The 72,089-nt window shown below is 31.5% G+C and overlaps 1 protein-coding gene and 1 long non-coding RNA gene across 2 annotated transcripts; one reads left to right on the top strand and one right to left on the bottom strand.

Annotated features, from left to right (window-relative positions):
- Nucleotides 1–16,088: 16,088 nt before the first annotated feature.
- LOC139481597 (uncharacterized) lies at nucleotides 16,089–25,483 on the bottom strand. Its single transcript, XR_011654643.1, has 4 exons — nucleotides 25,361–25,483; nucleotides 22,247–22,638; nucleotides 19,762–20,051; nucleotides 16,089–18,816 (listed from the first exon to the last, which is right to left on the bottom strand). It is a non-coding gene; the product is annotated as an uncharacterized lncRNA (long non-coding RNA).
- A 4,148-nt stretch (nucleotides 25,484–29,631) lies between these two features.
- Nucleotides 29,632–58,456, top strand: LOC139483151 (golgin subfamily A member 6-like protein 24). Its single transcript, XM_071267186.1, has 6 exons — nucleotides 29,632–29,887; nucleotides 31,008–31,318; nucleotides 47,179–47,578; nucleotides 50,266–50,532; nucleotides 57,156–57,413; nucleotides 58,401–58,456. Exons 1-6 carry the CDS (start codon nucleotides 29,632–29,634, stop codon nucleotides 58,454–58,456), a joined length of 1,548 nt encoding a protein of 515 aa, XP_071123287.1.
- The last annotated feature ends 13,633 nt before the right edge of the window (nucleotides 58,457–72,089 follow it).

Genomic DNA, 72,089 nt, shown 5'->3' with positions numbered 1-72,089 from the left:
TTTTGGTAAGGCTGGTCATACTTACTCAGAAGGTTGCCCCCTCTCCCCTATTCTGGTAGTTTAAAGCATTCTTCTTCCTTTGAGCGGTATTCGTCATCATATGTACCATTCAATATCTATTTTTCAAACATTTGAATATAAAAAAATTTTAGCTATTAAATAAAACCATCATTGTGCATGGAATGTTTAGATTTTTTATATACATCAGTGAATATCATTCTTTTAGCATTCATAATGAAGGTAAATATAGTAAAACGCTTTAGGAAAATTAACTTATAATCCTTGATCCTTTGAAAGTCGAGTGATTCAGTAAATATATCATCAAATTACTAACTTGCAAGGACCATCCAAGAGTATCCCGGATCCATGATCCTCTGTAAGAGAGGTGACCCGTTTTGACCAGACAACAACCGTATATATCCGTATCTTTATATTACGTGGGTGCATGACTGTGCATATATAATCATTCATATGGGATAACATCCCTTATGCGCCTCAAAATGAGAAACTCAAAAGTCACGCGTAAAGAAAAATCTCTGTGTAGTGTTATTGGAAATGTTTCTATTTTTTACAAATGACTGAGCTTAACAATTTGTGGTGATTCGGAAAGTAGAGGAACATATAATAAATGTGTAATAACTATGGAGCTATCAAATGTGTTTAAAGTCTTAAATTTTCAAAGAACTTATTGTGTTAAAAGGGAATATTTTACCACATGAAGCCGCATCGCGAAAGGATGTTCGAGGTATGCTAATTTACGGAAAAAGTCATCTCACTTCGTACCCCGAAAATTTAACCACATGTGTGAAAATGTCACAGCTTTGAAACAAGCTATCATACATATCCAAGTTTATGACATGGACTGAGCTACAGGAAAAAACGTTACCATTACCGCCTATGTAAAAACAATTCATGACATTGACCCAATTTACAAGAAGATTATCAGAAGTTTTCAGACTGATCTATGGATGATTTCACTTTGTACACCAGAGAAAATTGTGAAAATGATGGTTAGTACTTTTTTTATTTATACCTAGTTATCCCAGATGGTTTTAGATAAACATCATCGGTAAATACCAGCAAAAAATCAATGATATTTTCGCTTTTAAAATGTATTACTGGCACGGGGCTGAACACTTTTTTTAGGCACAATCATAACTTTGTTTACCTTTTATCTTTCTTTGCGATAAACTTTCAAGAATTTGATTATTGCTCTCTCAATAATACTTATGTATCTAAACCAAATAATAACACAGCCTGAGTAAATGTTTTGTCTTATTTCAGTTCCAGACGACAGTTCATTACATTTTAACCTGAGATGGCAAACTAGAGTTTTTAAAAAAGTACTGAATAACTGGTAAGCATTTTGTTTTATTTAGCAAGCTCTAAACTGTTTGTTTATGGTATTTCTGCAATTGAAATTACAGTCGGTATGTTAAAATGTACTGATATGCAAACTGTTGCTATGGTCTTGATATCAAATGAAAATGCTTGGTTACTGATCTTTTCGACTCCATATTTCAAGTTAAACCTTGCGGCAACTGTTCCTCATGTAATACTGCAAACTATAATTAGCATTGTTTTGATATGTCGTTATTTAATGACGCCATGACACGTGTGATGTTACATTGTTTCCTTTATAACCTCATGTCGATTCTCACTGATAAAATATATTCACTGAAATACATGTAAAAAACATTTGTTCTAAAAAAAAACTATGTGAAAGGACACGTTTTGAAAATTTGCACTTCATTGCACTCTAATTATATGATGAAAATGACCTTAAGGTAGTTCGGGGGTTTAAATTTTCGCGCCGTCTGCGCATAAAGTTGCGCATTGATATCGTAAGTGATTGTACATTGTCGTAATTTTCCATAACAGTAAAATATGATCATTTAAATAATCTTTTTCATTCAAATGCATTGAGCAAGAGTTGAATAACTTTTAAATGTAATTTTAAAACTTAATAAAATTTACTGTAGTACTTGTTGAAAAGTACTTCCGTTCTAAAAATAAATATGGAGCATGTTTTTGACGAAGGAGAAGAATAAAGAGAGAATAACTCATATTTATCGAACACGTGAACTGCTTTTTATGAATACTGTAATGCAGATCGAAATTATAGATAACGATCTTCATTTTGGTAGCTTATGAAGCAGTTTCACCCTTGTCTTACACTAGAAAAGGTCCGACAAACATACGAAAGATGATGTAAACAAATCATGAAAAGGGGGAAATTTAAACTGACAAGTAAGTACTAATGAATTGAATATACATGTTCAAAGAGCGATTTACGACCACTGATAAATATCATGTAAGCGTAAATAATTTCAAAACGATATCCGTGTCGAAAAACAAAATAATGACCTCCCCCCCCCCCCTTTTTCAGGCTGAAAATTAATTATAAATGTAACCATAGGCATAGCTCATGGTTCTTTTATCATGTAAAAGATTTAAAAATTTGTGGACCTGAGAAATATGTCATCTGCATAGGGTTCAGACTATTTAGGTTTCTGGGAGAAAAGGTCATGATTCATGAAAGTAGGGGGTTTATATAATTACATGTATATGCAAACATAATTTTCTTGTTGTAAACCTGGAGTATTCGAATGTGAATGCAGTTGATTTTGTCCGAATTCCAGTTATAACATTTTTGGTTAAGCATGCACACTTAAAATTTAGACATGTTAGAACAAAACCCATCTATATAAAAAAGATGTAGTATGATTGCCAATTAGACAACTTCAATGTATCCAAAAGAGACCAAAATAGCACAGACATAAACAGCTATAGTTCACCGTACGTCCTTCAACAATGAGCAAAGCCAATACCGCATATATAGTCAGCAATGAAAGGCCCAGATATGAAAATGTACAACAATTCAAACAAGAAAACAAACGGCCTTATTTGTATAAAAAAATTTAATGAAAAACAAATATGTAACACATAAACAAATGACAACCACTGAATTACAGGGTCCTGACTTGGGACAGACACATACATGAATAATGTGGCGGGTTTAAACAAGTTAGCCGGATCTATACTGTATGCATTTTTTTTTTAAATGAATCATTTCACAAAATTACCTTTCTTACCGATGGTCTGGATTGAGGGTCCTTCATTTAATTCCTATCTAATTCTGTATACCATTTATCTCTATTTACTTTTTTTTTTTTCAATTTTTCTGTACTTCTTATAATTTAACAACCCGTTTTTCTTCATTGTTACATGTATGTCTATTTTCTTTCTTTACAAATGTATTGTGAACATTACATGCATTATTCTCTATTCTTTAAAACTTGTCCTTACCCTCCTATATTATATTTGATCAGGGGTCAAAATTGGCGCTGGTCCGGTGGTCCGAGACCAGTAGAATTTGTGTGGGACCAGTAGATTTTGTCAGCTGGTGGTCCGGCGGACCAGTAGAAATTTTTCTTTAATCACCGATTGCATCTCTATCTTGGGTTTGTTTACAAAAACATAAACATTAGAAATTATTTTTAGGGTACTGGCGGTACTATTTTAAAAGTATTTAATTAATATCTCAAATGAGCACACTACACAACAACACAAAATGTGGAAATTTTTTAATGGCGTTAAAACGCAGGGCAAAACAAATTAATTAATTAAGCGACATTCAAAAGGAAGATTTTTCAAACTGACAAAAAAAAAACGTAAATATAAAATATCCTGGGAAAAAGATCTCGAATGGTTAAATTGTAAAGTCGATTTTAATGTAATGCGTTGTAAAACATGTGAACAATTTGCAGTGACAAACCTAGATGAGAAATGTATTTTTGTAACAGGATCTTAAAATTTAAAAAAAAAATTGTCCTTGCTCATGAACAAACAGAACAGCACAAAAATCTACTGAAATAAAGAAGAGGAAAGCAGCTGAGAAAAAAAAATAAAACTAAACATCCGTCATATCTTTTAGTGGTTATCAAATGAATGTCATTTTTGCAGAACTAGTAAATTTTAAGCCGGACCAGTAGATTTTAAGTCCACTGGTCTGGCTGGCCAGTATACAAAAAAGCTTAAATTCGACCCCTGTATTTGATCCTACAGAACCTTCGTGAGATCAGGAAAAGCGGTCTTGTCATAAAATGATTTTTTTCTAAATTTAAAAGGTCTCTACACAGTTATTTCTAAGTGTGTCATATTCTCTTGATGGCTTCAGACATTTTTTTAACCTTTTTCAACTGGTCCATTCATGACCAAAAGTTACAGTATAATTTCAACTCTTTACATACTTCCTCTTTAAGGCATATTTTTCAAAGGTGTAGGAAAATTTTTTTTATAAAAATGATTATATAATTGATTTTCATGTGAAACGCAAATACAGATAAAATCAAAGGATAATAAATTAACTATGTTCCTATCTATGGATAGTAGGAACTAACCGATCTTTGTTTGACCAGAGCTTACTAAATTTTAAGCCTACGGACCAAGTTTCATGGCAATTGTAAGATATATATTATAGACAAAATGTTTTTAAAGACTAATTTGATGTACATGTATCAGACATGTAGAATGTATAATAATTATTCAAAAGTCAAAATTATAAAAATGTATGAGTATGTGGCTTCTAGCATGTTTAGTAGGTTTTTGAATGAAAAAAAAGGGGGGGGGCTTGTATGAAGAGGTGATATTTTCCTGCAATTTAAAACCTTGTGAATGTTTTTGTTGTATAAATAATCCCAGTGCCGGATCCAGAATTTTTCCTAAGTGGGGGCACACTAACTGCCTAATAGGGGATCCGCTCAGGTGATTCCCTATATTATTAACCAAATTTTTCCAGGGCTGCCTGCCTCTGAATCATCCCATATGTTTAACATGTACTTTAAATTTATAGAAAGGAATTTACAAATGTCATAGTACATTACATGTAATAATTTAATAGTACGTTATGTATTAAAAAGTCTTAGGCCAAAAACACTTGAAATAATTCAGGGTCAATTTATGTCCCTAGCACATACATTGTATTTACATTTAAAAATGCATAACTATAGGTGAAGTTATTAAAACTTGCTTTTTTGGGGGCTGATTTCTATTGCATGTAATTTTAGTCTCAAGAGGCATACATGTATATTTGAACCACTTACTATCATACAGTAGAAAAGAAAAATAACATTTGAAATACAGCAGTTACAAAAAATATTGTAAAATGCGAATATACTGAAATCTTTATGACAGACGTTATATACATTACAAACCTCATGATATTCATCACATTTTTCTTGCTCTATAAAGTTTGTAAGACAAGGGTCCCGACTATTCATACAACTCATTCTGCAAATTTATCTGTGATAATCTACTTTTGGCTAGATTTAGAGTTCACAAATGAATAATACAAATTGATAAAACCCATATGTTGTACCAATTTACACCACTGTCCAAGGTTAAGGGAAAGGGTTGTCACCTTCAAACATTAACCCCACAACATTATGTATATGCCTGTCCCAAGTCATGAACCTGTTATTCAGACAGTGGTTGTCTTTTGTTGTGTCACACATATTTTTTTTCATCATTTTGTACATTAATATGCCTTCAGTTTTCTCATTGGAATTGTTTTTCATTAGTCATTGAAGGGCCTTTTACAGCAAACTATGCGATAACGGCTTTTGACCTGTAGCTGTTAACTTCTGTGTCATTTGGTCTATTGCGAAGAGTTGCCTCATTAACAATCAATTATCATACCACATCTTCATTTTATATTGAAACACAAATATTGACACATAAAAACCTTTCAGATAGAAAGTCAGAATGAGACTTTTTGATAAAAACTTAGCAGACTGTCAGCTCACACTTTTCATTCATTTTGTTGTAACAAATATGGTTTAAGCACAATAATAACCAGATCCTCCGCAGGGCGCAGCATTATACAACTGCAGAGGTCAACCCTCTTTGAACAATAAACAACAACTGTTATTTTGCTCAAAAAAATCTCTTGGATGGCTGGTAACCCGCAAAATGTATTTCAATTTAATAAAAATAGAGACATCAAGCTTTACAGTACTATGAAACAATGAGCAACATCTGTCATTTATTTTGCTCTGAAAATTCAATCAAAGATATTTTATGCCTGTTTTCCCTATATTTAGCCTATTTGCACTCATTTTCAGAGGTCAAAAAATCTCTTGGATGGCCGGTGACCCCCAAATTTTATTTCAATCTTATAAAATAAAGACATCAAACTTAACAGTATGAAATAATGAGCAACTTCTGTCATTTATTTTGCTCTGAAAATTCAAACAAAGATATTGTATGCCTGTTTTCCCTATATTTAGCCTATTTGCACTCATTTTCAGAGGTCAAAAAATCTCTTGGATGGCCGGTGACCCCCAAATTTTATTTCAATCTTATAAAATAAAGACATCAAACTTTACAGTATGAAATAATGAGCAACTTCTGTCATTTATTTTGCTCTGAAAATTCAATCAAAGATATTTTATGCCTGTTTTCCCTATATGTAGCCTATTTGCATTCATTTTCAGGGGTCAAAAAATCTCTTGTATGGCCGGTGATCCCCAAATTTTATTTCAATTTTATAAAATAGAGACATCAAGCTTTACAGTATGAAAAAATGAGCAACTTCTGTCATTTATTTTGCTCTCAAAATTCAACCAAAGATATTTTATGCCTGTTTTCCCTATATTTAGCCTAATTGCACTCATTTTCAGAGGTCAAAAAAATCTCTTGGATGGCCGGTGACCCCCAAATTTTATTTTAATTTTATAAAATAGAGACATCAAGCTTTACAGTTTGAAAAAATGAGCAACTTCTGTCATTTATTTTGCTCTGTATAGATTCAATCAAAGATATTTTATGTCTGTTTTCCCATTTAGCCTATTTGCACTCATTTTCAGAGGTAACAAAAATCTCTTGGATTGCCGGTGACCCCCAAATTTTATTTCAATTTTATAAAATAGAGACATAAAGCTTTACAATATGAAACTAGAGGCTCTAAAGAGCCAGTGTCGCTCACCTTGGTCTATGTGAATATTAAACAAAGGACGCAGATGGATTCATGACAAAATTGTGTTTTAGTGTATAAAGGGAAATAACTCCTAAAGGGGTCAACTGACCATTTCAGTCATGTTCACTTATTTGTAAATCTTACTTTGCTGAACATTATTGCTGTTTACAGTTTATCTCTATCTATAATAATATTCAAGATAATAACCAAAAACAGCAAAATTTCCTTAAAATTACCAATTCAGGGCAGCAACCCAACAACAGGTTGTCCGATTCATCTGTAAATTTTAGGGCAGATAGATCTTGACCTGATAATCAATTTTACTTCATGTCAGATTTGCTCTAAATGCTTTGGTTTTTGAGTTATAATAAGCCAAAAACTGAATTTTACCAATATGTTCTATTTTTAGCTGTGGTGGCCATCTTGGTTAGTTGGCCGGGTCACGCCACAAATTTTTTAAACTAGATACCCCAATTGTGATTGTGGCCAAGTTTGGATTAATTTAGCCCAGTAGTTTCAGAGGAGAAGATTTTTGTAAAAGATTACTAAGATTTACGAAAAATGGTTAAAAATTGACTATAAAGGGCAATAACTCCTTAAGGGGTCAACTGACCATTTCGGTCATGTTGACTTATTTGTAAATCTTACTTTGCTGAACATTATTGCTGTTTACAGTTTATCTCTATCTATGATAATATTCAAGATAATAACCAAAAACAGCAAAATTTCCATAAAATTACCAATTCAGGGGCAGCAACCCATCAACGGGTTGTCCGATTCATCTGAAAATTACTGGGCAGATAGATCTTGACCTGATAAACAATTTTACCCCATTTCAGATTTGCTCTAAATGCTTTGGTTTTTGAGTTATAAGCCAAAAACTGCATTTTACCCCTATGTTCTATTTTTAGCCATGGCGGCCATCTTGGTTGGTAGGCGGGGTCACGCCACACATTTTTTAAACTAGATACCCCAATGATGATTGTGGCCAAGTTTGGTTTAATTTGGCCCAGCAGTTTCAGAGGAGAAGATTTTTGTAAAAGTTAACGACGACGGACGACGACGGACGACGGACGACGACGGACGACGGACGACGACGGACGACGACGGACGCCGGACGCAAAGTGATAGGAAAAGTGAGCAACTTCTGTCATTTATTTTGCTTTGAAAATTCAATCAAATTGTTTTTTGTCCATTTTCCCTATATTTCCATAATTATAACCTATTTGCACTCATTTGCAGAGGTCAAAATATGTCTTAGATGGCCGGTGACCCCCATTTTTTTTTGCATTTTTTCATTTACAATACTTCAAAGTTAAATTTCACAAAGTATAAGAAAATTCTGTCATTTTTTTTCTATACCCCTGAACTACCTTTCATTTTTAACAGTAGTTTATAGCGGTTTCTACAGTATAAGATACCAAATTTCCACTCAGTCGGAAACCAGGTTGAAATAGAACAAAAGAATCGAAGCTCTTTGTTAGAGAAGGCCATAAATGTTTACTGTATTGTTTACTATAGTGACAAAATTTTAAAAAGTTAATAGAAACAAACAAAATTGCAATTTTCTTCTCAATTACGAGGTGTTTTATTTGAAAAACACCATTTGCATAAGTTTTCAATTTATCTAGTGCATAGTTAAGCAGAACAATTAGACAATAAGTCGATGACATGGGTATCTTTCAAGTTGGAGAAGAAAATGCGTAACCTCCGATTTTTATGAAAAAATTACCACGGATGGAAAACATATCAATCTATTAGTTCAGTAATTTTCGTGTCTGCCCTTCCATTATGTGACTGAAGAAAAAATTCCAAAAAATGGGTAACAATTGTATCGAAAAGAGAAAATCGAGTGCACCTTTTTATGTTAGGGCGTGTTTGAGTTGAGTATTTTGTCTTGATATCGTACAAAATAAGAATATTTCATACATTGTCTCGCTTCAGATTCTATCATTTTTATATATTAAAGCTACAGGTCGACTTTATAACACAAAAAAATCACAGCACTAAAAGATGAAATATATGGGTCAGGTGAAATATCTATCTAATGAGTCACAAAAACAAAGAAGGTGTGTTCGAATAGCTATTTTTTTACTGAAAGTACTTGACGACAGTCTTTCAAGTTGGATGATGAAAATGCATATCTTCGAAAAATTCTAATTTTTTGTGTGTGATTACTAGGGTTTATAGTCTTCATACACTAAACAAATATAGTCTGCCCTTCCACGAAATATTTAATTAAAATTTTTTTAAATGTTTATGAATTTTCGAAAATTCCACCTGACAACCGATCAGACAATAGTTTTAAGTTGAATCAATGCAGACAAGATTATTAACTGATGCTCATTAGCTAGTTGATACATTTGTCTTTTAAAATACAACTGACATATAAGGATCGTAATGGTGCAATGTGGATAAATTTATCGGTTTCCAAGAGCAATATTGGTAGCGCGTCATCCCTACAATGGCTTCCATTTTTACGATTGGGAAAATGAACTGGCGTAATGGGGAGATAATTTTGACGAAGTAGACTCCTGACTGCACTGGTAAGAATAATTAAGTATTTTGGTGGGTTTTTTTTATGGAATCTTCATTTTTGCATAATTTCCCTGTCAAAATGCACTTTCAGGCACCAGAAAATTCTATTGAATGCTTAAACAGGGTCTGTGTATTGTAATTTAAGGTTATCTTCAGATGTTTTGTCTTTGTTTTGACTAGTGAAGGTAAACTGGAAGAAATTAATTATACATACACATTGTTTTCAAAATAAATAAATATAGCGATAAAAGTGTCATTGCCTGATAATGCTGAAACAACTTTATTTTTTTGTCAGAAATGGACAAAAATACACAGATTTATTCAGAATGTCATACCGATGAAGATCACAAAAAATACATTTGGAAAAATCAGAAATATGGATTTCAATATGGGACAACATCCCTAATGCGCCTCGAAATGAGGAACTCAAAAGTCATGTGTAAAGAAAAAAATCTCTGTGATATTGGAAATGTTTCTATTTTTCACAAAAAACTGGGTTTAACCATTTTTGGTGATTAGGAAAGTAGAGGAACATAGAATAAATGTGTAAAAACTATGGAGATATTAAATGTGTTCCAAATATTAAATTTTCAAAGAACTAATTGTGTTAAAAAGGGCATATTTTACCACATGGAGCCGCATCACGAAACGATGTTCGGGGTATGCTAATTTACGGAAAAACCGAGCTACAGGAAAAAAGTTACCATTACCGCCTATGTAAAAACAATTAAAGATATAATTTTTGAATAGTTTATCGGTAGCTTTTGAGAGCGACAGATAATTTTAAGGATTTTTTCCTCACGTTATATTATTATCACTCAACTTTTGATTTCTGTTAAATGTAATGCTATTCGGTTCTTAAAAAAAATACAGAAATCGTCGTAAAACATGGAAAGCTTCATTGTTTTTTCTTTACAAAATACTGTTGTGTATATGGATTTAGAGAAACAGTAATATTTTCATTTTGATTCCACCAAGACAAAATCTGAAGAAATCACAAAAATACTGAACTTAGAGGAAAATCAATTCGGAAAGTCCATAATCACATGGCAAAATCAAATAAAAAAACGTATCAAAAACGAATGGACAAGAACTGTCATATTTCTGACTTGGTACAGACATTTTCAAATGTAGAAAATGGTGGATTAAACCTGGTTCTATAGCGCTAACCCTCCCACTTTAATGACAGTCTCATAAAATTCCGTTATATTTACATTGATGGCGTTAAATAAACAGACACAATAAATAAAATAGTCAAAATATGGGTAGATCAGTCATCATCGTATAACAATTTTAAAAGGAACAATTTAACAGAACACAAAAACATCTACTATCTACGAACACATTCATTGATTTGAGTGTCTGACATCAGACAATTTTATACGTCACATAAATGTGTCGTTCAATGTGCATACAAACGATTTTAAAATTTTACATAGGCAATGTTAGTCATTCTCAAGAAGTAAATGGAAAGGAGCGAATGCAGCTACATTTGGTCATCTTAAGTTTTAATACATTTTATTCCGTTTAGTTCCTTTCTTCATAAGTGTAGAGGAGAATGGCAGTTGTCCGCATGTAAACTTCTAGCATTTGTCACCAATATGAGTACATCGCAATCCGGTACTGTTTCAACACCCAGGGGTGTTTCATGTGTGTATTCTTAAGCAATTATTATTTTTTCTCTCTTTTTTAGCAATGCATCACTCTCTACTGTCCTTATCTATTATTCTATATTCTGCTACTCCATCCAGATTTTCTTGTTTTACCTTTAATTTATCTTACTCATTATTCTTTCTCTATTCTTTATATTTTAGCATCCCAATATATTTTACTTACTGATGTTTAGTTACATTACGACGTTTATCTCTGATTTATATACTGGTTACCAATGTAGATGACAAGTTGGTGTCATGCATGACAATTAAACAGAATTTACATGACATATGCGACCATTCTTGGATGAAATTAACATTACTTTAATATTACACTTTTTGAAACCGTTTTTATCAATTTTCTATTTCCATTGTTTAAATTGTTCATTGTTCACAGTGGCGGATCCAGCCATTTAAAAAAAGGGGGGTTCCCAACCCAGAGTAAAAGGGGGGGGGGGGGGGGTTCCAACTATATGCTCCCATTCAAATGCATTGATCGGCAAAAAAAAGGGGGGTTCAAACCCCCGGAACCCCCCCCCCCCCCCCCTGGATCCGCCACTGGTTCATGGTTCATGTGTTGTTTCCGTATATTTTATGTTTCATTGCTCATGTGTTGTTTCCGTATATTTTAGCCGCTCGTCTTGAGCCTACCCATTTGATCCGATAACACCCCATATAGCAATAAAATTATACTTTTATTGCCATTCATAACTCTTAACAGACCAATTAACAGACCGGGTTTTATACATCCGACCCATTAACAGACAAGGTTTTAATTAAAGATTGATTTATGTCACCAAAATACAGATTTTCGTGAAGATTTTTCACACAATGATTTCAGTATGGTTAACAAACATAATGCCTGTCTTTTTTCGATGTTTAAAATATTGCATGCACGTAAATTCAACCAACGTGTCATTTTGTGTACAGTTTGTGTGTGTAAAATGTGTATAAATTTATTGATGAGTAACCCGCCTTTTCATTTTATAGATCGTACATTGAAGCTAGAAAAATAATAATTACACCACTGAATTCAGTACATTAAATTGTTTTGTTAGACATGAATATTGTTTATGATAAACATATATTTAAAAAGTTATACAGTGAAACATGCTGAACTTTCAATGAATTTCTCGATAACACCTGATTAACAGACTTTAGCCAACCCGATTAACAGACCAACCGCCGATATAGCCGCATACTCAATATAGATTAACCGACCAAACTCTCGGTTAGCCGAGTGTCGGCCGTGTAATGGCTACAACGTAACTTTAAGTGGTTTTGATTCATGATTTACTATTGGTTTTGTTCTCCTTTGCGTATATTAGGACTTCAATCTATGTTTCATATGGATAGAACACGCTTTTAACTTGACGTCCTCGAGATTAGCAATGGATTTTATGGATGCTCATATACGATACGTTCTGTAGATCTGCCTTTGTTGATTTTGATATGTCGTCGTTTTGAGTGAAAAGGTTGCGTCTTATAGGTGTCAAAGCTCTTTTAATCGGTGAAAGATATTTAGAAATCGAGAGACTTTTCTTTAATATACTTGGTGACCTCAGTGACATATATTTTAGACTGGAGTACTCCTAGCGGATTTATTTCGTTTCATGGGCGGGGATTGCGGGAACATGTATTGCCTCAATTGTTAGTTTACATTTATTAACGTATACATGTATATAGAAAAAATGTGCTTTTTAAACAGCATTAATATTAGTATTGATCACAGTTATTAAAAAAATGTTTACACTTCCCTTCAAGCATTCACGAGGTCCTCAATCAGACTGTTCCCTCATGCATGAAATAATGAAAATTGGCAGTTTTTAGATTCAATAAGAGTGACGTTTATCAACTTCGGACAGCGTACACACTGCTTAAAACAACATTCAATCCCGTTGACAGGGAAAAAAACTAAATTTGAACGTGTAGGTCTGTTAATATTCACCAAAGCATAAGATTCTCTGATTTTCAATATTAAGATCAGTTGAATGTGAAAATTGCAATTTAAATATATACATACCTATTGAAGCGGTGATAATTACTCTACTCACGCATAACCGGAAACTCTTCTCACGGTTTTCATTGCCGTACATATTTTCTTCTGCTTTTGTTGATTACCAGCCGTGTTTAATATAAAACTGTATTGCACGGAATGTATTTCATTTTTTATTGTAAATAAATTTACATGCATTTACCTGTCATTTCTTTTTCATATAGATATATGTTTTTTTTTTCTTTGTAATGTTCTTATTATATGTGCATGAATATTTGTCGCTTGATATAATTAACAAAACAAAAATCAATTAATCATTACACGATAGACAGTAACTAGCCGCAACCACTGAACTGCATACCTCTAGCTGGCTTGCAACATGCCTCGATACTGTCAACAACAAAAAAACGATGGAAGAGTAACAACCGTCACCTGGCACCAGGCCTAATTAAAAAGTTCTTACAATGATTACAGAAAACAAAAATAGCATTTAACTTCTGCTGAACAGAGGGACGGAAAGTTATTTTTTTTTATTGTTCCTTATAGGTACCAGTCTTGTATTACAACCCCAGATTCCGGTGCATGTCAAAACATGGAGGGAAACAACATAGTGCATTTTTTTCTGAATTTTTTTATGAACTCAATTTTTTCTGTTTGATTATAGATTTATGCTGAATTGAAACATATATATAGACTTTTAAAAAATCTTGCATCTTTTGGGGATATCAATCAAGGAAAGTGGAAGGATATCATGTTTACTGGAAGTGGTGCGGCCTAGTAAAAATAGCAAACAGAAAGTGGGAAAAAATGTTTTAACTTCAGGTTTACGCAACTTTTTATTCTCCGTGGCATGACCCACTTTTTGTTCGATTAAATCTCAATTTCACATTAGTACATACATGATATGAACATGAATTTTTTTTTTTCTATGTAGCATTTTTTATTTTTTTATTTTCAAAGATCAGCTGTTTTGCATGTAAGCCTATGGAGCAGTCAATTACAGGACTGCAACCTATACAACATGTACAGGGAAAAGTGCGAACAGATCTATATATATATAAAAAGATTTGTTGGTTTGTATTTTGGTATATTTTTTATTTGATTTAAAAAAACCGTAGACTCAAACATCATGTTTTGAATTTTAATTGCAGTATTGCTTTTCGATAACTTGTCATCCGTTTATCGTCACAAAGGAGTAGGTTCAGAAAGACCCCTTTTTGGCCCCAAAATATAGCAGTTTTACCAAATTGTTAAAATGTAAATCTTTAGTTATTCATTGGACAGTAGAATGCTTCTGCTACATAAATATGGGCTGTTTTTGACAATACAATGCACATATATCTGGTACTTGCACCATTAAGTCATGCTAAATTACTGAAATCCTCATAATTCTAGCATTTTAGTTAAATTTTAGACGGTTTTCGTGTAAAACGAAAGTGGCCGCATTCCGTGTTCATCCTTAATATTGAAATGTAAGTCGTATTTTATGATAATACATAACATATATAAAGGTTGAGGATGAACACGGATGCGGCCACTTTCATTTTTACCAAAAACCATCTGAAAAGTGACATTTTTCGGCATATTAGGTAGATTTTTCATATTTGAGCTTGAATCCACAGGCACTTGTTTCTGTCAATGTTGGGTTTACTATCCATACCCGTACAAAAAAAACACAAGGTAGCTAACGGAAATTTTCAAAGTGTTCGCTTCAACCAATTTTTTTTTAATTTCCCTAGACTTTTTCACGAATAAAATTACACCAGTCTGTCGGTAATTGATTTATCTTGACAATGAAACAACTTTCACGTACCTTGAGAATACCCCTCAAACAGTATAACACACTTGAGATGACAATTATTACATTTTTCCAGACCATTGAATTTGTAAGTACTTAACTTCCGGTAAGGACTGAATAAATTTCAAAGAAATAAATTCAAACAGCTTTTAAAAATTAAACCTTTATTCTTTTGCAAAGAATAAAATTAATAAAGAAGTGTGATATATTTATCAAAGAGAATTCTAACGTGGTTATTTTATTTAGTTTTAAAGTGAAAGTGCTTTAAACATATACGAACATTCTAGAGAGATCCGAAATAAAACGAAGTGGATGAAGATTTAGAGAAACTCGAACAATAATAATAGAGGTTCAGAGTTTTTTGGAGGGAAATTTTTGAAAATGGAAAAAAACCTTGAATATGACTTTCCTTTGGCATTCTGGTAACTACATATGTTGTGCAGCACTACTTATACCTTACAACCAATGAAATGAAAGATATTCCCAAATCAATATGTAAATAATACAGGCATTTGTATAACCCCCTTAATTCTAAGGATGGATAAAGGAACTGGTTATTTGCAACTCATAAGGGGGGATCAATGGGGTCTTTATTTTTTGTGTGTATCCTATAAAGGGGAGGAGAATTTAAGGGATATGAAAATTTTTGTGGGTATCATTTGGGTGAAATCTTCAGAGGTGAAGAATGAGGGAGTATTGACTTTTTTTTTAGTATTAATATAAGAGTGTAACCAATAAGAGGGAGATCAAGGGGGTCTACATTTTTTTTAGTATTATTAGGGTGTACATTAGTAAATCTACAATTAGGGGAACAAGGGGGCATTTAATTTTGTTTGGTGTAACATATAAAGGGAGGGGGAATTAAGATATGAAAATCATTAGGCTGCAACAAATAAGGGGTGGAGGTTCAAGTGGGGCCTTTCCTTTTTTTTTAGTATCATCCAGTGTAACCTATAATGGTTGGGGGGACCAAGGGGTCCTTAATTTATTTTTTCTGCCCAAACCCTCCCCCCCCCTTTTCCTAAAAAAATCTTGATCTTCCACTAGGCAGCATTTTTTTTAAGAAGCAGTTGCTGTTGATGAAAAACAATTGTTTACGTATAAGTTTATTGAATAAATGCACATTTATACCCCAATGGGGTTGAAGGCATATATAAATGAACACAATACATAATATAAAAATAACAACAAAAGAACAAACATTATATATATAAACATATAAGTAGGGATCATGCGATGCATGAATTAAGCCCAATTATTTCCCCTTACTTTGCACAGCTAAGTTGCCCGCCAATTGTACCATTTATCATCAGTTTCAAAATATTTCTTCATGAAGAACTGGGAATTATTGAATAAAATGTGGGAATACAATTTAAAGGATACAAAAGTATACAAATCAGATCATACTCTGATACAATGTAACATGTTTTATTAAAAAATAATACTATCAAATGATTTATGTATACCTCCAACCTCCAACACATGAATTGTGAAATAGAAAAAAAAGGGGGGGGGGGGAAGTTTCCAGTGGCGGAAAAGTCTGGAAATTTTCTCATTCCTGCAAATTCAGCCTTAGAGATATAAATGACCAGTTCCTAACAATATCTATAAGAGAAAATTATAGAGAAAAAAAAAAGAAAAAAAAACCTTCAAAGGGTAGAACTGTGTTTTTTCTCCAGATCTTTTATTTTCAAATTCCAAAATGCATTTACTTTTAATTCAAAAAGTGAAATAATTCAAAATCTTTCATTAGTTGATTGAAGATTATTTGATATATATATATATAAAAAGAAAGATGTGGTATAATTGCCAATGCGACTACTCTCCACAACAGACCAAAATGACACGAAAATAAACAATTATACGTCACTGTACAGCCTTTAACAATGAGCTTAGTCCATATCGCGTATTCAGCTATAAAAGGCCCTGATATGATAATGTAAAACAAGTTAAAGAGAAAACTAACAGCCTTATTCATGTACAAAAAATGATTAAAAAAAATGTAACACATAAACAAAGACCACTACTGAACTACAGGGTCCTGAGTCTTGACTTCTACAGAATTCTAATTACATATAGATATAAGAAGATGTGGTATGAGTGCCAATGAGACAACTCTCCATCCAAGTCACAATTTGTAAAAGTAAACAATTATAGGTCAAAGTACGGTATTCAACACTGAGCCTTAGCACACATCGAACAGCAAGCTTTATAGGGCTCCTAAAAATTACCAGTGTATAACCATTCAAACAGAAACAAATGGTCTAATCTACTAGTATATAGAAAAGAGAAATACTTATAATTAATTATGAACCACACCAACAAACAACAACTACTGAACATCATGATATACATGTATAATGTAAATTCAGAAATAATTGCCTGCATTTATTAGTACAATATTGTCATCTTATAAGTGCTATTTTAATTTTTACTATTTTGATAAAAATCCTGTTTAATTCATATAGAATATTTCTTGCGAGAATAATTATTACAACTCTGTCGCACCACAATAATTTCTGAATTTACAGTATGTGAATTACATAAGTGATATTAGAATTAATATAAAAACTTAAAGAACTTTTCACTCCAACTCATAATCTGTGTATTTGAAATTGATACAAATGACATAAAATGGCAGTTTTTGCTGTGCTTGTGCTTAAATCCATATATTTTGTTTGGACAACCTACTGTTCAAAATCAAAATGATGATTTTGTCATGCCAAGTATTTAAAACAGGCCTAAAAAATCAGGGAACTGTCCACACACTTGAATCAATAAAAACACAGTTTCTGTCAAAAGAGAGATGGTTACTTTCAACACTTGTACTATTTATAACAAAAAGGTTTCAGTCAATAATCAATGGTAAAGGGGAGGGTTTACTCTCAATACTAAGGCTATTTCAAAAAATAAGTGCTAAAAGTACTTTATTGTAAATGAAATGTAAAAAAAATACATAATCCATTGATAAAATGGGAAGACATATGGAACATTTGTAACTAAATATATGACATTAACTGATTATAAAAAATATACCACCCCAAAAAACACACTGAGGTCACAATTGTCACTTTAAATAATTGCTGTTAAAAGAGCTTATATTACAAATAAGAAAGGAAAAATATTGAAATGTCAGTTAAGTTTTATACAAGTACATTATGAAATGGCTTAGTTTGCTTTCATTAAATTTCAGGTTAGCTGAACATGTTGTTATTGACAATAACAGTAACACGTCACTTGAACAAATATTTTCTCTAGCTGTTAATGATTATGAAAAAACCACTCCATCTAGTAGATTAGATCCCAAATTAAGCTATATGATTACTGAGATGTTTCCACAAATAAAGAAATCAAAAGTGTTTTGCCAAAAAACAGGGAAAAAAAGCCAAAGCTTTAGGTGTTCAGTTGAAAGCTCAACATGCAATATAGCTGTCGTTGAATTTAATAATTTAGAGAAATGGAAACCACATGATTGGTTTGTTTTGAACAAACTTGACGACAAAATTGTTTTTGGTCATTTTTTTATGGAGACATTTAATGATAATAAAACTGTAATGGAATTATCATTGTCAAAGGCAGGTCAGATTTCCATCTCAATAGCTGATGTACATATCAACTTGTCTGAATATTATATACCAACAAAAATTCAATATACTGCAAGATCTCTGCCTGCAATTTTTAGATGCACTAAACTTATAAAACATTGTCATGGATATGAAATAAAGACAAATGATGATTTGAAATTTTCCACCAGTTTTAGTTGCTCCAAAGAGGTCTGTAAGGTTGGCACAAATTCAATGAATGTAATCAGAAGTGTTAGTTGTACCCGCTTCCTGCCGCTGAGGTCATCTATCTGTAGAAAATGTTCAAACTTTATTCAAAATAGGAAGCAAACTTTGCAAAAACATGAAAATAAAGAAAACATTTGTATCAATTCAAAAGTTTCAAAAGAAGAAATTAAACAATTTATTAAGAGCATTGCTCCAAATTTACATGAGAATCAATTAACATTAATTTTATCTCAGATAGTTGCATCTAACACAAAGAGCAAAACAAGTGTTAGATGGGATAAAGATGTTATATGTATGGCATTGGTATTATTTAATCGAAATCCTGCAGCATACAGAGATATGACACTTAATAAATGGCTTCATTTGCCATCTGAACAAATGCTTAAAATATACAAAAATGCTGTCCGTCAGGGACCAGGTATCATACCTGAAATGATGCTTTGGATGGCGAATGAGGGTAAACGACAAATCAAATTAGATGAAGGGTATTATGGTGGCCTGATACTTGATGAGATGGCAATCCAAGAGGACCTCCAACTGGTCAATACTAAAGAATGCTCCGCATTGTTTGGATTGTCAGATAGTGGAAATGATGTACAAATGATGACGGCTTTAAATGAGGGAAAATTACAATCTCATATTGCAAACCATGTGCAACAATATGTTTTTAATGGCTTAACAGGTTTTAGGTGGCCTTTTGCAAATTTTCCGAACACCCAGGCTTCTCCTTCGGAAATATTTGTTACAAGTTGGATGTGCATAGATGAATTGTATAGATGGGGCTTTAGGCCTATTTACTGCTGTATGGATGGGTCAGCAAACAACAGAGCATTTCTCAAGATGCATTTTCCTGATGGTAATAGTCTTTGTACAAATATGATTGCAAAATGTTTTAAATATCCAGGTAGAAAAATAGTTCTTTTTATGGACCCCTGTCATCTTTTGAAAAAAATTAGGAATAGCATTTTAAGCAGTGGCTTTTTAGAATCACATCAACGGTTACTTACCATAAATGAATCTGTCATAATCTGGAAAATGTGGATTGATGCCTACAACTGGGATCGCACAACAAACAGTTTCCACATTCATCATAAATTATCAGAAGAACACATATTTCCAAGTAATGCACAAAAAATGCGCAACAAATTAGCGTTTGACGTCTTAGATTCTGAAATGTTAAATCTTATGCAACAATATACTAGTAGTCTAAATGCAGCATGTCAGGAGGAAATGAAAGGCGTTCTTCAGTTCTTACAACATACAAGCTTTCTGGTTTCATTCTTCAAAGATTTCAGACCTGTAAAAGACATAAATGATGAACGGTTAAGATTATTTTCCGAGGCTTATAATTGGTTCAAATCATGGGAAAAGTCAAATGTAGGTAGTACCGACGATGAACATAAGAGGTATAAAACCTTAATGACCATGGAAACAAGAGAGGATTTAGACTTCCTATACCTTGGTTTTATGTCTCTTACACATATAATGATAACAGAACTAAAAAGTGAGTTAACTCCGGCAAGAATTAATAGTGATATTGTCGAGAACATATTTTGCCAAGAGCGTTCCCTTTACCATGGAGCAAACACGAACCCTAATTACAATGAGTATAGGACAGGTATCAACAGTATTATTTTAGGGCAGGCAACGACGTCTAGGAAATCAAATGCTGGTGGGGTCAAAGCAGAACCATTTGCTCTTGGACCTCCTCCCAAGAAAATGCACTTCCTGATATAGTATTAACAATTAAATCAATCCACATGTATGTGAATAAAGTCCAATTACTGACACCAAATGATGTTTACAAACCCATTTTTTTAGAGAAAATATCTAGCTCAACAATGTCTAAGTTCTTCAAGTCTGGGTTAGCATATACATATACATATTTAAAAAAGATGTGGTATATATGAATGCCAATGACCCACCTCTCCACAAGAGAGCAATGACACCAAAATTATCGACTTTAGGTCATAGTAACCCTTCATCAATGAGCAAAGCTCATATACAGTTTTTTTATACATGTACATGTAATTTTTCTGGTAGTTTGTTCACACATTGTTATCAATATAGTGGAATTAGAAGTGACTGTCATACAAGTGAGACATTAATTAGCTAGCTATAAAACCAGGTTCAATCAACCAATTTCTACATTAGAAAATGCCAAGTCAGGAAGGAATATGACAGTTGTTGTCCATTCATTTGATGTACATGTATTTTTTCTTTTTCTTTTGCTATTTGATTATGGGCTTTCCGTTTTGAATTTTCCCTAAAAGTTTTTTTTGGGGGATTTTGCTTTATCAATGTTTATATTCCATTGTCAGCTAGATAATAACAGGCTATCATTTAAACTTGTAATTAATTCAAATTTTGGAATGTTGAAAAATTAATTTGGAGGATTCAAATCTGATGCCTCTATAAAAAGTATGATTTACATGTTGCATGGAAAGTTTTTGTACCTCAAGATCCTTGTGATGAAAATTTTTTATATATCTGAAGTATGAAAAGTGTTGTGTGGGGCACATACAATGTAGCATTTATAATAAAGATCAACTACAGGCAGGTTAATTACTCAACAAAATTCCATAATGAATGGAAATAAAATTGAGAATGGAAATGGGGAATGTGTCAAAGAGACAACAACCCAACCATAAAAAAACAACAGCATGGAAAACATACATTTTGAAGTCTAAACAAAAGCCTGGTATATCAACTTGATTTTGAATTTCCTTTCCCTAATACAACTACATGGATGATGGTTCAACCACTGCAAACCCCCTTACATAGATATAGAAAGATGTGGTGTGAATGTACATTTATTTTGCATAGTTCATTATAATATATATGTAAAATTGAGAATGGAAATGGGGAATGTATCAAAGAGACAACAACCCGACCATAGAATAAAACAACATCAGAAGGTCACCAACAGGTCTTCAATGTAACAAGAAATTCCCGCACCTGGAGACGTCCTTCGACTGGCCCCTTTACAAATATATACCAGTTTAGTGATAATGAAAGCCATACTAATTTCCAAATTGTACACAAAAAACTACATTAAAATAATATAAGACTAACAAAGACCAGTTCTAGAGGCTCCTGACTTGGGACAGGCGCAAAAATGTGGCGGGATTAAACATGTTTGTGAGATCTCAACCCTCACCCTATACCTCTAGCCAATGTAGAAAAGTAAACGCATAACAACATGAACAATATGTACATTTAAAATTTAATTCAAGAGAAGTCCGATGTAGAATATTACAAGTTAATAGATAATTTCATCAGAATTACACCAATTGAGATATAACATCATTTTGAAAAAGCATACTACATATACATTGTATTATTCATTAAAGGTTAAACCTTTCTAGAAGCAATTTAGGAGATAAACTAAGTTTTTGTCAAAAAACAGAGTTATCTCAACCTTTGGATATAGAAAAAAAAGGATTTTTGTTCAAACTAATATAATAAAAGCCAAATTAATCTATAACTAACCTTCAATTTTTTCTACTGTAAACATTTTGGACAATACCAGTCACTGTCGCCAATCTTTTCCCACAATTCATCACTAATTTGTGAACACTGTCTGTTGTACCATGAATCGCACAAATCACATGCTATCCACTCATTATGCTCATCTCCATCCTCATAAATAATATTACATATTGGACATTTAGTCAATGAGTCCTCCTGTGTTACCACTTTCTTAGATTTCTTCTTCTTGCTCATAAAGGTAGATTTTCGCTTCCTTCTTACTTTGGTGGTGCATGGTGTTGTTTGTAAACTAGCTTTAGAACATTGAACTCCTGAGGTAGAAGGCTGGTCAGTGCTTACAGGTTCAGTTGTAACATGTATTTGGTCACTTTTTTCCAAATGCTCTGGGAAAACTATAGAAATTTGTGAGGGAATTAATTCACAGAGTTTATCTTTAATAACACTTTTCTTGGAATTACTTTGTATTTCAATTCCATATGCTTTACATATATTTAATAATGCCTTTTTAGAAAAATCAATTAGACCAGCTGCACCATGGTCAATTATAACTGCTTGTAATTTATGGTGAGAACTTATTTTAGATTTTGATTTGTCTTGATTTATACACTTCATTGTAAGAACTGATGAAGAATTAGTTTTAGAATCAACCCTTTTTCTTAATCTTTCTGTTTTCTGTTTACCATAAGTTACAAGGAAATCTTTTCTAAATTGGTTGTCTGCAATTCTACAAAACCTTTCAATAATATCATTATAAAGTTCTATTAAACAGCTCTCTGATGATTCCTGATCATTTGGCAAATAACTACTGTCATTAAGATTTTCAAATGTGGCAAATAAATTTCTCCATGAAGTAAACAAATTTGAGTCTTGTAGAATTGAAGAGTGACAATATTTCAAAAAATTTGAACCAAGTAAATGAAAAACTTTATCATGTTGAACAAGTTTCCTTTTTTCCTCCACAGCTAAGATGAATTCAAACATAGAGTCACATATATTTGTTAACCCCTGAGAAAGGTTCTGTTTTCTTTTTGTCTCATAAAGTGTACTTTTGTACTTAGAATTATTTTCCAAATCATAACTACTTTTAGTCAGATGGTCCATCATTTTCACTTTCAAAAAGGACTTAGCAACACTTTTGATTTTATCCTTCTTGTACAAATTATTTTTAGCATGACACATATGGTGAAACCTACATTTTGCTACACACCGTCCAGCAATATATCTGATTTTACCTTTTCCCCCATCAGACAGACTCATCTTTGACTCACTTTTTGTGTCATGTTTTTTCACTAGGATGTCCATTGGTTTTTTTAAAACTTCAGTCTTAATATAGTCAAACATTTTTGAACAAATTTCAAAATCTACCTCATTTGGTTCAGATTTGAACAAAGATTTAACAAGAAGAATATAATCATTACAGGTGGCATATGAATACAGTTTGGAGTAAAAATTTGTCCATGTCTTTGAGTCAGTGTTTTTATTTGACACATCACCACAAGTTGTTTTAAATAAATCTTCAATTTTGGAATACAACTGATTAACAAACTGTTGAACATTATCTTTAGAAAGCAAAAGATAAGAAGATGAACTTTTTTGGTCGAGAGGAGAAATTTTCTGACCTGAGAATAATTCAGAAATTGCATCTAAATTTATGTCATTTTTAGTTTCCAAACTAACAGGAGATGTCTCAGGAGGATCACAAACTTCTAAATCATCAGACAACAAAAAATCTATTTCTTCAATTTCTTCAATACAAAAATCTGATAAGTCATCAATATCAATTTCTTGTTCTGCATCATTTAAAGCAATATTATTCAGTGATACTTCAAAATCCTTTTTGCAGCAGGATAATTGTTTTTCATAAACTGAACTTGAACTTTCTGAATAAAATTTATACAAGCTTTCATCATGACGCATAACTGATTTTGAATTGAACCCCAAAATACGCAGTCCTTTTTTTTCTTTTGCCCTTCCCACTGCTACTCCTAATTGCCCTGCAGCAAAGATATAACTTGCATCAACTTCAACACGATCAAGAGTGAGACCTTGTGACTTATGAATTGTTATGGCAAATGCAAGACATAAGGGAAATTGCTGTCGGGATGCAACAATTTTATTATCTAAAGAACTATATACAGTAAAAGTTTCTCGTTTCAAGTCTACTTCTATATCATTGTTAAAATGTACAGTTATAATTTTAGTAGAAACAGCAGTTACATTTCCTCTCAAACCATTCACCAATTTATCACTGAGATTTTTAAGCAACATAACAGGGCAACCTTTTTTCAAATGTAAATGTTTTGGAGCTTGAATATTTTTCAATTTTGAATTTTCTCCCTCATCAATTGATGTAAAAACTGATACCTCACCTTCCATATCTATCAGTTTACATGAATTGTGAATGTCACAGTCAAAATTTCGAGAACATAATCTAATTGGATCTTTTCCTGGTGGTAATTTACGAGAAAGTCTCATCAGTAAGTTATTGGTATCTTCAGGTAGGTCACCCCTTGAAATATTATTAATAGCATTAATAAAGTCTACCTGATTTTGACGCATTACTCGTTGAAGTACAAATTTGTGTTGAAATAATTGAACAAACACTTCAGACTTAAAACAATACTCTCCTGCATCTAATTTTAAGTTATCAGGTACTGGAGGGAGTTGGAAGAAATCCCCAACCGCTATCACTTGAATACCCCCAAACATTAAGTTAGAATTTCTTATTTTTCTGCAAATGAACTCCAACTGTTCAAACAATTTTTTTGACAACATTGATATCTCATCAATAAACAATACATCAGTATTAAGAATATTTTGCTTATATTTTGCATAGTGCTCATTGTTTTCTATTTTTTCTCGAAGAACTTCATTTGAGTAACGACCATCGCCTATCCCAGACCACGAATGAATTGTTTTACCGTTAATATTTAAAGATGCAATTCCTGTCGAAGCCGTTTTTTGAACAGATTTTCCTATTTTCATCAATTTGTGGGCTGCATCTTTTAATATAAAGCTTTTACCAGTACCACTCTGACCTAATATTAACAGAGAATGTCCTTCTAGTACCTTATTAAGGGCTTCGCCTTGTAAATTTGTTAAACTCATGTTTACCTTTCTGTGTTTATGTCAACTTTCGCTTTGGTATTTGATCTGGTAACTTGTAAACAGAAAACAGGAAACCAGAAAAATCTTGACCAATCAGATGCCACAGTTACATTTACCTCCTAAAAACCGAAAATTTACCGGAAGTTAAGTACTTACAAATTCAATGGTCTGGAAAAATGTAAATAATTGTCATCTCAAGTGTGTTATACTGTTTGAGGGGTATTCTCAAGGTACGTGAAAGTTGTTTCATTGTCAAGATAAATCAATTACCGACAGACTGGTGTAATTTTATTCGTGAAAAAGTCTAGGGAAATTAAAAAAAAATTGGTTGAAGCGAACACTTTGAAAATTTCCGTTAGCTACCTTGTGTTTTTTTTGTACGGGTATGGATAGTAAACCCAACATTGACAGAAACAAGTGCCTGTGCTTGAATCGGATCGTTTTTAATGACTAAATCTGTTAAAATATTTCACATAAACGAATTAATTCAAATAAAATAGACACTTAAGTGTTTAAAAAGTGGTCAAAATCTTTTGTCAGATGAACCTGAAATTTGAGGCCAAAACCGGTCCTTACCGGACCTACTCCTTTGGTTGAAATCGTGTTTGGCTTTATTATCTGTCATCGATATTACTATGACGTTCTTATTGTTATTACACTTTGCTAACAAAGCCATTGTCTATTTCACACAAAATAAGAAATATATATATTACATACAGATGTTTACATAGCCTTTATCCAATATTTTTTCAAACAACATACATTTACACTGATATTAGTTTTTAAACTGATTAATTATGAAAACAAAATTTACATACTTAATGGGAAGGAAACGGAAAGAGCCAAACATTTCTAAAGTATACGCTTCGATCTATAAAAAAACGTAATTGTTCTATTATAATTTAGCATCGAAATAGTTTCATATTTTCATTTTGACATAAGCAGGCATGATATTTAACCATATTTTACACCAGTAAAGTATCGACAAATATTATACCTACCAATGTTAAAGTGGTCAAAGAGGATGATTTGAATTAATTATTACTTAAATAAAGTAAAATTACTTGGCGTCCATCACCTATCCATTAGATTTGTCGTCAGACAAAATTTAGATAGATTTGTTCATCAGAAAGCAATTATTTCCATCATTAAATTTAAGGTACCTGATTTTGGACCGCAACATACAAAATGTGGCGGTTAAACTGTTTTTAGGTGTTCAAATCTCCTTGTACCCGGGAAAATAGTTTGACAACACAACGTAAGAAACAACTGTAAAGGAAAACGTGGAAATGGCTCGAAATATCGAATAAGCTCGAAGAACAAAACAAATATATTGTGTCATAGATCATTTCCAATTGTTGTGTGTATCTTCACTTGTTTGTGTAAAAATATCTTTTAATTGAGTTTATGCATTTCAATTGATATTTCATAGTGTGTCCTCCAAATATAAAATTTCAAACCTTGTATCTATGATGAGTGTATTTCTTAGTTGTGACTTTACACTATTGTTTCAGGGTAGGATGAAGGTTGGCGACTATAAAAACGTTTAACCCCGCTGCGTTTAAATTTATTTGCATCTGTCCTAAGCCATGAACCTGAGTTCAGTGGTTGTCGTTTGTTGATATGGTTCTCGTTTCTCGACTTGTTTTTTATATAGATTATACTCTTGGTTTTCCTGTTTGAATGGTTTTACACTAGTCATTTCTGGGAATCTTTATAACTGCTGCTCGTGTCAAAGGCCGTTCTTTTTCTTCAAAATGTTACTTGGATGGTGAGTTGTCTCATTGGCATTCATACCAAATCTTCTTACATCTATATGATAAAAACAAGAGACAAACGAAAGAATCCTGTAGTACTAGTAGTTGTTTAAAGCTACAGAAAAAATATGTACAGTTCGAGGGAAGCATGATAATTTACAATGTCAAAATATAAGTAAATATATATATAATGTTGTCGGATCACAATAATTTCTTTAAGTCAAACCATACACATATATATATTTAATTTAAAAAAAATCAAGCTTGGCACAAGGAAAACCATATTCAATTAACTACTGCGCTAAGAATACGTATGCAAACTCACCAGAAGGATTAATGCGTTGAAAATGCATCCTATTTGAATGTACGACGGTCCTGTATAAAAATCATTCCATACATGCAAACGTTGACGTGATATCTCGTTTGATAAGATTTCTATCGCTGCAGTTCAATTTGAACACAGTATTTGTATACTAGTATATTAATAAATATTGTAAAAGTTTTTAGTATGTTGTGGTGAAGAAAATCATGACTTAATATTTCAATAGTTATTCATGGACTTCGTTCATTGAAGTTTGAAACATGACAACAGTGAGCGCGGTAGAAAACATACACGGTGTAAGAAAGTATCACAGCATATCAATCATGTCAATGTTAATTATTGTAAATTATTGGTTTATACGCTGTACATAAACCCCTTCTTGGAGATACTTTTTAACTTAATGTCAATTTCAAATACATTTTCGGCTAAAGAAGTCATATCCGTGTGTAGGATTTTGTGTTGAACTTGTCCCCAATTTACATGTGTCTTCGCACTCACCAAATAAAAATTACGTATTTACACTGAAAGTTAATCTGTTAACCCAAATCGATTAATTTTGTTGTATTTGTACCCTGCTATTATGATTTAATAAAAAATAACTGCATTTGTTTGAGTAGATCTTACCGTAAAACTTACATGTGCCAAAACCGTTTACATCTCTCGTATATAAACGGGCTAATTGAAAAGAATTTAAAAGGAATTTGTGAAGATACCTATTTTGTTAAACAGTTTAAAATATTTTTTGTTTCATTCAATGCGTAGTGATAGAATTGTACTTCTATTGAGTTTGAAAGGCTTTCTATTATGCTGTTTTAATACTTTAAATAAAATGTGGACGTCATTGTTTGGTTTTATATGATGAGTACTGAATATCTGTATATGTTCATATCAAACTAGTAATGAAATTACATAAACTACTGGAATTTAAATCAAGTGAAATGTATGTTAAATTAGGTCAACATGTAAGGAATCCCTTTGGTGAAATATTGAAATTCAATGCTTCTAATATATATCCAAAATATGGTCATAATTTGATTGAATATTACACTTAAACCGAATTATCGTTTCAGATAAAGTTATCGCTCTTATGGATATTCTTTTTGTTTTGTCAAACGATCGTTTCTATATGTTCAAATAACTTAATATGCTCATACGCGTAATCCACTAAAAAAGACAAAATGCAACATTTGTATGTATTTTACTAATACAGATCGAAAAATACTTACAGCATGTTGATGACTTAGACTATTATTTTTTTTTCTTAAATCGTATTTAAGAAGAATGCACTCGTTGTCGTGCTAAACATACTGTTAATTTAACAGACGATGCACATGCAGAATGGTAGCAATATGTGTACATCCAGCATACCCAAAATAACAATAGTATGTATCAAGTATAAGGAGGAACCCCAATCCTATTTATACAAGTATATATCCCACTCAGTCACATTAAAGGCCACTGTAGCAAAGGTTCTCCTTCTGGAAGTAAAAAGTTTTAAAACGACCATAAATCTATAACATGGAGGTGAGATCATATAAATATCGAATTGTAATATAAATCCCATTTGCACTTAGTTTTTTAATCAAGTAAAACCGTAGCATGTCTTTTCGACGAAAATATCCCAGGGTGTAAAACCTAAACACTGCACTGCTCTGATTGTGACAAATTTATTTTAACTTTACAATTTTCTAAAAGATCGGAAGGAATGTAGTCTTAATTTAATGTAACATCTGTAGAAAATAAAATACCTTTCCAGTGAAGATTAAGATTAGCCACATTCGTGGCCGCCACTGTGCTAAATATCCTACCAAGCTGTTTTCAGATTGACATAATTTGTTTGCTTCCTTCCTTGCATCTTTTCCTAAACCCCTATGTCATGTTTAATGTCATGAAATTTCAATGTCTTACAGTAAGATGTTCGTCACCACAATATGATTGTCTCTGCGTCCGAGACGAAAAACAACAATTAATCAACCAGTAAAATTAAGAAAAGAAAAAAACAGACAGCACCTGATTTGATCAGCTAATATACTATCTATTATCTTTATTTGAATATAAATGGAGGGATTTCAATGTAAACAGAAATGTAATTAAAGGCATGAAAAATAAGATGAATATGTCATCGAAGGGTCTCCATAATATTATCATCATACTTAATCAAATATTTGAGAGACCAACAGCTATTTTCTATACTCGTTATGGAAAGAGTGAAAGGGATTTTTCACGAGCATAAACAGAAAATCAAAACTAACCTTAGTGGCAAGAGGAAACAACTATTCAGCCTACTTGAGAAAAATGATTTAATAAAACCTTGGCAAATGGTTAAAATTAAGAAAGATGATGATCATGACTCGTTTCGGTCAATTTTTGATATCGTTGAGAAGAGTTGTAACGAAGAACAATTCATTAAAACTCTGAGAGAGGTTGACGATGAAATTGCGAGCCTGGTTGAAAGTGAGTATTATGTCTTATAACGCATTACTTTTTGAATTTTATTTATGTGTGATATCTGTCTGTCTTTAAATTAAATATATGTACATGCTACAACATTCTCCGGTTTTGCTTATTGCACTCCTTTCATATTAATGCGTATTAGTTTGAGACAGCTGTAGTTTTGAATTTAATCACTCTCCCCTGCACTTTAGAAAGTAAACATTCCAAATAAAGTGTACTATTCTGATTTATCTACATAGGTACACACCTTTCAGTCGTATGTTTTAATTTTGATCATTTACTGTCCACGTCAGCTCAAAAAAAGCAGCTGTCACCTTTTTGCGTCAGAGGCTTTCTTCGTCTTAAGCTTGATATTAAAATAAGGTATACTAAAAATTAGTTTGAATCCCTATTAATTGTTGGTATTTGTTTTAATGTGCTTGATTTTCATTATGTCCATAGCTGCTCATCAACAAACGTTGCGGCAAATGTCTAAAATGGAATTTAATGTCAAATGCAAATATTAAGTTATATACATAACATGTATCTTGAAACTTTTACATAATAGTGAATATTTTACCTAACTAAAGGTCAAAGAATGTCATAGTCATCCAATTTTCATAGTAACTTTAATTTAACCCCTTAACAAGAGATGACTACCCATGAATTGTGTTTGTTCGGTTATTTAAAGGAAATGAATGCTAACATGGAAAGTGACACAAAGGTAAATCTTTTGATTGACTAATTCGATCCACAAAAAAAAACATTCTTATACAATAATATAGTTCATGGCTACACACAGAGACTGTACGATTTAATCAACTGCATAATGCCTATACAAATATATAGTGTTTGTCTATTGCTATTTAAGAATTTCTCGTGATTTCATAGCTATGCAAAAATTTTCGTTGATTCGCATGTTCCATGGCTAGGCTTTATTGTTTTTAATATAATTTGTTTGAACATATCGCAAAATATAGTACGTTTTGGAAAAGAATGAAAAAATTCTATTATGTTTAATTCTCTCTTTCATACCACCTCATACCACTTCGGTATTGCTAGACAGTCAAACACCGATCAGTCTGTGTATTATACATGCATGCGGTTGGTTGGTTATATCATTATTATGATTTATTAACAGAACCTCCAGAAGCGGCTTTTAGGCAACCATTACCTGACAAAAAATTTGCTGAACTAGGAGGTACAGTAGTCCTTGAGTGTGAGCTTGATAAAAAGTATGTTGCAAAATGGCTTAAAGACAAGAAGAAAGTGGAAGATGACACAAATGTTGTTATCAGAAATTTCAATCATACTGGCAGGCATTCTATCACAATTTTACAGCTAAAAGGAAGTGACATTGGGAAGTATAGCTGCAAATGTGGATCAGTAGAAACGACCTGTGAACTGAAAGTTAAAGGTAATATAGGGAAATCAAAGTACCATTATTTTAAGGTAAGGAAAAGTAAATTAAACTGAGCTATTGGCCGTCTTTAACTCAATTTACTTTCACCTATAGTTGTCTACTTTTTATAAGTTATTATACTTTGAAAATTGGACGGAGAGTTGTCGCATTGGCACTCATACCATTATTTATAATACTGACATGTTATTATGGATAACTATGTAAACTTTCACATGATTTGGTAATATTAATAACAACACTTAATTTAGTCCTGGTATCTATGATGAGTTTATTTACGTCGAATACGTCATGTAAGAAAAAAGAAAAACCAGAATTTACGAAACAGACTATCGTCAATGCGATTAATTATCTGTTTGCCACCAATGAATTTGGCCTTACAATACTTTTGAAAATTAATTAATGGTGTGATGATTTAATGAGCATGTTAATAAAGAATGTTGATGTTTTATATATTGCAAAATACATTATTTGGTGGATATATTCCCATAACGAACAATAGAAACATTTGTACGAGATAAACTTCTTAGAAATTGATTTTTAGAACAAAACTATTTTAGAATTAAATAAAACTAAAGAAATTTTATTGACCAATATACATGTTTAAGAAAACAAAAGGTCTCACCCAATCTATGCTCATATCCATTGCCTATTAACTCTTCCTCCCGTAACTAAAACTACAATCACAATCAAAGAGGACTACTTATTTCCTTTTATTGAATGTCAGATGTTTTAATTTGACCAAATATCCTGTTCGTAATGTGATATGAGACTTAATCGTCAATATCTCTCAATAGATTATTGACATATTGTTGTTTGGTAGAATACTTATGCACCGTGATTAACTGTGAGCTGATCTGTTATTTATGCAAATAAAAATGTTGCACTGTCTTAAAAAAAAAACGTTTTTCCTAATAGAAATTAAAAGATGAATGCATGCTAAAATTAGTTTTCTATTCAAATGCAAAATTCACATATACTATATTCATATGAACTGAATCACGTGCCTTTAATCTTTTCGGTTTAATACGGTTCCTAAGTTGCAGATAGAACATTTAAAGTATATAACATTTGCGGATAATCCCCGTCTTTGTTTAAAATAATTGTATTTAAAACTTCCTCTGGTGGATACTTACACATAATTATGTTGTACAAGTAAACTATATAGATATAAGAAAATGTGGTGTGAGACAACTCTCTATCCATGTCACAACTTGTAGGATACTTATAAGTCAAAGTACGGCCATCAACATGGAGCATTGGCTCACTACGAACAGCAAGCAATAATAAGCGCTTATTTGACTAGTGTAAACCCATTCAAACACAGAGCCCATTCTTGTATGAAACAAATACAAAAACACGAAAATAACATCTACAAAGACAACCACTGAACATCAGGTACTTGACTTAGGACAGGTACAAACACATGTAGCTGGTTTAAACGTTGAATATACACCAACATTCACCAAACATGAATCAATAGTTTAACATCACACCATAGAAAGACACACAGTACAATATCAATTGAAATGGCTTAAATCATATTAAAGACAAATTGATAAAAAAAACAATGCATTCACTGAACGAATAATCTTGCTCTATGACAAAATGTAAATACAAAATTATCTAAAGGCTCAAAGAAGACTGTGTTGCTCAGCTGATATTTTGTTTGACATAAAAGATGTATAACAATGCAACAATTATATTTTTCAAAAGGCATCTGTGTTGATCAAAATCTTATCCATCGTTTTAATTTTAATTGCTTTCAAACTATTTATCATTTTAAGTTTTCAAGGTTAAAACACACATTTATCTTAAACTTGTATTTTTTTTTTATTTAAGTGTAAAGTAAAGTAAACAACTATTAAATGTAAAATATCAAAATGAACTGTAACCTAAATATATAAAGGTCCAACATCAAATGAATATCTACAAAGGCAAAAAAGTTCAACAGAACACTTCCATTTTTAGACACAATTCAACGGATAAAACATTAAAAAAATACTCTGTTGACATTTCCATATTAATAAATTTGTAGAGCTTGCCTTGATGCTCATTTGTTCCTGTTTCAGTTTCTTTCTATCTATTATACTTTTTAATATGTCAGCCAGAAGTCTTCATAAAAGAACAATAACTCAATAAAAAATTGTCTTATTTGGAGATTTTGTTGAATTCATCAATTCTGTTTATTTTTAAAAGTTCCCAAATATCTGTAACTGTTTCCAAAATGAGATGCAAAAATAAAAAGAAACACTAATAAAAGTTGTCATTTAAGTGCAATAATTCATATAAGAAGTCATTTGACTTGTTTTGACGAGACAGTAGGTAAATCTGTGCTAGTGAACATTTAGCTCCTGTTTGAGTTTTTCTACAGAGCAGGTTTCAAGATAATAGACACAATTTTAATTTAACCCATCCTTATAAAACAGGATATAAGACATCACCCGGCGCTGTTAATTATGTAAATTAGCATTAACTATATGTTTATGTTTACACAACTTGCATTTTTCATCCTATGTTCTATTTAAACTATGACATCCATGTTGTTTGGTAGGTAGGAGCCATCGGACAAATCTTTATAACTAAATACTTTTATTAACTGGTTGAGTTTGTCTTTGCAGTTTCAGAGAAAACGATTTTTGCAAAAGATTACAAAATTTACGAACTTTGTTAAAAATGTACTTCATGTCTTAAGGGCAATAATTCGTTAGGGGGTCAATTGACGGTTATACAACCTTACAACGGGTTTTTTGATTCGTCTGGAAATTTCAGAGCTGATGTATCCTAACCTGATGAACATGTTAACCCCAAAGTCAGACTTATCTAAATGCTGTATTTTCAGAGATATGAAAAATGCATGTCACCACTATCGTGACTATGTTCTTTTTTAAGCCCTGTAAGCCATGTTGGGTGGCAGACTTGGCCGTTCAGTCCAGGTGAGTTAATAAAACGAGGGATAAAATGTAAAACCATTATATCAAAATGACAACCATAACCTGGAACAAAATGCCTCCAAAGAAAATAACGTACGCATGTAGATAAAATATTTTTTTAGTAAGATAAACAATGGAGTACGGAAATGCATATTACAAAACAAATTGTAAATATCAATATACATTACAAATTGTATCCACAGGTCAAATGAATACCAAAGTACGATTTGAGAATAGACGCAATAAACAATAAATAATTAAAAATAAAATCAGACATAAGAGACTTAAAACCAACTAAAACATGTCTTTTTATATCACCAAGATTTTTAAATACAAGTTAGAAAATCCTTCGTGTACCTTTAAAAGAGTAGATATAAATTTATTATTATTTATTGAAGTTCGATAAGTTTTTTAGTCTTCTGCATTTTTTGCTTGACAAAAACCAATTGTGTGCTAAAACAGTTTTTTAAGGTTCGTAGGGACGTGAATATGCATAAACGTAGCGTATTAGTTACTATATATTCAATGGAACAGAGGGTATAAACGGCTGGGAAGGAAACATTGCCAAATTAAAATTTAAAAACTGAAATTAATACGTTGGTCACAGATTATTGTTCATTCGACTGTTTCAATGTCAAGTAAAATTTAAAAGCCGACTTACTAGTTTCAGTAAGCCTAAACCTCAATTTCACTGTGACAAATCAGATGCAAACAATCACTAAAATTGTTTTTAAGAATGATGTTTCTGAAAGTACTATAATGTTTTCAAATTTTACACAACTGGATCGATACCTCTGCTGATGGACTAGCAGTCCCCGAGGGTATCATCAGTTCAGTAGTCAGTACGTAGGTACTGACATGATTTAACAAACTTTACTAAAATTGTCGGTTTATAAATTTTGAAATTATTAGAAAACTAAGGTTTCAACGTCAGGTAAAGTTGACTTTAGATGGATTTGGCTATTTATGTTCGGTGTTTTTGACATATAGCTCTTCAAAGGTTTTGGTACTTATACATTTTCGGATTTCAAATGTTTGGCTTTGAGCGTTCATGATGAAGGTAAAAACAGAAAAGCGCTTCGGACGCAAGAAATTATTTAACGTGTTGTTTTCAATGTTTTAACGAACTTAAAGTCGGTCGGTTAGGTTGCACAATTAGTACACAAGGTGAATCCAACTGTCTACTGAAACATCGTCAAATGTAATGTTGATAAAAAAAGATGAAATTTGTTGATTAATATATCATTTCGGTGTACTTTAAGGCGAAGTACGATAAAAAAAAACATATTTTTAATCTAAGTATCGAGCATGGGGAAGATACGTAGAGAGTAGATCACCAACAGTGTTGAAATAGCTGCAAAATTGGAATAATAGGAATAGCATTTTCATGAGTACATGTAGATCAACAGGACTCCCCAGAATTCTCATTTCAATGACTACACTGTATATATCACCACAATATGCTACCAATTACTGTATAACATTCTTTAATTTTTATTGTACCGTAAACTAAGCATTTACACTCTCTGGCTGCAAGAATTGTTTTGCAAATCTATTGTTATTTTTTGTTAAAAATCGTAATTTAAAGTCGTTTGACTTTGTTATTAACATAGACTAGAAAAAAATACCACAATTTTGTTCGATTGATTTTCCTAAATGTTTTATTTTTAATAATTTTTTTTTTTGCAGATGAGCATACTGTTGAGTTTTACACATTTTATGCATAATAATTATAATATATTAACTGAAATTCTTTGGTACATTACAGAATATGATTGCAAACCAAAGGCTAGTTGGATATAAAATAAATATTATAAATATGGTGTCTTTTGTTTATCTTTGTTTGTGTGACACTGGAGAAGTCAAAATCACCCAAAAATACACTTATTTGATTAATCAGCGGTTATTTTAAGAAGAGGTTCGTTTTTTGCCTAAAATTCGATTTATTTTTCTGTATTGATACCCTTTCATTTTAAAAATCTTGGTGATATAAAAAGCCAATATTATATGGATAATATTCCAACTGTATTGAGAATTGAGGAATATTTTGTTATCACTATAATTTAGGATTTGCATATTTACTATTTAAAATATTACACATGTCTGAAGAATCTCTCTTGAAGCAAAACAAAGGTTTTTTTGGATATAGAATAAATATAATACATATGGTGTCTTTTCTTTATCTTCGTTTTCATGATACTAAATTAGTCCCAGGGTTCCAGCAGTTTTTTCTTTGAGATGATTTTTAGTGCTATAATATTGGTTCGTTACAATGAATTTGTGCATCTAGAAATGTAGAATTGTTAAGTTTCTTATTTCATTTTTATGGGGTTTTGTGAGAATACCAAATAAAACCAAATCAATATTTAAAGTCAGTTCTATTTCTATTTTCTTATATACCAGGGAGTTAAATTCAAGAATATATGCTCTCACTTTTGTTTATGATTGACTTTTTACTATTTAAATATTATACATGACTTATGCAACTTTCTTTGATTTGAAAGAAAAATATTTAAGAACTCGACCGTGTTCTACCCTTTTATTGACTGGGGCATATGTTTTCTTTTTTTTAAACACTTTTTTATTGCAAATTTTTTTTTTTTAAACATACCAACCCTCCCGTGCCCCTAATATATTGAAGTTTAATGTTAAATGGTTGTATCCTTATAGGTCGCAAGTTTTTTTGATATATTGTCTTTGTTTATCTCCCATTGGTATACAAGTTATTATCCCCCTTTTTTGAGATACCGACACCTACCTGTTGAAGTTAAATGTTAAGGTCAAGTTACAGTAAAATAAATGGACTATGTTACAGATTTCAGTATAACTTTGCATAACTTTGGGTCGATGAACTTCAACTGAAAGTCAAAATAATTATGCATTTATCTCATTTATCATTTGATATATTACTGATTAAATTCTTTCAACATGGGTGAACATTTGTACAGAAAGCACATAAATCGGCTAAAAACCTTCTTAAATGTGTCTAAAAATCATCAAATCTCTAATTGTACTCCATAGATTTTTCTTAAAAACTATATGTTGTTGATACATACATTTCCGTTTAAATGGTGCAAAATAAAGATACATGAAGGATCACCGACTTCGTTTTTACGGTATACATCATTCACAGTCGTGTTCTTTGTGAAAAACTCCCACAAAACGTCGAAATTATGGTAACGTCATCGCGTTACAGACCGTAAAACGTTGATTGTTGACGTTGACTACCAACAAGGTAACAAATTGATGATTAGACAAAAAAAAGAAGTCGGTGACCATATGATTATTTTATATCATTAAAACAGAAATTAATGTAAAAACAACATATAGTTTTTTTTAAGAAAAATGTATGGAGTAGAATTAGTGATTCGATGTTAAACGCCAAATTTTAAAATATTTTCGCCGATTTTATGTGCTATCTATACAAATATTCACTCATATTGAAAGAAACCAATCTGTTATATTTCGGATAATAAAAGAGATAAATGCCTTATTTTTTTCGATTTTCATAAAATTATGTAGTTCAACACGTCAAGTTTGTATGCAAAAGGAGTAGGTCCGGGAAGGGTCGATTTTGGCCTTAAATTTCAAGTTCAACTGACGAAATATTTTGGACACTTTTTAAACACTTAAGTGTCTATTTCAGTTGATTCAATTAGCGTATGCGAAAGATTTTAACTAATTTACTCATTAAAAACGCTCCGAATTAAGTTTAAATATAAAATATCTATCAAATATGCCAAAAAATATCACTTTTCAGACGGTTTTTGTCAAAAATGAAAGTGGCTGCATCCGTGTTAATCCTCAACCTTTATATGGTATGTATTATCATCAAATGCAACTTACATTTCAATATTAAGAATGAACACGAATGCGGCAAATTTCATTTTAGACGGAAACCGTCTAAAATTTTACTAAAATGCTAAAATAGTTAAGATTTCAGTAATTTAGCATGACTTAAGGAATATAGTACCCGATATATGTGCATTGTATTGTCAAAAACAGCCCATATTTATGTATCAGAAGCATTCGTCGCTCCAAAAAATAATTGAAAGTTTACATTTTAACAATTTTGTAAAACTGCTATATTTTGGTGCCAAAAAGGGGTCTTACTGAACCTACTCCTTTTATAAAAATCGACGATATAACCCAATAACTGTTCCTTGACCTTAAATGGTTGTTCCCTAATAGGTCGACACTTTGCAATGTATTGTCTTGGTTTATCTCTTATTGGTATACACATGATTATCCCCCTTTTTGAGATACCGACATTTCAACCTAGTATACGACCACCACCCTCATATACCCGTAGTTGATTGACCGTAGAACATATTTACCTAAATGTACTCAAAATAATATAAAAAAAAATCACTGGTATATCCATCAGATCAATGACTTTTTAATAGCTTCTGTTGGTTCTGTATAAGACATTTCCCCCTCAAGGATATCCCTTCTATCATTTGTCAACTTGCGAACATCTGAAAATGGAATTTCGTTATTGAGATCAACATTTTCTATTGTATCTTTTTTAAATATATATCCTAATAGAAGAGTTTTGCCTCCAGTAAAATTTGTCCTAGCTAGTTTATATAACAGCTTTCATTATTGGCTAATCTTGAAAATGTTTTATCAACAAACTGTTTAGTTTATAAATTAAGAAAAAAAAGTGTATGGTTTTTCACCTTTTTCTACCTATTGCATTTGTACTTGTCTTAAAATTTCTTATGATTAAGATCTTTCATTTTTTAATTTCATTTACCAAAGCATTTTCCTATCATTTTTTTCATTGATGTATATAAACCTGACCACAACCTCAGTGTTGACTAGCTAGCGATAACAGTAGTAACCACTAACAGCACTCAGCCACCGAGGCCGCTCCTACTAAATATGATGATAGGTACAAGCTTAAGGATATCATTCGTTAATACAAACCAACATGCAGACATCTTATACATTAAGTGTTTCACATCCAATCTTTTACGGTCATATTCTTTACAAAGCAAACAAATGTCAGCATTAACCCTAATAGTTTATCAAACCTTTAAATAGACTTATTCAGAGGGATATAGTTACGATACTGTCCTAAGTTCATTAAAGATGGCATGTTTTGGAATGAAAAATCATTCACTCATATGGTCTTTTCATCAGAAATAAACAGATTTTTTTCTAAAACCAGTTGTTAATATGATACGTGTTATGTTCTTCACAAATATTTTATGATATTATGATTCTAAACCACTTACAAAAAGGCTTGTGCTTGATTTTCATATGATGAAGTCATCATTTTTCAATCAGCTGGCATGTTAGTACATGCTAGTAATCTTCTGTTAATGTATGTATCAATGTCCTTAGTTTGTTATGTTACCTATTCTAACATCGGACTCAGACTTCTTTAAAAGTGTTTTTTAATGTATGTATACTTTGTTTTTGTTTATTCTACATTAGTTAGATGTATATGGGGAGGTTTCCGATCTCACAAATCATTTTATACCCCGCCTCAATTTTGTGCCTGTCCCAACTCGGGAGCCTCTGTTCTTTTTTCTTTTTTTCTTTTTTAATTCTAGTTCATTTTTATGATTTTGAGTTTATAATGAGGTCAATTGTTACTGAATGTGTACACATTTGTATTTAGAGGCCAGCTTTGGCCCACCTCCGAGTCCTGGATATATTTTTTGCTTCAATGAAGATTCATTGATAAACTTTGGCTGTTATCTGCTCTTCTGTCGGGTTGTTGTCTTTTTTGACAAATTCTCCACTACCATTCTTAGTTGTATGTGAATGATCAGATGTATAGCTATTTTGGATTTTTACTTTTTTTTATATTTTGATTGAAACTAAGAGCTACCAGGACAAATCAGTTATAGCTTGCTTTAGAAGAATTTATTTTTCTCCATGTATATCGTTTCTTTAGCTAATAATTACTTTAATGATGTATCAGTTTATTTTTTACTGAAGTAAATGAATTAACCAACATGCGTAATGTAACCAAAACTATTTTAACAAGTTGAAGTTAAGGATTTTTTAAATGTTTATGAATAGCAAAAAAAGGATGACTTATTGACCATGCACACAATTTTAGATTTTTCATTTTAATTAGAATGTAATCAAAACGTAATCAGGACTACAAGGTATTTTGAAAAGAAATTGTTTAAATGAGATAATATGCAATCCGCATTTTGGCTGATTATAAGTACAATGATAACTTGAAAAATTGTAATCAATTACAGCTGATTAATGCTAATTACAATTACTCTTACTCAAACCTAATAAAATTGAGAATGGAAATGGGGAATGTGCCAAAGAGACAACAACCCGACCATAGAAAAAAAAACAACAGCAGAAGGTCACCAACAGGTCTTCAATGTAGCGAGAAATTCCCGCACCCGGAGGCGTCCTTCAACTGGCCCCTAAACAAATATATACTAGTTCAGTGATAATGAACGCCATACTAATTTCCAAATTGTACACAAGAAACTAAAATTAAAATAATACAAGACTAACAGAGACCAGAGGCTCCTGACTTGGGACAGGCGTTTAGGTCTGGTTTTGGTTGCTAAACATCATCTTTAAAGATACAGAAAAGATTGACAAAAAGCTCTTGACGACACCAAATAAATTGGTGGTCTCTCAATCATCTGATTATTCACCTTATGAAATTACACCACCGAAATTAAAATCTTACGGTCTGTCAAAAATATCTTTAAACTATTACAAAGTTATTTGAAAAACAGAAAACAATAAATGATTGGTCCAGTTCTTTTCAATATCTTGATTAATGCCGTATTTCGTTTTTTACAAAAAAGCACAAATTATAATCATGCAAATGATAACATTGTATCATATAGTGATTAGAAGATATATAAGGTTGCTAATATCTTAGGAATTGATAAGTTATATTTAATAAACTGATTTTCGATAACATTTAATGATCATTAATCCAGAAAATTCCAGGTATTTGCCATTTAAAAACATATCAAAATAGTTTGACATTTAAATTGAAATTAAAGGAAGCAACTTTGCTTCTTTCATAATGCAAAACTTGTCTAGTTATTTGACACTGGAGCAAAAAAGTGTTTTATTGAAACAAATTCTCCAAAGAACCCTGAAATTTATCCATGAAGATTCATTCAAAAACGTAAAACCAAAATGCCTTAATTAGGAAAATGGAGAACACAAACTATTGCAGAAGAAACATTTTAAATTATTTTAGAAAAATAACATTCAGAACTTTAATTTTAGATCACAAGAAACAGCAGACCCCCAAGGAGTCAGATTTACAAGGTACATGAATGGTTTGAAATCGTTTTGCAATGATGCCGCACACACGTTAATGGGCAACCTTACCGTTGTCGTAGATCATTTCAACAATTGGTACTAACACGGCATGATGATAAACGCTCATGTCTGTGCAGTGCATATAAATATATATATAAATATATATATATATATACAACTCGTCTAAACATCAACCCAACAATGTTAGGTTTATATATTTATATATATATAATGTCTAAAAATAGCAACAATCAACATTCAATCTATTTAGGCGTGGATCAGTTTGTAAAAATAAACTGATACAGTTACTGAATTAAAATTATATAAATGTCTAAGAATATAACTTAAACACGCTAGTCAATACATTAAAAAGTTCTATTAGATGTTAAATAGAAATACGCAATATTTCGCTAAACAAATTAGCTTCATCAGGCGTGTGCATCTCTCAAGATGAAATCGGATTCATGACAAAAAAATATTTTTGTACCTTAATCTATACAAGAGTTGAGAAAAAGTGTAACATATTGATTGATGTTGCATAACATATGTTTGTAGCTACAACTACATGCAGTTGAAATAAAAGTTTAACACATTTATAGATGTTCGATTAATTGTATGAATTTCTATAAATTAATTTGTATAATTTCAAGATAATTATGGTTTTGATTTGCTTTTAATTTTTTTTTCGTCTCTCTCATTGAGTCCATCAGGTTCAAGAGTTCGTAACTGGTGCATCCAAAATCTCTTTCTTTTTTGTCTTCCTTGTGTATCCCAATTTTGATTTTCTCAATGATTTGAAATGTGACGTTTTCAAAATCATGTTCTGCTCTTAAAAGGTGTCTTGAAATTGGGCACTTTCTTTCTTTTGTATAAAATGACCGATGGTTATTTAGTCGGATGTTAAATGGTGTTTCTGTTTCACCAACATATTGTATTTTGCAAGTTCCACACGTTAGAACATAAATGCAATTTTGCGTTTTGCAATTTAAGGTTATAAATATGTTGTATTTTTTCTTTGTGACTGTGCGGACGAATTGGGTTTCGATGTTGGCGACTTTTATTCCAACTTCATGTAGTTGTAGCTACAAACATATTTTATGCAACATCAACCAATATGTTACACTTTTTCTCAACTCTTGTATAGATTAAGCTCCAAAAATATTTTTTTGTAATGCATCCGATTTCATCTTGAGAGATGCACACGCCTGGTGAAGCTAATTTGTTTTGCGAAATATTGCGTATTTCTATTTAACATCTATGTACAACATTTTGAAATTTTGGGTCCTCAATGCTCTTCAACTTTGTACTTGTTTGGCTTTATAACTATTTTGATCTGAGCGTCACTGATGAGTCTTATGTAGACGGAACGCGCGTCTGGTGTATTAAATTATAATCGTGGTACCTTTGATAACTGTTTCTTATAAATTTTAAGAGAATAAATATAATCATAGCATTGATTTTGGGTCTGTTTGATTGTAAGTTTTCTTTTTTTAATGATATAATAGTTTTTACTAATTATATTTCACACTATTTTTACAATTTGTTTTGTAGATAAAGCTGGATCTGTGAGTAGCTGAATTCATACTTGTATCGAAATTAAACATTTCATTTGATTTACTTTAGGTGTCAGACCACCAATTAAAAGTCCCTATCTGTTCAACCAAATTTTACAATTTTCACAGCTTTCTAAATATTTTACCTTAAGTTTAACTTCATAGAAAGCAGGTATATCCTGAATTGTACATGTATCAGCTTTCTACATGCCAATTTTCAACAGATGCTTAAAATCATATAAAAAAGAAAAGGTCTTCCGAATAGAGGTACCACTAAAAATTACCCCTGGTTTTCTGGAAATCTTAAATTAGTATACTATGGAGTGCATTAATCATCAATTTTGAATGCAAACTCATAAACAAGTAAATTTTAGCTAAAAATGGTCTTAATATATTTCTCTTTTACCAAAAGTCATTTCTGCCCATTTGTTGGTTAGTTTAAGTAAACAAGGACATCAAATGCACTATGTTTTGTCCGAGTAGGCCTACTTTCACATACGTTCTAAATTTGAGGGAGTAATTGGTGGTATGACACCACCTTACTCACTTTTTACATTTCTGCTTATAATAAGGTCATACCTGTTTTCTACTATTCAAAATGTTTTTTTAATCAAACCAAAAAATCAATAATTATAGTTTTTTAAAGGTCATGTACGCAAATTTATCAAATGTAAACAATGCATGAACAATTACTTATATAAGATGCCATTGGATTGTTTCAGATCAATATACCAAGTTTTTCAACATCATAATAAAAACATTTTGCACCAGTCCTTATATATGTATATGTTATAGTAAATAGGTGAAATAAGGAAAAACATGTAATTATTCAAATTTAGAAATTAAATGTAACTTCTGTTACTATCCTTTTAATATTTTTTTTACATCTATTTACTTGCTGTTGACAAAGACATTTACTATTGTATAGTTGTTATACATAAATAAAATAATGCTTATCAGCACTAGGACATTCAATATTATCAAGTTGAAAAATAAAACACAAACATGATGTAACCTTTCAAATATATAAGCATATTTGAAAATATTTATTTGATATTTTTGAAAATATTTATTTATGTGAAATGTTCAACATTTCCTGTTCACTTGCTATGTAAATATCTTGTTCAAAAACATGAACTTTGTCAATTAACTGAACTAGCAACGATCTTTAGTGGTTTATCAAGCAACATGTTTTTAAAACTAACAACCTAACATAAACGATAAAGATCTGAGGAAAAAACAAGATTAACCTAAAAATTGCCTGAATATATTTAGGGATCGAATCCAGAGCTATCCAATAGCAGACCTATACTTGTATCCTTAATGATTTGCAAATGGTTAAAACAAATGGTTATTCCTGTGCATTACAACTTTCGTGAAGTTTTCAAAATGTTGCTGTTGTAGGGTTAAATATTAAGAAATTAAGTGCCCTGTTGTTTTCTTTTAGCATTTCCTTATGTAGACAGTAGCGGCGTAAATTATTCTAGGTAGTAGGTGCTAGAAGTAGAGTAGGGTCTGCTGACCCTTCCGCAGCACCTATGGTCACCAATATATTATACTGTTTTGTGGTTCCCTCTCATAAGGTGTAAGTTTTATGTTTCTTAGATTCTGTAACCGACTTAATTGACACGTGGCATTTAGACTAATTGCCTATCAAAATAAACAAGTATTGACTTTGAAAGAAATGCATTTGTGGTACATTGTCTGATGCCCAAAATGCATTTAAATTCATCAATAATTTCAATAACATAACATTCAAAATACCATTTTTCTTCTACCCTCACACACCTTCCCTTTCTAAATAACTTAATTTGTGTGATTAAATTATGAGTGTGCATTAAAACTGTGTCTTTTACATACTTGTTTATACTTGTACCTTTTACAGAATCAGAAAACAATTTTATCACCGGCATACAAGAATTTTAATAGGTTCAAAAATCATAAAACAGCTGTTTTCCAGTTTCAATACACAAACTGTGAACAGCTGGCATTAGATGGATATTTCTAAAAACAAATTTAAGCAATCATTATACATGTAATTACTAAATTGATTAGTAATTAAATGTTTTACCTGAATTGTTTAGTGATTAAATGTTATTTAATGTAATTTCACTTATTTACTGTAACATCTATATATATATATATCTATTGTCGAAATCCGGATCTGGTGAACAAAAAAATATTAACACCTTATGTTTGTGGCATAACATCATGGCCACAAGTTAATTTTTTTCTGTTTAGTATTAAATTTATATTAAGATCCATTTTGTTACATCTTGTGATCCATTTTATTTGGCAATCGCAAATGGCAGTCAACAGGGTTAAGGAACATCAGTTGTTCGACCTGTTAGTCAAATGCATTTTGTTTAAATATACTTCTTCACGTTTTTGGTTTTTTGGGAAATGTTGTTTGTGCTGTATTCAGACCCTTCTACAACGAAATTTGTTTGACATTCACACGTATAAAAATTGCGGTTTTTATCCAACGCAATCATAGGTTTGAACGTAGTTTTCAATTTAGATTCGTTTATATTTTTTCGTTTGGGCTTGTATCATATTTTCCCTCCGGTTAATATGATCCGTTCATCCTATATTGACTCTTAAACTTCAAGAGTTTATCTAAAAATGAGGGTACATTTTATATGGCCTTCCAAATACCGTTTCGATCCCTAACATCACTGAAGATACATTTATTGTCGAAATTCGGATCTGGTGTACAAAAAAATATTAACACCTTATGTTTGTGGCATAACATCGTGGCCACAAGTTAATTGTTTTCTGTTTGGTATTAAATTTATATTAAGATCCATTTTGTTACATCTTGTGATCAATTTTATTTGGCAATCGCCAATGGCAGTCAGCAGGGTTAAAGAACATCAGTTGTTCGACCCGTTAGTCAAATGCGTTTTGTTTAAATATACTTCTTCATTTTTTTGGTCTTTTGAAAAATGTTGTTTGTGCTGTATTTAGACCCTTCTACAACGAAATTTGTTTGACATTCACACGTATAAAAATTGCGGTTTTTATCCAACGCAATCATAGGTTTGAACGTAGTTTTCAATTTAGACTCGTATATATATTTATCATATATACAAGTCTAAATTGAAAACTACGTTCAAACCTTTGCTTGCGTTGGATAAAAACTGCAATTTTTATACGTGTGCATGTAAAACAAAGTGTTTAATTTAACATGATGAGAATATTTTTAAGAGAAAAAGCTGTTTGCTATCATATGTCAATTGTCTTATCTGCATCTTGCGAAATAAAAAAATATAAGAAAAATGCCAAAAGGAGACAAAAATCACAATCAGAACACTTCTATACAATTCAACGGAAGTTTTGACAAATTCTATCATAACGTGAACAATTTCGTGAGGTAGTTGTTCGTAAAAGTGCACAAATCAATAATTCATAAGTTTATTTTTATACACCTTCAAAAATGTAAGTCAGTTGTTGCAACTTATGTATCATACTTAGTTACATCAAATACATCTAATAATAAGAAACGGTGTACTTTATTCAGACAGGAGTAGGTCCAGTAAGACCCCTTTTTGGCCTAAAAATATAGCAGTTTTACGAAATTGTTAGCATGTAAACTTTTAGTTATTTATTTGAAAGTAGAATGCCTCTGCGAAGAAAATTTGGGCTGTTTTTTGACAATACAATGCATAGAAATCGGGTAGTAGCATCATTAAGTGTAGATAATTACTGAAATCATCACAATTTTAGTATTTAAGTTAAATTTTAGACGGTTTCCGTCTTAAATGAAAGCGGCCGCATTCGTGTTCATTTTGAATATTGAAATATAAGTTGTATTTGATGATAATGCAAAACATATATAAAGGTTGAGGATGAACTCGGATGCGGCCGCTTTCATTTTTGACAAAAATCATATGAAAAGTGACGTTTTTTTTGCATATTTGATAGATTTGTCACATTTAAGCTTGACTCCGAGCGTATTTTAAAAATGACTAAATTAGTTAAAATCTTCTCATAAACTAATTTAATCAACTGACAAAGACACTTAAGTGTTCAAAAAGTGTCCAAAATCTTTCGTCAGATGGACCTGAAATCTGAGGCCATAATCGGCCTTTACCAGATCTACACCTTTGTTTTTTATTTCTCTTTTAGCAAGCCTGTTTGAAGTATACTGAAAGTGAGCACAGTTACAGGAAATTTACAGAAGAATTGCAAAATGAAAAGCTCAAAGTTGCACTACTGATGTCTGATAAACAAGAGCTTGAAAGACAAGTAGAGAAACTGAAAAATGATAACGTTCACAGTAAGTTGAATAAAGATAAACTTCGTAAAGCAGAACATCAAATAAGAGAAATGGAAAGAGAGATAAGACATAAAAATATACATATTGATGATCTACAAAAGAGGATAACGACTTATAGCCAAGATCTAGACAAAAAAGCGAAAATTATACAGAATAGATCTGAAGATGTAGACAAAATGATAAAACTTCATGAAGTCATCAGCAGTGAAAAGAAAGAACAAGATAGACAATTCAAAGAGGTTATAGAAGGTAATTACAATTTACGAATATTATTTATAAAGTTTCACATTTCTAGAAGTCATGGGGCTTTTACAAGGAACAAAACGTAAAACCATCGTAATAAAATGATACTCATGTTTGCAATTTAACAATCAACGAGTATGTCTATTTAGAAATCAAAAGGCCAAACACAAACGATTTTTTAATGTTAGCCAAATTATTCATAGGTTCTATTCGGATATACATTTTTTCAATCATGCTAGTAGCACACCAAATGCATTGGCAACTGATAAGCAGAAAGTATCTTTAAAATCCGACAATATTGTATTTTAAAAAGAGAATAATACTGTAAATTTGGGTTATGTTAGTTGAAGTTTTATTTTGTTTTTATTTGGTGTCCCAATAAAAGTGCTGAAAATTAAACACACAACACAAAATTCAGACACTACAAATTGAACCACCGGCACGACATAATTGTAATGTTAATTGTTGGAGAAAATAATTATATCAACTGTATATTTTCTACAATCTAGAATACATAGCCAAATCTGCAAATGAATACCTGGTATAATTTGACAACAACACAATGTAATTTTAACTCAATTGTCAGGTTTCTGAAATTGTTATGATAACACTATGACTTTTTGTCATAATATGTCAGGATATTGCCGATTATACACCGTTATTAGTAATTAGAATAAAACGCCTTGTAATCCTTTATCTGCTAAAGATTTAAATTCATATTTCATATTTTCTCTCAGCTTTATACCACGATATGTGGGATTATTTGCATTTGCATCTGTATCCGATTCCTTCATTTTATTATCTTTGTCGTGTTTCTAGATTTAGTTTGAGAAATTCAATGGTATTTTGTCAATAAACAGGTACAAAGTACATACATAAGGCCGTTAGTTCTTTCGCTTGAATTGTTTTGCATTGTTATTTCGGGGTCTTTTATAGCATACTACGCGGTATGGGCTTTGCTCATTGTTGAAAGCCGTACGGTGACCTATTGTCGTTAATTTCTGTGTCCTTTTGGTTTCTTGTGGAGAGTTGTTTAATTGGCAATCATACGTTTTGAAGACATTCAAAGTCAACATTTTAGTATTGATTCAGCACAGATTATATCGTGCTTTAGTCATTGTGTAGTTTTTTTATTAGATCATTGATAAGAACAGTGGTCACGCAATAGATTTCTCATTTTTGCTCGATTTGGAGTTGATTTATTTGTTTTGAATAGCCAGCTATCTTTTGGCGTGATCAGAGATCAATAAATCTTTTAGAGAACATATAATCTTAGACTCTTTCCTCTAGTTATAGTACTAACACATTTGACTTTTTACACTTTACACATTTATCCACATTCCAAACTAAAAGACAAATAGATATCGTTCGTATTGCTTTGTTTCATAAAAAGCTATGTATCTGGTCTCAGGAAGGGATAAATCATATTTTGTTAAATATCACTCTGATTCAAACCTAATTATTTTCTTTTGAAACTGACATTATCATGATGCTTGATTTCTTGACTGACAACATATTTCTTCTGTTTTGATGACGTCTTTTTCAAAAAAAACTATCGGCATTATAATGGGAACTAGTTGTGCCCCTTTTCTTGACGACTTGTTCCTTTATTCCGATGAGGAAACTTCTTTACAAGAAATAACAGAAACATAAGTATCATTAACTTTATTTTTGCTATAAAGATAATGTTCTGTCACATCAACATTCATGTAGCGCCTGCATACGGAGTTAATACTTTTCTATCTCCCAATTGATACGATATTCCCGGGCTAGTTTTCCTATCAAAATTTACTTGATAGAGGGTTGCTGCTTAGAAGGAAGCTATTGAACCAAGGATCTAAACGGTGAAGTTGAAATCACCCCCTAGTTTTTTCAACAACGTCATCACGAGTAGGTTGACCATTCTGGAATATCCGTTTCATAAATGATAACGACTATGTTCGTTATGTTTTAATAACAATCCTGTTCCCCTTTTTTCCTTCTTAACGAATTGTATCTGCTGAACTATACTTATTACTGGATTTGGTCTCACATGAGCAACACGACGGGAGCCGTATGTAAAGCAGGATCTGATTAAACTTCCGGAGCACCTTAGATCACCCCTAATTTTCGTTAGGGTTTGTCTGACTAATTCTTTTTTTTTTTTTTGCTATATTGTGTTTTTGTACTATAGTTGATATAAAAAAGTAGATGTGATATGTTTGCCAAATTAAAAACTATAGGTCACCGTATGGTCTTCAACGATAAGCAAAGCCCATACCACATAGTCAGTTATAAAAAAAACTCCGAAATGACAGTTCAAACGAGAAAACTAACGACCTAGTGGATGTACAAAAAAAATACGAAATACAAATATGTTAAACATCTACAAACCACTGAATTACAGGCTCCACATACATAACGAATGGTCGGGGGTTAAACATGTTAGCGGGATCTAACAAGTAATAGTCTGACAAGTTGGGTGTTTGCGAATGATGCGTTATTTCCTGTACTTTTTTGTTAATGTTTTCTTTCCTGAAGATTGAAAGTAAAACGACCAAATTGAGTCAAACGTTACTTGAATACACTATGGATTTAGTCATTATGTTTCTAATTCGCTTCACAAATACATAAATTAATTTTCGTTGTTTTCAGACTACAAAGTCATCAGAATATGTATGTTCTACTACTACTATCCTTTTTTTCCATTCAAGGTTTAAAAAAAAAATCTGATCTTCAAAGAAATCTCGAGGCCGAAAAGGAAGAGAATGTCAAAGAAACAAAAGAATTGAAGAAAGAACTAAAAAAGGCACAGGAGGCCAGAGAAAAGGCAGAAAATGATTCAAGGATAGCAAAAGAAGCGGCTAAACGGCAGGCTTCGAAGCATAAAACAAAACAAATAGAGGAAAAAACACGTCCACTTGCAATTCAGAGATCAACAGCAGAACCAAAATTAAAAGCTCAAAATCGGACACTACCAGGTAAAAATAAAGATAAAAATAAATCAATTTAAAGTTTGATATCATTTACTAACTTTTTTTCAAAAGAAATATTCAGTTATTCTAACATGACGTCTTTAAAACGCTTTTAGTACACACACGTGGTAAAATATAAATATATTGCCAGGGCTGTTCCGATCGTACTCCCACGTCATATGCTATTTTATGTTTGAGGTGTCCAACGTCATAGAACGATGACGTAAGAATATAAGCATTTTACGGGAAAATACACGCATGTAAAACCGAAAATCCTCACAACAAGGAAATGTAAAGAAAGATACTAAAATCATATATAAATGTGATATAAGCCATTTTTTTGTAAATTATCTTTTAAATTCATCCAAAAACTATCTAAATACGTAAATGGTAAATAGTTTAAGCATGTCACTAAATCAGTTTGCTCCGTCTTTTTACTCCAATTTGATTGTGCTTTTATTTATGGGAACGACAAAAATTTGCCTCCACCTAGAGCGCTTCGATCCAAAATAATTGCCGTATTTGTCCTATTAGAATCGAAATAATTCATGGGGGCTTGAATATATCGTGAGTTTACATCAGGTGGGCCCTTTATGACAAATATTTCACCCTAAGCGATATTATATGCGACTCTGAGGTTATCAGTTCAATTCACTTTAATGTGTCAGAAGACAACGTATTTTGAATTACAATACTTTTTCATCAATACACCGAATGAACGTTTTATAACGACTGAAGAAAGATTTTGATTTTCAGCCGATTATTATTGGAAAACAAAATTACTTGCCCTTGCTGTGATTCAACTTCAAAGTCCATTCTACGATTTTCTGTCCGTTTTTTCTCTTGTGTCGATCGGCACTTTGATTTCTATGTGATACATTTATTACACAAATTCGGAAAATGTTTGTACCAATTCAATGCAGGAATATGGCGGTTGTTTTTCACTTGTTGCCTTTGATTTGAAACGTTTGATTTTGTCAATTTTAATTGACTTCTCCTGCTTAAATTTGCATTGAAAATCAGTAATTTTGATATTTTTTTCCCGTTATAATCATTGTTCAAATATAAAGCATGTTATATAGCTTCGCCAACTTTCAATTGTAATTCAGGATAACACACGTTTTTACAAGACAATATTATATTATTTGGATATGGTAAAGGATCCATCGAAATTTATGGGGTCTCATCATAGGATTTTGGGTAACTGGGGTATATGTAACCAGTAATAGTATTAAGCTGTTATCAATTTTATTTTACAGAGTAGTCACATGCTATCAGCATCTCTCAATTTTCTAATCAGTAATTGTAATGTAATCGATTCCTGTGAAAAAAAACTCAGATGTATTACTTTTAGATTAATTCCTAATACATACATATGTCGATTACTTGCGGATTACCAATTTGTTTATATACAATTTGTTTTTTTTTACATGATGTATAAATTATAAAAAAGAATATTGTTCACTATGATTGCTTCTGTTTACTATTTAATAATTTCATTTTGAGTGTAGTCTTGCTTTAGGGGCTGTAAATTGAAAATCAATTTAGTTTAACATTTTACTTCATGAATTTAATTTCAAAACCTTTTTAGATTAAGTCTTTGTGATATAACATATTTGCTTTTTAAATACTTTGTCGTTCCCTCGGTTACAAAGCTGTTAAGAATAAGTAAATATTGCACTGTAGTTTGACCTTGATGGTCGCCTTGGAATGATAATTGAACTTAGAATCAACAATTTTTATAACAATCTATATTAAAAATATTCCATGAATTTTCATCATGTGTTTTCTAAATATTTTTAATCATGTATATGAAATAAATAAAAAATAAATGCATACATATTTATTGATTATTCCAATCAAAACATGTGATCTTAATAACCCGAGCTCAACATATTGTTTGTTAGAATTTTTTAGGGAGTGGTTAACACCTGTAAAACGCATGAAGTGTCAATTATGTCTCCGTGCAAAACAGTTTATTAAATTATTAAATACTCACTATTTGAAATATATATTTTGGCCAAAACTATAAAACAAAAATGTAATTTTTCTTACAAAGAAAAGATAGAGAAATCTTTATTCAGGTAGGTGTATTTCAAATAAAGTTAAACAGCAATTTTAAGAAAATTAATCCGTTTGATGCAGTTTTAAAGGGGCACTAGCTGTCAAATTCATGTTCACCGATTTGACTCAAATTCTCATATTTTATTTAAAACAATGTAAAAAAAATTATCACATTTATATAAAGTTTAAAAAGAAACAATATACCGGACATGAACTAAATTATATGTGTATTTTAGTCTGGACGCTATCTAATTAACTATCGAGTTGACCTTCGAAGACCTCCGATTGCCATATAAACGATATAAACCTTAATAAAGATATATATAGATAGTAGACTCGTACGTTTGGATTGTTCTAGGTCTATTTAATTTGATATTATAGATTCAAAATCAATGTTTTGAACCTGTATAAACCATTGTGGATTGAGTCAGTCACTGAAATGATTTATCTCTGTTTCATTTTAATATTGACATGTGTTTCCTTTATATAATTCAACACGCAAAATGCATTCGGTATCCAGGTAGCCTAGGGGTTAAATTGTAGTTCACATGAATATGAATTCAATGAGGTCGAATTATTCACTTGCAATGTTTATTGGCCTATTCTGACATAATTGAACCATACTGCCTGCTAAAAGCGATTTTATTTCACTATTTCACTTTCATAATTGAACAAAAATATATCATATTTTATATTTTGTATATGTCTAGTAGCTAGTGCCCTTTAAAAAAGTTACAAAATTGTGGGTTTTTTTATAATGAAAAAAAGGCAACAGTAGTATACTGCTGGTCAAAAGTTATAAAGGTTTCATTTTGTATATACATCTGTTTCACAAACCACACCTTTTTTGGTGAGATGTACAACATTGATAGATATTTAATTTTATTGAAATACTGGTTCTCATATATGATCTCTTTGTTTCATCTCATAGAGACATAACTGTTAATGTTACCAATATGAATGAACATTTACAGCGGCCACTTTAAATTCTTAAGAAGAACCGGAGTGTACGCAGAGGTAGTACAGAATTGAAATATGAGTTAAACTTCTTAGACCATGTAGAAATTCGGGGTATATTGATGTTGAAAATCTGCCGCAGGTCCTATATTTTGACCTTCGAAAAAAATAGTAGTGCATATTAGCTTTCCTTTCTAAGATATATTTTTGTTACAAAACTTCATAGTGAAAGTGGACAAGTTTTAGTCGTAAAGGCAGTTCTGATGGGAAATTACATTATCTATATCAACAAAAATCACTGTCCCAGTTTAGCAGAGGGGATCCCATAAACATGTTTAACCCCGCAAAATTATCTGTGTTTGTGCCTGATCCAAGTCAGGAGCCTGTAATTCAGTGGTTACCGTATGTTTATGTGTAACATGTTTGTTTTCGTTCATTTTTAGTACATAAACTAGGCCGTTAGTTTTCTCGTTTGAATTGGTTTACATTGTCACTTCGGAGCCTTTTATAGCTTACTATGCGGTTTGGGCTTAATTTGCTATATGAAACTATAATTGTTAATTTAATTTCTGTGTCATTTTGGCATATTGTGGAGAGTTGTCTCATTGACAATCATACCACACCTTCTTTTTAATAAATATTGATTACAAGAAAACGAAGGAAAACACATCAACTACCATTGGATAACAACAGAACAACAGAACAGCAAAGTGGAAAGGGATTAATATAAGTTGCAAAACTTGTTTCCCAATCCACTATAAATAAATATGTTTAAACTTAACTAAACAAAACAACAGAACCTTTGATGTGCAAAGAAACAAACACCAAAGAACATAAAACCAATCTCTTTTATAACAACTGACATATTCCTGACCTTTAAAATTTAAGAGGACTGTTTTTTTCATAGAATAAAGAATTATTCTTAAAATATTATTTGTTTTGCAATTTTACATTTCGCAAGGGTTTTACTGACGATCGTTACTTAGTTGACCTAAGTGACACTATTTTTATTTCCGATTTCTAAATAGAATTCCATTAAAATTGTTCACTTCAACTTAATCACACTGTTAATACTTATTTCAAATTACGATAATTTCAAAATTCGGACACCTTAACCGGTATAGACGGAAGCTTAATAAATAGCGGCAACTATAACACAAATGTGCAGGCTGAAAATAATGTTTATGTTATATGTTTATATGGTATGCATGTATTTAGCTTTCACAAGACCAGTACGCTGAGTTGGATGTTAAAGTTCTGTCTTTAATTGTTATTCTAATTCAATGCTACTAATATTTGATCTAATTCATACATTCAGCGTATATAGCGGGTAGCAGTGTAAAATAGATATCAACAACCTCCTACTTTGCACAACGTTCATTGTTACACCATGGATTCAGTATTCCTACCATAACAATACTACGAATTGAAATCAATGATAAAAGGCAACATATTATCGTCATGCCAACTATTAAAATTTAAACAACAAATTGATATTTGAATGCTTGCAAGCTCTTTTATAAGCCTGAAAAAAGTGTTTGATTGGTTTGAATTTAATTGTGTGCGAGTAAATCCTGATAAATTCCAATCCAATGAAGTTGAAAATAAAACCTTTAGAAAGAGGTATGTTTATATTAAACAGTCAACTAACATATAATGCGATGAGATTGTATAACCTAAAGATATTTTTATTGATTTTAAACTTAATTTGAATTCCCACATTTATAAAAATAATCCTCGTTAATCATCTCAACAACTGATTTTTAAAACGCATTGGTCGTTAGTGTACGAAATTAAATAAATTGATCATTTTCCTTTGGTATGGCATTTTTGAAACACAAATAACACCAACAAATTAAACATATTAAGGAAATGGCCTATCGATTTACATATAAAGACTATGTTAGTTCGTTTGATAAATTACTTGAAAACGAGCAAAAAATCCATCACTGAAAATGAGACTCATGCGTAACATGGCTATTGAATGTTTTAAAATTGTAAATAGTACTCACCACCATGTTTACAAGATTTGTTTGAGATAAAATATTGTAAATATAGCTTTATATATTATAGTATTGTAGATTTACCTAGGATTAAAACATCAAAATATGGTAAGAACTATTTCAAATATACAGCTGCTGTGTTATGGAATGATAAATACTTATTTCGAATTCATTCAGTTTTTAAAATATTCAAAAGTCAGAGTTTGAAATAAATGTAATTTAAAAATTGTGCAGTTTATCAATTGATATATTCTGTTAAATATTACCATTTCCATCATACTATATAATATTTTGACTAACATTTTGTGCTATGTGTTTTACCAGATTTCTAATCACGCTTACTTTACATGTATTTATGTCTTTACCTTTAGTAGACTGCTAGTCATGCTATTGACGTGCTTGTTTTGTATTTTGGGAATTTCTATCTTAATTTCATTTACCACTCATTACTGTTTTGTCATGCTCGTTGCAGTAATATGATTATAAGTCATTCGAAATATTGATAACGTGTTATTTCATTTTCTATCTCTATATCCAACATCATGTATAGGTGGATATTTATTGCCGTTAAAACTGTTTGTGTGCTTTCAAAATATGACTTAAGATAATTCTTTGAATATGCAGAGAAAAATGGAAGTCCTGCGTATATTTCGATTAATATGATTAAAAGATTTCAGCTTCACTATTTTGAAGCCACGAGACGCTTATACATAGAAACATTTTATGATTGCAGTTTCTATTGTAGTCAGTAACTATTTTTTTTAATAAGGCTTACATGTATTTTATTCTTTTTTCTTGCCTTTATTTCCTTGATGTTGTAATCAAGTGAAATTTTCCTAAAAGCTTATAGTGATTCAATTTTTTTTAATATCATAAACTTTTGACAATCATTGGCTTATTTTTATATGGGGAATAAGTTCTTTTTAATTTGCTATCATCATGATCATAGTGTCAAAGTCAAGCATATAAACAATATTAGAACCATTTTGGTAAAATATCAGCGTAGTTGTATACCCAAGGAAAGGAGATATATGCAGACCCCTTCAATACTATTGTAATAAATACAAAATAATACTATTTGTGTGACATTGACCTCATATTGTGTACATAAATGACAACTGAATCATTTGAAAACATCATATTTGATTAAAAACCAAACGAAATTTACTTTTTAGCAGTCAAAAGTTATTTATTCCAAACTGATTTTTACTGTTTTTTATATGTTGTACTTTTCCATTACCGTCCTAGACTAGAGAAAAATTGCACCCACGACACATGATTAATTAAACCATATTCATTGTGGACCTGTCCCACGTTCTACGAGCCTAAAATGCAGTCGTTTCGACGGTTAAACCATAATTTGTTTTCACTAACTAGTAATAATTTGTTATTACTGAAGGTGTTTCCTTTTTTCGTTTAAATTATTTCATAGTTTGTCATGTCGGGTTCTTTTAGTGCTGACTATGCGACTGGCTTTGATTTTTAATTTTTCGCTTTTGGTTTGAGTTTTTTTAACTTAAGTGAACTGTGTTGCAAAGTTATGTGTCATTTTTGCAAAGGTATTCCTTATGCATCTCCCTATAGTATATTTTTTTATCTTTTTAGATAAACAACAAAATATCCGATTTGATCAAGAAGGTGAAAAAGTCAGACAAAAGCTTGAAAGACAGTTAATACGAGCAAATTATGAAAAACAAAAAGCAGACGATAACGCAAAGCAGGCTTTAAAAGACCGCCGATTATTTGAACAGAAAAAGAAAGAAGAGGTAGAACAACTGCGTAAACATGCTGAACGAATGGAGGAAGAAAATCGAAAACTGAGAGAAGAGGAAGCTTTAAGAATAGAAGAACAAGATAATAAGGGTAGGGATATTCTATGTTTGCCGTCTGTTCAATTGTATGATCTAAATTGTTTCAACTAATGCAGAAATAAAAAAATGGATATAATAAGATGCTGAATATAAATCGATTAAACAAATATCAAGTAAATTAACTCATCATAGATACCTGGATTGAATTTTGTATTTGCGCCAGACGTGCGTTTTGTTTAGAAAATACTCATCAGTGACGCTCGAATAAACAAATGTTGAAAGGGCCAAATCGAGCAGGAAGTTAAAGAGCATTGAGGACTTAAAATTCCCAAATCTTTGGTCAATTCTACGACTAGAACAGTTCTACGGCTAAAATTAATTTAGTCGGTTTTATCCATAAAACAGCTTGTCTTAAATATAAATATGTCAAGAAAATACAATATATGTTAAAACATTCTCATCATAGCACTGTTTTGACTTTCATTGACCTCATTTAGAACTGCTCTACAATCATGGCAGGTTTAGTCAGTTCTACGGCTTGAATAGTTTTAGACAGTTCTTCTTACAGTTCTACAATTATGACTGATTTAGTAAGTTCTCCCGACAGTTATACGGTTAGGACTGATCTGGTCAGTTCTACAGACAGTTCTACTAGTACTGATATTAACAGTTCTACCTAGAACAGTTTTAGACAGTTCTACCCTAGAACTGATCCTGACAGTTCTACTTAGAATAGTTCTTAGGTAGAACTGTAGGACAGTTTATAACAGTTATATGACTGATCATTTTGACAGTTTTTACGAGAGGTTAGAAGTGATCTCCTCTTTATGTGCATAAAAACAATATTAAGTTAAAGTTTAAAGAGTATTTCTCTAATAAAGGGTAACAAACTCATTAACAAGAAAAAACGGGAATGAATCTTTGACTCATGACCAGCAATTTGTCTTTAGATTTTATTCGTTATTTTGATTCCTATATTTATCATTACAATTTTCATTATTTTATTATCATTAACAGATTTTATTTTAATTATTTAAAGCGAAAGAGGAGGCTTTGAAAAGTAAAGAACAGACAGACAAGTGTATACTGTCTTAAACAGGTTTTAACTGGTAACCAGCGTATTGCCAGAGATTGCATAGTTGTGGTAATTACCTTTCTTTGTGGACAAAACTAAAAAACAGCTCATATTTGCTGTCAACGTTGAAAAGCATTTTATTTCACCAAGTGTGCATTATTTGATCGCATATCTTATGTTTCATATTAAAATGTTTATTGTATTTTAAATAATTATCTTATTGCAAAGCTTAGTATGAGTTAAGTTATAAATTGTTCAATATCTATATGTGTATATATATGTATATTCATAATCTTATAATATTAAAAAATATTGTAATTAATCTGTTGACTTTGTGTCGCTAAATATTAGAACGAATTTGAGAAAAAACATGTTATAACTTATCTAATATAATTTATCCCCAATCCAATTTTGGCCAGAATGAGAGAGAAAGGTATTATGTAACATGGTGTGTTCAAGGGGATATAATAGGATTATGCGGCCACTTTTATTTCAAACGTCAAGTTGAGTGAGTATCAAATATATCAACATGACGAAATTGTTGGTTTGGTGTACAAGCATAAAATTTGGCGTGGTAGTACTGTTTCTTTATGTTTCAAACAATATTAGCTACCGACCTACCTTGAATTTTTTCAAGATATATAAAAATCAATTAACATCCCTTATATAAGAACAGATTTGACTTGGTAGTAGTGCTATGGTATTTTAAAAAATATGAGATATACATTTATCCTGAAATGTACAAAAAGGTGGCCTGATTCCAAAATGGCCGCAAACATATTAAAGTTAACGTATATCCCTTATATTGATTCTAATTTACTATGTTAGTTGTGCTGGGTGTTTCGAACAATATCATGGTCCTAAATAAAAATTTCAATATGGTGGTATTTTCTTAGTTGGCCAATATACGATATCAAAATAAAATAAATGCCCTTCTATAAGTGATTTGTTATGACGAACCTTCAGTTATCTATTCGCCCTGTAATACCAACTGTATGTCGGGTTTATTAAACATCAAACGATTTGTGAGGAAATTATGGAAAATTGTAACTATGTTACCATTCTTGATAAACAGTAGTATACTACGAGGAAGCACGCGTATACATGAAGATACTGGTGTAATTCCAATATCTAAGATATATGTAGATACTTTACCTGATTTATTATTCTCGATTTGACCAGTTTTCTCTGTGATCAACTAGAAGAGGACATAGTTATGGTCTAAACATAGCGGTAATATCAGGCTTGCCCTTGACAAGCGTTTTTTTGTTTGGGAAAATAGTAAATGTCGATCAAACACATGAGAAGAACTACACACTTGCAGAGTGAGAACTAGAAGCAATCCATTTTAGGCAAACTAAATGGTAGTTCTGATAAAAAGTATTTCAATTTAAAAAGAAAATTATATAATCTTGTACATTCTTATTCATTTGTTCTAACAGGGATGTTCTGAGTCCGATCACCTCTACTGGATTATCCTACCTAGACTTTCTCTGTACAGTATTCTTTGGCGGGAATGTTGAACACACAAAACACTCAGAAATATTTATGTGCTTTTTGGATTAGCTGTGTCAGTTTAAGATCGCCCTCATACCTCCGACCATCAAGGGGATCTTAAACTGACACACCTCGATATCATTGACAAAATATTACCAACTCATCTCCGTACGCGAATTGTTCATGTCTGGTGACCATTTTTGAATACATGTGAGTTTTAATATATTCTGAACACTTATCAGTTCAGTTATTGTTGTTTTGGGGTGTTTTTCATTGATGAAGGCTGTGCAATTGATTATGTTGCTAACATCTTCTTTTGTTTAAAACTTTGGTGGATTAAACTCTCATTGGCAAATTAAATATCTCATCTCCTTATTTTTATACTTAATACGACTCAACGTTTCTGAAATAAGTAGCCACATTGCTATATTTGATATTCTACAGTTATGAACAATTTTCTTAATAATCCTACTGTCATAACCATACTTATTGAGATTTTCATATGAAAAAAAAAGTTTTTCTAATAAATAATGACAAAGGAGTAGGTTCGGTAAAGGCCGATTTTGGCCAAATTTCAGGTTCTTCTAACGAAAGATTTTGAACACTTTTTAAACACTTCAGTGTCTATTTTAGTTGAATCAATTGGTTTATGTGAAAGATTTTAACAAATTCAGTCATTAGAAATGCTTCAATTGAAGCTTAAATATGAAAAATTTATCAAATATGCCAAAATATGTCACTTTTCAGATGGGTTTTGTCAAAAATGAAAGTGGCCGCATCCGCAACTTTTATAAATGTTATATGTTATCGTCATATCAACTTACATCTCAATATTAAGAATGAACACGAATGCGGCCACTTTCATTTAAGACGGAAACCGTCTAGAATTTAACTACAATGCTAAAATTGTGAAGATTTCAGTAATTTAGCATGACTTAATGGTGCTAGTTTCCGATATATGTGCATTGTATTGTCAAAAAAAACAACATATTTATGTAGCAGAAGCATTCTTATTTCCAATAAATAACTAAAAGTTTACAATTTAACAATTTTGTAAAACTGCTATATTGGGGCCAAAAAGGGGTCTGGCTGGACCTACTCCTTTGCGTCTTTTCGTTTTAATATTAAGCGACACAAACAAATAAATCATACGTGATTGAGTTGGCGGTACTTAAACTAGGGTATTCCCAATTCTTGATAGATCATACAATTCGGGATTGAATATTTAAACGTAATAATTGCTTGTTAAAACGCATTTAGACACACTCAAGAACATCTAAATTTCGAATCCCCATATCTCACACCGATATTTTACATGTATGAGTACATAAACAATAGCATTAAGGGAGGTTACATGTAAGTCAGCTTTTTGAAGTTAGCCATGTATTCATGGAGAAAATTATATGTTTTCTTGCAGGATAAGCAAGTTTCCTAAGAGGGTAAGGCATGTTTTCTCTAAGGATAATCCATGGTTTGGGAAGGGTAAGCAACGTTTTTCTTGGACAGAAGGCCATCCTTCTAGGAGGGTTGGTCATGTTTTCTGAGAGAGTAAGTAATGCTTTCTTAGAGAGTAAGTCATGTTTTCTGAGAAGATGAGCTATGAATTCTATGAATCTGAGAGCACGTCATGTTTTCAGCGAGGTTAAGTCATGATCATTGGTGAGAAGCCTATGAATTTCGGGGTCGGTAAACTAATTATATAAAAGATGTCTTGAACAATTAGCCTTATGTTGACTAAGTCATGCTTTTATGGAGGGTAAACTATCATGTCTCGCCAGAAAACTACGACCTAATGGGGAGGGGGTCATTCAATTTTTACGGACCTATAAAGATCTATAAACTATGTTGTCTAGAAGGGTAAGCGTTTATCCAGCGAGTGCTCAATGTTTTTTCTTCAAAGTGAGATCCTTTTTTTGGAATAGTAAGCCTTTTTTACATGAAGGATAATCATCATTTTTTGTGAGGGTACTTTATATTTTTAGGAAAAGTTAGCTATTTTGGTCTTATAAACATAAGCCATGTTTTCTGGAAAAGTAAACCATATTTAACATGTTTAATGATAGAATAAGTGATACCCATGGGAGACTAGGTTACCTTTTTCTTTGATGATGAGCCTTTTCCCCAGGGACGATAGCCTGTGTTGTTTTAAAACATTGTAAGCCATTTCGAAAGGGGTAAGCTATATGTACCTGGTCGCTACGCATGTTTTCTATGAGGATAAACTATGTGTAAAACCTTCCCTACTCTCCCAGAAAACATATCTTCGTATCCTTCAAGAAAAAAGACTTACTTTTATACAAAACATGTTTGATCTATGTTTTACATTTATGTTTTTAAAGGCTTCTGAGAGAGCTGTCTACTATAAATGTTTATCATTTGTTTTTATTATTTCTTTACATTCAAGTTTACTTCCACTTTATTTGAAATTTGGTGGATAGTTGTCTCGTCGAATTGGCAATGATACAAAATCTCCTTGTTTTTGAATAAATCTTGTTTATGGTTCTTGAAAATATACAGTTATAAGATAAACCCACTCTGGTAACTTAAAGTGCCAACAACAATTTAATTTTTAGATTTTATATAATTATACATCCTTGTCTTTCAATTAACTTTTACGACCGTTCCTGATGACGGTTCCTCTAAAACAAGCGATTCGAACGAAACAAGTTTATTTGCTCGTGTATGTAACAGCGTATTAGATTTAACGAGAGAAAAAATATTAAACCAGGGTTTGCGTTATCACAAACTAGTCTAAACATTCCGGTACTAGGATATCATTCGTAAATATAACTCAACATGTATACATCTTATACGTTCAGGTATTTCACTTCCAATCTTTTATGGTAATATTCTTTACAAGCACAAAAATGACATTATTCAACTCAAAAGCTAACAAAACCTTTAAACAGACTTAAGAAGGGATGTAGTTACGACACTGTTGTCAGGTCATTAAAGATATATACTTGTTCAGTGATAATGCACGCCATACTTAATTCCAAATTGAAAACAAGAAACTTAAATTAAAAAAAAATACAAGACTAATAAAGGCCAGAGGCTTCTGACTTGACACAGGCGCAAAAATGAGGCGGGGTTAAACATGTTTATGAGACTTCAACCCTCCCCCATACCTCTAGCCAATATAGAAAAGTAAACGCATAACAATACGCACATTAAAATTCAGATCAGTCTGATGTCAGAAGATGTAACCAAAGAAAATAAACAAAATGACATTAATACATAAATAACAACAGACTACTAGCAGTTAACTGACATGCTAGCTCCAGACTTCAATTAAACTGATTGTCATTATATGAATATCAGGCATAATCCTTCCCCTTAGGGGTTTAGTATCACATCATCATAACATATATGAGAAGAATATAACCGGTGTCATGCCAACAACTGATTTGTAACAAATGTGTTAAGGTCCGATGCAAAGACCCTATAAGTGAATCAATATTAATACCAAAATATGCAATCTTTAATGACCTGACAACAGTATCGTTACTATATCACTTCTTAATAAGTCTATTTAAAGGTTTTGTATGCAATCTTTAATGACCTGACAACAGTATCGTAACTATATCCCTTCTTAATACGTCTATTTAAAGGTTTTGTATGCAATCTTTAATCACCTGACAACAGTATCGTAAATATATCCTTTCTTTATAAGTCTATTTAAAAGGTTTACTTTATTTTTACTTTTTAAAGGTATTTTTTTCTTAATGTTTCGAAAATTCGTCAATAAAACATATTGTTATGGTATGATTGCCAATCAGACAACTCTCCGCATGATTCAATAATAAGCAAAGCCCAAACCGCATATAAAGCTCTAAAAGACCCGAAAATGACAAATGTAAAGCAATTCAATCTAAAAAAAACTAACGGCCTCATTAATGTACCAAAAAAGGAACGGATAACAAATATGTAACACATCCACAGACGACAACCATCGAATAACACGCTTCTGATTTGGAACAGGCACATACATACAGAATGTGCTTGCCTTAAAAGTGTATGCATGTAAACCCTCCACCTAACCTGGGACAGTAGCGTCACAGTACAACATAAGTGCGAACTATAGAAATCAGTTGAAAAGGCTAACTCATCAGATAGATGCAAATAGAAATACTGCACACAGTGGACAAGACCGGGTACTTTTATATCCCAACAACAAAACTGCACTAAGTAAATGTCTGAAAGTACTCGTAGCTACTGACAGCTAGTTCAAAGCCAGTATAAGAACTAGTTTAATTCAAGACTAATATTGCTTACATCTACTTCATTTAAATTTTTGTCACATTTTCAATCAAACTAGTCATCTCCTTATTTTTATATATATTTCGTTGAACTTTTGTTTGAAGAGAGATATTTAGTCAATACTTATATTGAAACAATATCGTTTGGTGGTCACATTTAAACAGAATGAGAATGTTTACCGTACAATACAAATCATGTTTTACAACACCCTGAATTGCGAAAAGTTCCGCGTTGGAATTCTTTCGATGACAACGCTCGGCCATAATGTTTGAGTTTTGAGACTATATTTGTCATTTTCTAAATTCCAAATGGAACCATATCACCAAACATGAACTCCTGTGACCATGAAACTTTTTTAATGTGATGAGACTATGATAAAACATTGAATCGAAAATCTGTGTCCCCTTTTCTTCTAGATATAATATAAAATCCATGTCATCAGAATAATATTCACTTTTTTTGTTTTTACAAATTACCCTATTTTAATGTTTGCATGCTTTGATGTTCAAGATACATTTATTCCTCTTTTGAATTGAATGAAATTTAATACACTGTCAATTGGTCAATCACATTAACAAATTAAACTTTTAAATTGAAGGTCTCTTTGTTCTTGTGACATATGTTATCTATATAGATTTTAAGTTCTCATTTAACCGATATTATATGTAGGGTAAAAATCGCGAAGTTCCTAAATTTGTATCTAACGCTTGTTTGTCTGCTTCGACTATTTCCATATTTTAGGGTAATTCAATTCGATGATTTCTTTTTTGGGTATTTTAAAATCTACTACAGATTTCTGATCAACAAAATTCTAGTTATCAGACTTCAAAACATATTGGTGAAACGGGTATTTACCGGTGCTAACCATATAACTCATCCAAACGTCACAAAAAAAGTTAAATCTCAAAAATATTGAACTCCGAGGAAAATTCAAAACGGAAAGTATTTAATCAAATGGTACAATCTCAAACACATTAAGCTAATAGATAATAACTGTCATACAAATGTATTTCTGACTTGGTACAGGCATTTTCTTATTTAGAAAATGGGGGGTAACAGATGGTTTATAAGCTAGCTAAACCTCTTAGGTGAATGCCATTCGCATCAAATGCAATTATATTGACAACGATGTGTGAACAAATCAAATATACATTTATAATTTAGATAAAAAAAAAGTCAGAAATAGGGTTTACAGAAGTCAACTTGTATTAATATCTTACTCACTTTAACAAAGTCCGAGTGAGAAAACTATTTTACATCCCAGCTGTTTCAGATTAGACGAAAAAACATTTACAATATCATAAAACCTAGTTTAGAACGCCACATAACAGTTAAATTTTTTTTTTATATATTACTATATAATGTAGACCCTTTATGACCCCCGAACATGATGAATAGATATCAAACAATGTCAACTCGCCCCACTTGCCAATCGGCCAATACTATATCGCCACTTTACAAAACAATCAGTCTAACATCTCACTTATTAAGGAAAAAGGTTTAAACGCCAATGAATAAAGGTCTGCCAATTTACCTCACTTATAAAAAGATCTTGCTTCCTTTAAGTATGTTAAATAACTGTTAGTTCGTATCAAGTTGTCCTGGTGAAGTGGTATGTGTCATGGCTTTGATATGCTAAATGTCTTGAGTTCGAATCCCAGCATATACACTGGATTTTTTCTAAGTGAGTTTTGATAGATAGTCGTCTTCTCCGTATAATAGATGAAGTTTTATAGTGGATTTGACATTCCCGCCAAAATGTTACAGAACAAAGGAAAGCATGCATAACAAAGAAACTCAAACTGGCGTGATCTGTTAGGCCTGATCCGGCTCAGATCACCCCTGTCAGAACAAAGAAACTGGGATGTAAACGTAATGAACATTTAAATGACATATAGTTAACAAGTGTTAACAAACTTATGTACAAGTAATTAAACAAGGTGTATAGATGTGAACAAATTTAATGTGAAACCAGTGTCCATTACATTAAACTAATTGTAAACATGTTTACTGTAAACGGCGTTTGATGTGAACATGGCCTAAGTTCTAATTAATTTTATGCTATTTTGGATTCACAATAGCAATCAATTTACTGGACAAATTAATCAACCCGACTATGATTTATAAATAAAACAAAATAATCTAATGATTTCAAATACACATTTTTATTAAATCTATCAAAAATATTTAAAGAGTCCGGCAAATCGGTTAGCGTTTTTGGTATTCGACATTCGGTTCTTCCGACTGTTAATCGGTTAACCATTGACACCACTACTTTAAACAGAAACACACGCAAACCCTCACGAAATATTATAGTTCATGCCGTCAAATATTTTCCATAGCTCATTATGTTGCATGCTGAGCGATGGATCTTCAAATCCTGATTTCAAATTGTTTGTTTGGCCAAGCTTCGAATCGAAACCATGATTATACGTACTTCAGACGACTGTGCTTGAGCAAGACCACTAAGGCAGTTACTACAGTTTTATTCCATTTCTAAGGAACAACATGAAATTAAAAGACCTTGTTTCTTTATCAAATGTTGTAAAAGGTTTACCGTGAAGGTATACCAAACGAACCGAGTTCAAACACTTAACAGCTCAAAACTTGTAGTTATTACCAATTTATATCTTCATTTATTCTTCTGCAAATGCATCCTATAAATTTGATCCACGTGTGTGAAATTTGCTGACAGAAATCTGAAGGATTTCATTTGCAAAAAGGTTCACCATCCCATGATGATAATGATAATGATGATCACATAAGAATAGAAATAGAATACTAATCTCGCTTTCTTTTTAAAATCCAATGATACTTTTTCGCGGTTATATGTAAAAGTTCCAATAAATACTAAAATGGCTGACAACATGAGCATTAAACAAAAACAGCAAAATGATGCATTCCAGTTTCCAGTCAAATCGTCCAAATACCCAGTAATTCAGATTTTTTTTTATTTATAAACATTTGAATTAATAGAAAATGATATTATACCTTTTATTTTACGGAAGAAAAAAAACTCTTAATGTACTTTAGGTAGCAATACACAGTTAGGAAAAAAACTTAAAATTGACACTCATAATTTTTAAACACCCTCTTTCCCGTCCTGTCTAACAAAGAAGGCTTTATATGTGTGTTATGCATGTATATACTTACAGAAAGAGAATCTTCCATAGATTTGATTTCTAATGGTCATAAGGGTGAAATATAATCCCTCTTGGGTGTAACCATGGCAACAATCTGCATTTCTTAGATACAAAATCTAGCAAAAAAGGGGGTGAACATGTCACAAAAGTCTCCAAAATTTGGTCTAAAGGAAAATTTCAATCAATTACAGTAATACCTTTCCTGAATCCATAAGTTTATATCTATCAAGTGGTCCCAAAAAAATCATATGCTAATCTGCTCGTTTTTCCATAAAATTGAATTGAAAAGATCGAGCGCAAAATCTTTGTTGATAAACACTACAATAATGTATGGACCTATGAACGGTACGGATAGGAAAATACGGACTGTCAATCATATAAATGGCCTATAAAACATGTTAAAACAATCTATATGTTCATATAAACCCACTAAGAAGGCTATATTATTCTTCAAATATCTAAAAATCAATTTTATTGTACAAAAACTTTCATATTTAAAAAATTCACAGGGGCCATAATGCGAAACTAAACTTCTAACTGTGTATTGCTACCTTAAGGATTAACATTTTTTTCCCCAATTCCACTTTAAATGGATTTCTGTTTTCTACTAGCTAAAACGAGCAAATTGGCCTGCTAGTTTTGAAAATCGGTTCAGAAATAAATATTTTATGAAGGTTAGCAGTTGACACTGAAATGCAACAAAAAAGTGATTTTATGAAACATGCCATGTCAAAGTGCATTTTCTCCTTTTTTAGTCAAATTTCTAAAACTACACCTTTTAAGCCTGTCTTTTCTTGTTTAAAAACTTAAATTAACCTTAACAGTAGACAAATTTTACAAGTTAAAGCTATTTTAAAGCTCTAGAATGTCAATTTTGTTGTGTATTACCATACCAAAGCCTTGGTAAAAATTTAGTAAATACTGAATTCATTTATAATAGCGGGAAAAAATTTAGGCTTAATTCATGCTAAATTGTGACTTTATACTTGCTAAAATAATAAATTTGATTTAGTCGCATGAAAAAATATAAAGCGTTCCCTTCTAAGGTTTCTACATAACGCGCAATCTTCTTTTCCAAGGGGTAGCCAATAAAGTTTCAATTTATGACGGAACCAAATCTTTGTGTCAAAATGTCTATATTGGTTGCTAAGGACAATAAACAACAAAACTAACATTTATTGTCATTCTAAAGGTTGTTTCTCCCTCAGAATTGTATCTATAACCTAGTTATCAATAGATTTGTGGTATGATTTCTCTAAAAAAAAAAGCAATTCTTTGCTTTGTCAATGCCATAAGGTAGCAATACACAGTTAGGAAAAAAACTTAAAATTGACACTCATAATTTTTATACACCCTCTTTCCCCTCCTGTCTAACAAAGAAGGCTTTATATGTGTGTTATGCATGTATATACTTATAGAAAGAGAATCTTCCATAGATTTGATTTTTAATGGTCATAAGGGTGAAATATAATCCCTCTTGGGTGTAACCATGGCAACAATTTGCATTTCTTAGATACAAAATCTAGCAAAAAAGGGGGGTGAACATGTCACAAAAGTCTCCAAAATTTGGTCTAAAGGAAAATTTCAATCAATTACATATAAACCCACTAAGAAGGCTATATTATTCTTCAAATATCTAAAAATCAATTTTATTGTACAAAAACTTTCATATTTAAAAAATTCACAGGGGCCATAATGCGAAACTAAACTTCTAACTGTGTATTGCTACCTTAAGTCTTGCTGCAATAGATATAAAGATCAACAAAATAATTTGCAGGTGTCTTTTTCACAAGTCTACATAACTGTTTGACTCTATCAGAATAACTCAGTAGCATATGAGTCAGAAACTATTGTAACGATAGTCAAAAACTATTATTCCGATATCCAATTTTGATAGTTCACGTTCCCAGTGTCACATATGAGCAATAACCTCATAGTAAATAAAAGAGCATTGCAGTATATTACATGGAAAGAAAGACCAATCTCATAATTGAAGTGTATAAATTTAATTATGCATCATTCGTGTATGTTGCACGTCCTTCTGGATGAAGATTTCAATATTAATGGAAGACGAAAGAAAAGAAAAAATTCTTTTAATAGAATATGAGATATTTTTTTTTCAAAATTTGTTAAATACATGTAGTATGTAGTATACGTAGGACTGCATCTATATTTGATAATATCATATATCACGATAAAGTATATCCTTTATTTACCCAGAACGTTTTATAAGGGGAGTGCTGACTGACCTAAAAGGGGAAGGCACTCCAGTCACGCTTCAATGATTCCCGATATAAGCAATCAAAGTTGTCTCACGGCAGAGGGGCACGCCCCTCCACCTCACCCCCTGGATCCGCCTGTGTAGTTTAACTACTATATCAGAACCCTGTCAACACTTACGTTAACGCTGTATGTTCGAAATCCACACGTGACAGATTCACTCAACTCAAAGCTTAAGTTACTAAGATTGTCAGTTTTCCTACCAAACATATCGTCTGTACTTCTTTAATACATAGTAACTTCAATATAACTAGCATTCCTCGGCCATATTCTTACAGGCTATTTATTCAACACTAGTCAAATAATTTAATAATTTGTATATCGGTACCGACATTGATTTCGATTTGAAATAAAATAAATTACGGAATTAGTACTGCTATACAGTTATGACACCCTTTGGTCCTAAATCCTTTTATAATACAACAAACTTACTTTATTTTAGAAATGATTTAAACAGTTTAAATAAATGTGGCATTGCATAATGCCGTAAGCAAAAGTTAGAAATAAACTGTGATATTTTCTGTCAACTGTATTCCCTTAATTTTGACAAACGCTTTGCAATTTCAGTTCATATTTGTCAAAAACATTAAAACTACAAAAACATTTAAGAAAAATAAGGTATTTACCTTACTTCATTAATGCTTAACCAATTCTCAAAATCTTGATTTGATATGCATACAAAAGAATTAGGCAGCGCAATAACCGATACACACTACTGTAACAAGGTTTTGCTTATGTGTCATAAAACAAAACTTAACTATAAATGGCATTCCAATCAAATAAAATGTATGAATAAATAAATATGACAACGACAAAGCGAAAGGCAACTGTTCAACTCCTATAACTGGAGACAACATCAACATCATCAATAAATTAATAGCTCCCGGAAGTAACCAAGCTAATAGACTGTATGTATAATTCACGGTAACTTCATCGAAAAAGGGAAACGATACTTAATGTTCAACTTATTGTAAAAGCCGTATAAGATATCGACAACATATTTTTATTAAAATGTAAGTTGCGACTTTTTGTAACACATTAATTTGGTTGAAAGCGTACGCTAGTCTTAAATCAGAATTTGTTTCACTCTTATATAAAAAAAAAATATAGACATATAGTGATATAACTCATTAACTATATATAATTAAGACCTATGGTCTTTTGATTTGAAGCCCTTGGTTTATGACCTTAATATTGAACTCGAGGTCATTTGTAAAAATTGACGTTCTAGATTGTAACCTTGGCTTTTACCTCAGATCTAGACATGATAAAGCCTTAGAAGATTTCGCATTACGTTGAAAGACACTTGACCATGGAAAAAACAACCGGAAGTGACATTGTGTTAACCTGAAGTAGCTATCTTTTGTACCTATTTAATGTCAAAGTATATTAAACAATATATTTTTGGAACCAAGTAAATTATCAAATGAAACCTGAAGTGACATATTTCAAACCGGAACTAACAATTTATCTCCCTTATTTAAAAAAATTTGTAAAGAAATCATATATTTTTGGAATCAGTGTACAATGAGCTATCATTTGACGCTGGTATGATGTTTCGAACTAAATTTTCATAGTTCTATATTACAATTGATCTTTATGGGTGGGAGGACCTTCAATTGTTCTGTGAACAATTGGTTTTTAATTCTGAATTATAATTATTCGAGATTTTATTTTGGTGGGAATAAATGAAAGATAAAATCACAAAAGGACTGAACTCCGAGGAAAATTCAAAACGAAAAGACCTTAATCAAATGGCAAAATCAAATAATAAATTACATCAAACAAATGGACAATAACTGTCATATTCCTGACTTGGTACAGGCCTTTTCAAATATAAAAATGGTGGATTGAACCTGGTTTTATAGCGCTTAACCTCTCAATTGTATGACAGTTGCATCAAATTCTATTTTATTTACAACAATGTGTGACAAATTAAAACAGACATTATATGTAAATAGTCAAAGTACGGGTACAGCAGTCATCAATGTGTCACAATCTCAAAACAATCAAATATTCAACAAAAAAGCACAAAAGCATCTATCAAATTTTAAAACCCCAAGCATTGTTTCGCGTGTTTGACGTCATAAAATGTAAACGTCACATATCGAAACATAAAATAATTTTGCCGTTCAATGGGTTTTTTTTCAAAAAAAAATATAATTTCACATGGGAAATAATGGTATACAGGGTTAAAAGATTAGAAGCACTCCATATGAAGCATTAACTTTGTTGTATGAAATATATGATAAATATTCAGGCATGATACTTTTAATGCATATATTTTTTAAAGAAGGCTTGATATTTGTTTCTTACATTTTAGCACTTGTTATTGAATGCTTCTCAGGTTTTTCTTTAGCATGAACCTACTCCTCCGTAAATACACAGCAACACACAATAAATAGACCCTATTCGCACATGTACATTCACAACATGTGATGAGGAAAACAGTTGTATTTTCAAATTTGTAGAT

This window comes from Mytilus edulis, chromosome 7, assembly GCF_963676685.1.
Source record: "Mytilus edulis chromosome 7, xbMytEdul2.2, whole genome shotgun sequence".
NCBI lineage: Eukaryota > Metazoa > Mollusca > Bivalvia > Mytilida > Mytilidae > Mytilus > Mytilus edulis.
This window is presented reverse-complemented; position numbering and strand designations above follow the sequence as displayed.

Bases quoted from the DNA above. Each gene is read 5' to 3' on its own strand.
- LOC139483151 (XM_071267186.1), top strand. From the start codon at position 29,632: ATGGAAAGAGTGAAAGGGATTTTTCACGAGCATAAACAGAAAATCAAA. The intron at 47,579-50,265 runs GTAATTACAATT...TTTCCATTCAAG, and splicing joins ATTCAAAGAGGTTATAGAAG to GTTTAAAAAAAAAATCTGAT. The intron at 57,414-58,400 runs GTAGGGATATTC...AATTATTTAAAG, and splicing joins AGAAGAACAAGATAATAAGG to CGAAAGAGGAGGCTTTGAAA.